Source organism: Oncorhynchus nerka, linkage group LG8, assembly GCF_034236695.1.
Source record: "Oncorhynchus nerka isolate Pitt River linkage group LG8, Oner_Uvic_2.0, whole genome shotgun sequence".
Taxonomy (NCBI): Eukaryota; Metazoa; Chordata; class Actinopteri; order Salmoniformes; family Salmonidae; genus Oncorhynchus; species Oncorhynchus nerka.
The window spans coordinates 23,740,353-23,812,441 of NC_088403.1; the positions used below are offsets into that span (position 1 = coordinate 23,740,353).

At 45.1% G+C, this 72,089-nt stretch overlaps 1 protein-coding gene across 2 annotated transcripts; it reads left to right on the top strand.

The window, feature by feature from the left end:
• The first annotated feature begins 44,517 nt into the window (after positions 1-44,517).
• LOC115132985 (protein FAM180A-like) lies at positions 44,518-60,359 on the top strand. 2 transcript variants are annotated; one of them, XM_029665763.2, is made up of 3 exons: positions 44,518-44,876; positions 54,134-54,231; positions 58,831-60,359. In XM_029665763.2, exons 1-3 carry the CDS (start codon positions 44,756-44,758, stop codon positions 59,176-59,178), a joined length of 567 nt encoding a protein of 188 aa, XP_029521623.1. In that variant the 5' UTR covers positions 44,518-44,755; the 3' UTR covers positions 59,179-60,359. The 2 variants fall into 2 exon arrangements, with proteins under 2 accessions (XP_029521623.1, XP_029521624.1); XM_029665764.2 differs by having other exon boundaries at positions 44,524-44,834.
• Positions 60,360-72,089: the final 11,730 nt, after the last annotated feature.

The window sequence follows — 72,089 nt, forward strand, 5'->3', positions numbered from 1 at the left end:
CAGTGTGTGCTTGTGTGTGGAACAGTACTTGCTCTGTCAGTGTGTGCTTGTGTGTAGAACAGCCCTTGCTCTGACAGTGTGTGCTTGTGTGTGGAACAGTACTTGCTCTGTCAGTGTGTGCTTGTGTGTGGAACAGTACTTGCTCTGTCAGTGTGTGCTTGTGTGTAGAACAGCCCTTGCTCTGTCAGTGTGTGCTTGTGTGTAGAACAGCCCTTGCTCTGACAGTGTGTGCTTGTGTGTAGAACAGCCCTTGCTCTGACAGTGTGTGCTTGTGTGTAGAACAGCCCTTGCTCTGTCAGTGTGTGCTTGTGTGTAGAACAGCCCTTGCTCTGTCAGTGTGTGCTTGTGTGTAGAACAGCCCTTGCTCTGACAGTGTGTGCTTGTGTGTAGAACAGCCCTTGTTCTGTCAGTGTGTGCTTGTGTGTAAAACAGTACTTGCTCTGTCAGTGTGTGCTTGTGTGTAGAACAGTACTTGCTCTGTCAGTGTGTGCTTGTGTGTAGAACAGCCCTTGCTCTGACAGTGTGTGCTTGTGTGTGGAACAGTACTTGCTCTGTCAGTGTGTGCTTGTGTGTGGAACAGTACTTGCTCTGTCAGTGTGTGCTTGTGTGTGGAACAGTACTTGCTCTGTCAGTGTGTGCTTGTGTGTAAAACAGTACTTGCTCTGTCAGTGTGTGCTTGTGTGTGGAACAGTACTTGCTCTGTCAGTGTGTGCTTGTGTGTGGAACAGTACTTGCTCTGTCAGTGTGTGCTTGTGTGTGGAACAGTACTTGCTCTGTCAGTGTGTGCTTGTGTGTGGAACAGTACTTGCTCTGTCAGTGTGTGCTTGTGTGTGGAACAGTACTTGCTCTGTCAGTGTGTGCTTGTGTGTGGAACAGCCCTTGCTCTGTCAGTGTGTGCTTGTGTGTAGAACAGCCCTTGCTCTGACAGTGTGTGCTTGTGTGTAGAACAGCCCTTGCTCTGACAGTGTGTGCTTGTGTGTAGAACAGCCCTTGCTCTGACAGTGTGTGCTTGTGTGTAGAACAGCCCTTGCTCTGACAGTGTGTGCTTGTGTGTGGAACAGTACTTGCTCTGTCAGTGTGTGCTTGTGTGTAGAACAGCCCTTGCTCTGACAGTGTGTGCTTGTGTGTGGAACAGTACTTGCTCTGTCAGTGTGTGCTTGTGTGTAGAACAGCCCTTGCTCTGTCAGTGTGTGCTTGTGTGTAGAACAGCCCTTGTTCAGTCTTGCTCTGTCAGTGTGTGCAGTGTGTGTGTGTAGAACAGCCCTTGCTCTGACAGTGTGTGCTTGTGTGTAGAACAGCCCTTGCTCTGTCAGTGTGTTCTTGTGTGTAGAACAGCCCTTGCTCTGTCAGTGTGTGCTTGTGTGTGGAACAGTACTTGCTCTGACAGTGTGTGCTTGTGTGGAACAGTACTTGCTCTGTCAGTGTGTGCTTGTGTGTAAAACAGTACTTGCTCTGTCAGTGTGTGCTTGTGTGTAGAACAGTACTTGCTCTGACAGTGTGTGCTTGTGTGTAGAACAGCCCTTGCTCTGACAGTGTGTGCTTGTGTGTAAAACAGTACTTGCTCTGTCAGTGTGTGCTTGTGTGTGGAACAGTACTTGCTCTGTCAGTGTGTGCTTGTGTGTGGAACAGTACTTGCTCTGTCAGTGTGTGCTTGTGTGTGGAACAGTACTTGCTCTGTCAGTGTGTGCTTGTGTGTGGAACAGTACTTGCTCTGTCAGTGTGTGCTTGTGTGTGGAACAGTACTTGCTCTGACAGTGTGTGCTTGTGTGTGGAACAGTACTTGCTCTGTCAGTGTGTGCTTGTGTGTGGAACAGCCCTTGCTCTGTCAGTGTGTGCTTGTGTGTAGAACAGCCCTTGCTCTGTCAGTGTGTGCTTGTGTGTGGAACAGTACTTGCTCTGACAGTGTGTGCTTGTGTGTGGAACAGTACTTGCTCTGACAGTGTGTGCTTGTGTGTGGAACAGCCCTTGCTCTGTCAGTGTGTGCTTGTGTGTAGAACAGCCCTTGCTCTGACAGTGTGTGCTTGTGTGTGGAACAGCCCTTGCTCTGTCAGTGTGTGCTTGTGTGTAGAACAGCCCTTGCTCTGACAGTGTGCTTGTGTAGAACAGCCCTTGCTCTGTCAGTGTGTTGTGTGTGGAACAGCCCTTGCTCTGACAGTGTGTGCTTGTGTGTAGAACAGCCCTTGCTCTGTCAGTGTGTGCTTGTGTGTGGAACAGTACTTGCTCTGTCAGTGTGTGCTTGTGTGTAGAACAGCCCTTGCTCTGTCAGTGTGTGCTTGTGTGTAAACAGTACTTGCTCTGTCAGTGTGTGCTTGTGTGTGTGCTTGTGTGTAGAACAGCCCTTGCTCTGACAGTGTGTGCTTGTGTGTAGAACAGCCCTTGCTCTGTCAGTGTGTGCTGTGTGTGAACAGCCCTTGCTCTGACAGTGTGTGCTTGTGTGTGGAACATTACTTGCTCTGTCAGTGTGTGCTTGTGTGTGGAACAGTACTTGCTCTGTCAGTGTGTGCTTGTGTGTGGAACAGTACTTGCTCTGTCAGTGTGTGCTTGTGTGTGGAACAGTACTTGCTCTGTCAGTGTGTGCTTGTGTGTGGAACAGTACTTGCTCTGACAGTGTGTGCTTGTGTGTGGAACAGTACTTGCTCTGACAGTGTGTGCTTGTGTGTGGAACAGCCCTTGCTCTGACAGTGTGTGCTTGTGTGTGGAACAGTACTTGCTCTGACAGTGTGTGCTTGTGTGTGGAACAGCCCTTGCTCTGTCAGTGTGTGCTTGTGTGTGGAACAGCCCTTGCTCTGTCAGTGTGTGCTTGTGTGTGGAACAGCCCTTGCTCTGACAGTGTGTGCTTGTGTGTGGAACAGTACTTGCTCTGTCAGTGTGTGCTTGTGTGTGGAACAGTACTTGCTCTGTCAGTGTGTGCTTGTGTGTGGAACAGTACTTGCTCTGTCAGTGTGTGCTTGTGTGTAGAACAGCCCTTGCTCTGTCAGTGTGTGCTTGTGTGTAGAACAGCCCTTGCTCTGACAGTGTGTGCTTGTGTGTAGAACAGCCCTTGCTCTGACAGTGTGTGCTTGTGTGTAGAACAGCCCTTGCTCTGACAGTGTGTGCTTGTGTGTAGAACAGCCCTTGCTCTGACAGTGTGTGCTTGTGTGTAGAACAGCCCTTGCTCTGACAGTGTGTGCTTGTGTGTGGAACAGTACTTGCTCTGTCAGTGTGTGCTTGTGTGTGGAACAGTACTTGCTCTGTCAGTGTGTGCTTGTGTGTGGAACAGTACTTGCTCTGTCAGTGTGTGCTTGTGTGTGGAACAGTACTTGCTCTGACAGTGTGTGCTTGTGTGTGGAACAGTACTTGCTCTGACAGTGTGTGCTTGTGTGTGGAACAGTACTTGCTCTGTCAGTGTGTGTGCTTGTGTGTGCCCTTGTGCAGTGTGTGCTTGTGTGTGGAACAGTACTTGCTCTGTCAGTGTGTGCTTGTGTGTAGAACAGCCCTTGCTCTGACAGTGTGTGCTTGTGTGTGGAACAGTACTTGCTCTGTCAGTGTGTGCTTGTGTGTAGAACAGTACTTGCTCTGTCAGTGTGTGCTTGTGTGTAGAACAGCCCTTGCTCTGTCAGTGTGTGCTTGTGTGTGGAACAGTACTTGCTCTGTCAGTGTGTGCTTGTGTGTAGAACAGCCCTTGCTCTGTCAGTGTGTGCTTGTGTGTGGAACAGTACTTGCTCTGTCAGTGTGTGCTTGTGTGTGGAACAGTACTTGCTCTGTCAGTGTGTGCTTGTGTGTGGAACAGTACTTGCTCTGTCAGTGTGTGCTTGTGTGTGGAACAGTACTTGCTCTGTCAGTGTGTGCTTGTGTGTGGAACAGTACTTGCTCTGTCAGTGTGTGCTTGTGTGTGGAACAGTACTTGCTCTGACAGTGTGTGCTTGTGTGTGGAACAGTACTTGCTCTGACAGTGTGTGCTTGTGTGTGGAACAGTACTTGCTCTGTCAGTGTGTGCTTGTGTGTAGAACAGCCCTTGCTCTGACAGTGTGTGCTTGTGTGTGGAACAGTACTTGCTCTGTCAGTGTGTGCTTGTGTGTAGAACAGCCCTTGCTCTGACAGTGTGTGCTTGTGTGTGGAACAGTACTTGCTCTGTCAGTGTGTGCTTGTGTGTAGAACAGCCCTTGCTCTGACAGTGTGTGCTTGTGTGTAGAACAGCCCTTGCTCTGACAGTGTGTGCTTGTGTGTGGAACAGCCCTTGCTCTGACAGTGTGTGCTTGTGTGTAGAACAGCCCTTGCTCTGTCAGTGTGTGCTTGTGTGTGGAACAGTACTTGCTCTGTCAGTGTGTGCTTGTGTGTAGAACAGCCCTTGTTCTGTCAGTGTGTGCTTGTGTGTAAAACAGTACTTGCTCTGTCAGTGTGTGCTTGTGTGTAGAACAGCCCTTGCTCTGACAGTGTGTGCTTGTGTGTAAAACAGCCCTTGCTCTGTCAGTGTGTGCTTGTGTGTAGAACAGCCCTTGCTCTGACAGTGTGTGCTTGTGTGTGGAACAGCCCTTGCTCTGACAGTGTGTGCTTGTGTGTGGAACAGCCCTTGCTCTGTCAGTGTGTGCTTGTGTGTGGAACAGCCCTTGCTCTGTCAGTGTGTGCTTGTGTGTGGAACAGCCCTTGCTCTGTCAGTGTGTGCTTGTGTGTGGAACAGTACTTGCTCTGTCAGTGTGTGCTTGTGTAGAACAGCCCTTGCTCTGACAGTGTGTGCTTGTGTGTAGAACAGCCCTTGCTCTGACAGTGTGTGCTTGTGTGTAGAACAGCCCTTGCTCTGTCAGTGTGTGCTTGTGTGTAGAACAGCCCTCTGCTCTGACTTGCTCTGTCAGTGTGTGCTTGTGTGTAGAACAGCCCTTGCTCTGACAGTGTGTGCTTGTGTGTGGAACATTACTTGCTCTGTCAGTGTGTGCTTGTGTGTAGAACAGCCCTTGCTCTGACAGTGTGTGCTTGTGTGTGGAACATTACTTGCTCTGTCAGTGTGTGCTTGTGTGTAGAACAGCCCTTGCTCTGACAGTGTGTGCTTGTGTGTGGAACAGTACTTGCTCTGTCAGTGTGTGCTTGTGTGTAGAACAGCCCTTGTTCTGTCAGTGTGTGCTTGTGTGTAGAACAGCCCTTGCTCTGACAGTGTGTGCTTGTGTGTAGAACAGCCCTTGCTCTGACAGTGTGTGCTTGTGTGTAGAACAGCCCTTGCTCTGACAGTGTGTGCTTGTGTGTAGAACAGCCCTTGCTCTGACAGTGTGTGCTTGTGTGTAGAACAGCCCTTGCTCTGACAGTGTGTGCTTGTGTGTGGAACAGTACTTGCTCTGTCAGTGTGTGCTTGTGTGTGGAACAGTACTTGCTCTGTCAGTGTGTGCTTGTGTGTGGAACAGTACTTGCTCTGTCAGTGTGTGCTTGTGTGTGGAACAGTACTTGCTCTGTCAGTGTGTGCTTGTGTGTGGAACAGTACTTGCTCTGACAGTGTGTGCTTGTGTGTGGAACAGTACTTGCTCTGTCAGTGTGTGCTTGTGTGTAGAACAGCCCTTGCTCTGACAGTGTGTGCTTGTGTGTGGAACAGTACTTGCTCTGTCAGTGTGTGCTTGTGTGTAGAACAGCCCTTGCTCTGACAGTGTGTGCTTGTGTGTGGAACAGCCCTTGCTCTGTCAGTGTGTGCTTGTGTGTAGAACAGCCCTTGCTCTGACAGTGTGTGCTTGTGTGTAGAACAGCCCTTGCTCTGACAGTGTGTGCTTGTGTGTAGAACAGCCCTTGCTCTGACAGTGTGTGCTTGTGTGTAGAACAGCCCTTGCTCTGTCAGTGTGTGCTTGTGTGTGGAACAGTACTTGCTCTGTCAGTGTGTGCTTGTGTGTAGAACAGCCCTTGCTCTGACAGTGTGTGCTTGTGTGTAAAACAGTACTTGCTCTGTCAGTGTGTGCTTGTGTGTGGAACAGTACTTGCTCTGACCCTTGTGTGTGGAACAGTACTTGCTCTGACAGTGTGTGCTTGTGTGTGGAACAGTACTTGCTCTGTCAGTGTGTGCTTGTGTGTGGAACAGTACTTGCTCTGTCAGTGTGTGCTTGTGTGTGGAACAGTACTTGCTCTGTCAGTGTGTGCTTGTGTGTGGAACAGTACTTGCTCTGACAGTGTGTGCTTGTGTGTGGAACAGTACTTGCTCTGTCAGTGTGTGCTTGTGTGTAGAACAGCCCTTGCTCTGACAGTGTGTGCTTGTGTGTGGAACAGTACTTGCTCTGTCAGTGTGTGCTTGTGTGTAGAACAGCCCTTGCTCTGACAGTGTGTGCTTGTGTGTGGAACAGTACTTGCTCTGTCAGTGTGTGCTTGTGTGTAGAACAGCCCTTGCTCTGACAGTGTGTGCTTGTGTGTAGAACAGCCCTTGCTCTGACAGTGTGTGCTTGTGTGTAGAACAGCCCTTGCTCTGACAGTGTGTGCTTGTGTGTAGAACAGCCCTTGCTCTGTCAGTGTGTGCTTGTGTGTAGAACAGCCCTTGCTCTGACAGTGTGTGCTTGTGTGTAGAACAGCCCTTGCTCTGTCAGTGTGTGCTTGTGTGTAGAACAGCCCTTGCTCTGTCAGTGTGTGCTTGTGTGTAGAACAGCCCTTGCTCTGACAGTGTGTGCTTGTGTGTAGAACAGCCCTTGCTCTGACAGTGTGTGCTTGTGTGTAGAACAGCCCTTGCTCTGTCAGTGTGTGCTTGTGTGTGGAACAGTACTTGCTCTGTCAGTGTGTGCTTGTGTGTAGAACAGCCCTTGTTCTGTCAGTGTGTGCTTGTGTGTAAAACAGTACTTGCTCTGTCAGTGTGTGCTTGTGTGTGGAACAGTACTTGCTCTGTCAGTGTGTGCTTGTGTGTAGAACAGCCCTTGCTCTGACAGTGTGTGCTTGTGTGTGGAACAGTACTTGCTCTGTCAGTGTGTGCTTGTGTGTAGAACAGCCCTTGCTCTGACAGTGTGTGCTTGTGTGTGGAACAGTACTTGCTCTGTCAGTGTGTGCTTGTGTGTAGAACAGCCCTTGCTCTGACAGTGTGTGCTTGTGTGTAAAACAGTACTTGCTCTGTCAGTGTGTGCTTGTGTGTAGAACAGCCCTTGCTCTGACAGTGTGTGCTTGTGTGTGGAACAGTACTTGCTCTGTCAGTGTGTGCTTGTGTGTGGAACAGTACTTGCTCTGTCAGTGTGTGCTTGTGTGTGGAACAGTCAGTGTGTGCTTTGTGTAAAACTCTTGCTCTGTCAGTGTGTGCTTGTGTGTAGAACAGCCCTTGCTCTGACAGTGTGTGCTTGTGTGTAGAACAGCCCTTGCTCTGACAGTGTGTGCTTGTGTGTAGAACAGCCCTTGCTCTGACAGTGTGTGCTTGTGTGTAGAACAGCCCTTGCTCTGACAGTGTGTGCTTGTGTGTAGAACAGCCCTTGCTCTGACAGTGTGTGCTTGTGTGTGGAACAGCCCTTGCTCTGACAGTGTGTGCTTGTGTGTGGAACAGCCCTTGCTCTGACAGTGTGTGCTTGTGTGTGGAACAGTACTTGCTCTGTCAGTGTGTGCTTGTGTGTAGAACAGCCCTTGCTCTGACAGTGTGTGCTTGTGTGTGGAACAGCCCTTGCTTGCTCTGTCAGTGTGTGACAGTGTGTGTGTAGAACAGCCCTTGCTCTGTCAGTGTGTGCTTGTGTGTAGAACAGCCCTTGCTCTGTCAGTGTGTGCTTGTGTGTAAAACAGCCCTTGCTCTGTCAGTGTGTGCTTGTGTGTGGAACAGTACTTGCTCTGTCAGTGTGTGCTTGTGTGTGGAACAGTACTTGTTCTGTCAGTGTGTGCTTGTGTATGGAACAGTACTTGCTCTGTCAGTGTGTGCTTGTGTGTAAAACAGTACTTGCTCTGTCAGTGTGTGCTTGTGTGTGGAACAGTACTTGCTCTGTCAGTGTGTGCTTGTGTGTGGAACAGTACTTGTTCTGTCAGTGTGTGCTTGTGTGTGGAACAGTACTTGCTCTGTCAGTGTGTGCTTGTGTGTGGAACAGTACTTGTTCTGTCAGTGTGTGCTTGTGTGTAAAACAGTACTTGCTCTGTCAGTGTGTGCTTGTGTGTGGAACAGTACTTGCTCTGTCAGTGTGTGCTTGTGTGTAGAACAGCCCTTGTTCTGACAGTGTGTGCTTGTGTGTAAAACAGTACTTGCTCTGTCAGTGTGTGCTTGTGTGTAAAACAGTACTTGCTCTGTCAGTGTGTGCTTGTACGCATGTGGATTTGAAATATTGGACAGCATCTTGTAAGTTTGATCCATGAAGAAGTCTTTAGGAGAATGAAATAAATAAAGTACTGGTGGGTGACTGCCTGACTTGCCTCCATATCAAGGCTAGTCACATAAGCGTTTAAGGAATTTTCAATGCAAGACTTTAATGAAGATTCAGTCCAGTTGTCACAAAGCCACCGTCTCCATGGGCTGGAGTTAAAAGCTGTCAGGGAGGCACAGGGGTTGGCCTGGGCCCCAGCCTACGTCTCCTCTCTTTCTGCCCCTTCATCCTGCTCTCTGTCTCTCCATCTGGCCCAGGGGAGCAGGAGGGAGATGTTTGAGCAGGGAGGTAGGGAGGTGGGGGATAGAGGGGACTGGACTGGAGAGTTGTCTACACGTAAAGGCAGGTCAGCTCAGGTATGGAATTTTTATCGTGGAGGGAAGTAGTGGTAGTTGCTTCCTATAAATCTCTTATGGGCTATTTACTTATCAATACCGCTTTATTTGTACTCGCAGCTAATGCGCACAGAGCCCCAGCTTCAGTCCCAAACCGACCAGGGTCCAGACTCCAAGCTTTCTCAGCTGGATAATCATTTGTAGAGAAATCAATGGCGGCTGGAACGCTATTAGGAACATTTTAACTTGGAATAAAAGGAGATTTATGATCGCTGTTATGACGGAGCACCCCAGGTGCAGCATGGTTGCCGGCTATGGAGGCGTGGGCTGCTGAACAACATCGGGGCAGGCTGGGTAATATGTTGGAGGGACCACAGGCTGTCTGAGTGACGTTGGTGAACCACTCTCTCGCCAAACTTTCCTCCTGCGCAGCTAGAGTTAAAAAGGGATTTACAGAACACTGGCAGCTTCTTCTGTCTATTTCAGTCTAATTCAAGTAGACTATTTAAAAGTGGGTGTGTACTGTAAGTGCACTTAGCTGATAACAACTACTGACAGTGCAACAGCTGGTGGCATTTAAACAATAGATAGGCCTGGAGGGAGAATCATGAGACAGAATGTTCCAGGCCAGAATGTTCCAGGCCAAATCAAATCAAATTGTTATTGTCACATGCTTCGTAAACAACAGGTAGCAAAGCTACCAGTGAAATGCTTACTTTAAAGGGGCTTCCCAACAATCTTTTTGCAAAAAATAACAAAACACCACTGAAATATTACATTTACATAAGTATTCAGACCCTTTACTCAGTACTTTGTTGAAGCACCATTGGCAGTGATTATAGCCTCGAGTCTTCTTGGGTATGAAGCTTGGCACACCTGTATTTGGGGGGGGGGGGTTCTCCCATTCTTCTCTGCAGATCCTCTCAAGCTCTGTCAGGTTGGATGGGGAGTGTCGCTGCACAGGTATTTTCAGGTCTCTCCAGAGATGTTGGATCGGGTTCAAGTCCGGGCTCTGGCAGGGTCCTGATGACAATCCTGAGTTGTCCTGGCTGTATGCTTATTTGTTGGAAGGTGAACCTTTGCCCCAGTCTGAGGTCTTGAGCACTCTGGAGCAGGTTTTCATCAAGGATCTCTCTGTACTTTGCTCCGTTCATCTTCACCCACCATGCTTCACCGTAGGGATGGTGCCAGGTTTCCTCCAGACGTGGCGCTTGGCATTCAGGCCAAAGAGTTCAACATTGGTTTCATCAAACCAGAGAATCTTGTTTCTCATGGTCTGAGAGTCCTTTAGGTGCCTTTTGGCAAACTCCAAGTGGGCTGTCATGTGCCTTTTACTGAGCAGTGGCTTCCATCTGGCCACTTTACCATAAAGGCCTGATTATTTGAGATGGTTGTTCTTCTGGAAGGTTATCCCATCTCCACAGAGGAACTCTGGAGCTCTGTCAGAGTGACCATCGGGTTCTTGGTCACCTCCCTGATCAAGGCCCTTCTCCCCCGATTGTTCAGTTTGGCTGGGCAGCCAGCTCTAGGAAGAGTCTTGGTAGTTCCAAACTTCTTCCATTTAAGAATGATGGAGGCCACTGTGTTCTTGGGACCTTCAATGCTGCAGAACGTTTTTGGTACCCTTCACCATATCTGTGCCTCGACACAATCCTGTCTAGGAGCTCTGTGGACAATTCCTTCAACCTCATGGCCTGGTTTTTATATAGACAGGTGTGTGCCTTTCCAAATCATGTCCAATCAATTGAATTTACCACAAGGGACTCCAATCAAGTTGTAGAAATATCTCAAGGATGATAAATGGAAACAGGATGCACCTGAGCTCAGTTTCGAGTCTCATAGCAAAGGGTCTGAATACTTTATATACAGTGCCTTGCGAAAGTTTCCGGCCCCCTTGAACTTTGCGACCTTTTGCCACATTTCAGGCTTCAAACATAAAGATATAAAATTGTATTTTTGTGAAGAATCAACAAGTGGGACACAATCAGGAAGTGGAACGACATTTATTGGATATTTCAAACTTCTTTAATAAATCAAAAACTGAAGAATTGGGCGTGCAAAATTATTCAGCCCCTTTACTTTCAGTGCAGCAAACTCTCTCCAGAAGTTCAGTGAGGATCTCTGAATGATCCAATGTTGACCTAAATGACTAATGATGATAAATACAATCCACCTGTGTGTAATCAAGTCTCCGTATAAATGCACCTGCACTGTGATAGTCTCAGAGGTCCGTTAAAAGCGCAGAGAGCATCATGAAGAACAAGGAACACACCAGGCAGGTCCGAGATACTGTTGTGAAGAAGTTTAAAGCCGGATTTGGATACAAAAAGATTTCCCAAGCTTTAAACATCCCAAGGAGCACTGTGCATGCGATAATATTGAAATGGAAGGAGTATCAGACCACTGCAAATCTACCGAGACCTGGCCGTCCCTCTAAACTTTCAGCTCATACAAGGAGAAGACTGATCAGAGATGCAGCCAAGAGGCCCATGATCACTCTGGATGAACTGCAGAGATCTACAGCTGAGGTGGGACACTCTGTCCATAGGACAACAATCAGTCATATATTGCACAAATCTGGCCTTTATGGAAGAGTGGCAAGAAGAAAGCCATTTCTTAAAGATATCCATAAAAAGTGTCGTTTAAAGTTTGCCACAAGCCACCTGGTAGACACACCAAACATGTGGAAGAAGGTGCTCTGGTCAGATGAAACCAAAATTGAACTTTTTGGCAACAATGCAAAACGTTATGTTTGGCGTAAAAGCAACACAGCTCATCACCCTGAACATACCATCCCCACTGTCAAACATGGTGGTGGCAGCATCATGGTTTGGGCCTGCTTGTCTTCAGCAGGGACAGGGAAGATGGTTAAAATTGATGGGAAGATGGATGGAGCCAAATACAGGACCATTCTGGAAGAAAACCTGATGGAGTCTGCAAAATACCTGAGACTGGGATGGAGATTTGTCTTCCAACAAGAAAATGATCCAAAACATAATGCAAAATCTACAATGGAATGGTTCAAAAATAAACATATCCAGGTGTTAGAATGGCCAAGTCAAAGTCTAGACCTGAATCCAATTGAGAATCTGTGGAAAGAACTGAAAACTGCTGTTCACAAATGCTCTCCATCCAACCTCACTGAGCTCGAGCTGTTTTGCAAGGAGGAATGGGAAAACATTTCAGTCTCTCGGTGTGCAAAACTGATCGAGACATACCCCAAGCGACTTACAGCTGTAATCGCAGCAAAAGGTGGTGCTACAAAGTATTAACTTAAGGGGGCTGAATAATTTTGCACGCCCAATTTTTCCGTTTTTGATTTGTTAAAAAAGTTTGAAATATCCAATAAATGTCGTTCCACTTCATGATTGTGTCCCACTTGTTGTTGATTCTTCACAAAAAAATACAGTTTTATATCTTTGTTTGAAGCCTGAAATGTGGCAAAAGGTCGCAAAGTTCAAGGGGGCCGAATACTTTCGCAAGGCACTGTATATATATATGTGTATAAATTCAAAACTTTTCTAAAAACCTGTTTTTGCTTTGTCATTATGGGGTATTGTGTGTAGATTGATGAGGGAAAACAATTATTTAATACATTTTAGAATAACGTGTAACATAACAAAATGTGGAAAAAGTCAAAGGGACTGAATTCTTTCCCGAATGCACTCTATGTGTGAGTGTGTGGGTAGAGTCCAGTGTATATGCATAGGGTCAGAAAGGGTTAGTGCAAAAAGGGTCAACGCAGATAGTTTGGGTAGCTATTTAGCATTCTTATGGCTTTGGGTGTAGAAGCTGTTCACGGTCTTGTTGGTTCCAGACTTGGTGCACCAGTACCGCTTGCCGTGCTGTAGCAGAGAGAGCAGTCTATGATTTGGGTGGCTGAAGTCTTTGACAATTTTTAGGACTTTCCTCTGACACCTCCTGGTATAGCGATGTGAACACCGAGTAACTTGAAGCTCTCAAACCGCAGCCCCGTCGATGTGAATGGGGGCATTTGGCTCTCCATTTCCTGTAGTCCATGATAAGCTCCTTTGTCTTGCCCACATTGAGGGAGATGTTGTTGTCCTGGCACCACACTGCCAGGTGTTTGACCTTCTCCTATAGGCTGCCAGGTATTAGTAGTGGGAAGTGTTTGTTCACCTTCGGCCTCACTACCTTTGTTGTTAAACCTGACATCTACCCCTTACCGCAATATTCCCTCCCACTGCCTTGGCTTTGTGACCCCTATTAGTCAGACTTGGTCAGCGAGATGCTCTTTGTGTCTGTGTTACATCTCTTTGTTTCTGTGTTACATCTCCCACCACAGAGCACATGCACGAGCCCTCCTGTTGCTGTGCAGGGCAGCTTGTGTTCCCATCCAGCCTTTGTGTTCACCTGAGTTGAATCCACAATTAGCTGTCTCCTATTCAACATATACCCCCCTAACGCTCTCTTAGCATGACCTATCTACAGGTAAACGCCAAACCAATGGACCCCTGGACCCTTGCTGAACTACCCCTGTTGCCTGGTTACCCATCTACATCTCTGCGGCAAACTGACGTTTCTTCTCCAGGATGACAGCGATCAATAGAGCAGCAAGTTGTCAGGCAGCTGCCCCTCCTCCCTGGTCTATGGTATTGATTCATCATGTTCTTCAGCAGATTCCATTCCACTAGTGGTTTGATGATGTACAAACTGTGCCCATGTGAAAATCTCTGGTTCCCTCTGTTTTTATTACATAGAAGGAATTCTAAGTTTGGTTTTAGATGGGAGTTCGAACTTTTAGCCCTGATCAAATAGAGGGTTTGACTCGAGAACTGTTTCATTATTGTAGGGTTAACGACCCCTAAGTGTAGATTTAACTTTTGGGGGTGGACATATTTCTTCACAAGGGGGAGTGCTTTAAAGTGTGGTGGTCTTGATTTTGAAATAGGGTTTATTCACTAGGAATTCAATGGAAGCAAACTGAAAGATACAGGAAGGGACCTACTGTACCTGACTGACTTTGTCAAATAGAAACTATTGTTTTTGTTGTAAAATCTTTTTCCGTTTGTAATCGGTTTCTTGTGCAAAACAGGGGGTGTATTCATAACGAAAACTGTTTAAGTTTTAAGAACCAAACAGAAGCAAAAGAAGAGTTTCTATTGGAAAAATTCAGGTAGGTCCCCCCGTTTTGTTCCGTCTGCTTCCTTTTACAAAGAAACGTTTTGCAACCAAGTCTGCGTAATGAATACATCAAGATCAAGAATATGGAGAGTAAGCACTGAACCCCTTTTGCAAATGCTTTTACCTGTGTACTCAAATGAGTCATATTTCAATTTCTGAGTACTTTCAGTGCAGATAGATTAGAGCAAATCCTTTTGAGAAGTGTTAATTCCATTAAGATCAAGCTATCTCTTCTCCGTCTATCAAATGCATGAGGAGGACCTTTGCCGTCAAAACCCATTCACACCATGACAGTGTGTATGCCTATGGTGCTGTGAAATCTTGAAACATCTTCTATTGTCTCGTCTATTGATTTATTTACGTTCTTTCGGCAGTTTGTGTTCCTTCCTGCCAGAGCGATAGATATATAGGACTGAGTAATAGAATCACTGGCACTCGGGGCTGACAGAGTCCATTATGACAGCAATGATGTGTTCACTCCTGCTGTCACCCTTTGACGAATGGCATCTCCTGTAGAACGCATCAAAACTCTGTCTGCCATTCAACTCAGTATCGAGGTCTTCCATACTTTCAGAGTCAGGAATCTGAGTACAAGTACAATGTCTTCGTTGCGCCAGTCACTGCTTGTTATTATTCACAAACTCCTTCAGAAGCTGACTTTAATCAATAGATACAAACACAGCTCTTTATTTTTTTTATGTCTTTGCTCTGCACATTTTAAATGATAAGGACTATAATAGCACAGAGCAGACATTGTGGAGGGAGAGCACTTTGGGAATGTGCTGCCTCAGTCATCGCTCTGTGAAGTTGTGGTCCTTTGGCAAGGTGCATAGTGTGTGCAGGGCTGGTAAGAAGTGGCCTATTAAAAGCCTGTAAAGTAAGCACATTTGATGTCCTTGAGACGTCTACTTCACTCACGCCCACATAACAGGGTCAATACAAGCCCTGACAACGGTGGTTCATTGAAAAACATAGAAACAGAGACCCATGGATATTGTGATGAATCACTCAAGATGCCAATATAATAATAGAGTTAGCCAATTGGCCCTCTCTCCTGTCTCCCCCCCCCAAGGTTCTTGCCTATGCTACTCCTCATGGGGGACACTTGATGTGTGCTCATTGATTATGTGGTTTTTAATGCACATTATGCAGAGCAGGCGATGCACAGTAGTAGTGCTGAGAGGGCCTGCATGTCAGTGCATCGATCTCTCCATTACCCGGTCAGTGTTGGACAGCGCGGCCATGTATCCTGTTAAGAAAGTGTCTACGGTACCACACTGTACCGGGTAAAAAACACATAACTTCCTATTAGATTGGCCAGCAACAAGGAGAGCAAATACTTTGTCAACTGTTTAGTGTTTCCCCATGGACTTTACTCTAATGGAGAGTGTGATATGAGATATAATTTCCCTGGTTTATATTTGCGACTTGTTGTTGTGTTTCTGCAAAGGCAATATATCAAGCTCTTTAGCGACTGTCTCCAGATCAGCGCTTGCTGCTACTGCATCAGCATCTAAAGAGCAGACGACATCCATCAGATACTCTGGGGGACATGTCAATAGTGTGAAGTGGCTTGTCTCCTCCCTTTCATCTGCACTGATATTAAAGAGGCTAAAGCCAATTCACCATAGGTATCTTTTCCATATTGTTTCCTCCATATCCTGTTTGTCTCAGACACAATTCCGATGCTCCTTAGTTGAGATTCTGTGAATTGGAGACTGGGGCGCTGTGTGATTCCCTGCTCAGTTGTAAAGATTCATAGATATCTTTAGACTCGGAGGACGTTAGCTTAGGGTCGCAGGCTCAATTATGAAACCGGCCCAAATTGTGTCTCAGTCTTCTTGGGCCTCTTCCTGGGCGTCCCTCCCCTGCGCTAGCTGGTGGCTAATGGCTCTGACCGCCATAGAGCTGCTTGTTCAAAACCATCAGCAGGAGCTTTACTGGGCGAATGGTTAAGCTTATTTGCATGTCTTAGTTTTCAGTTGCATTGAGATGGAATTAGTTGGAATCACATTGTGGATGTATCTGAGGTCAGGGTGTGCCGTAGACTAGCAACAGGTCAAAAATGTACTGTGTCGTCCAACTGAGTGTTGGAATAGGGAGATGATACTGTGGGGTTCCTATTCGCTCCACTGGTCTTTATGAAGTAGTAACAGAATAGCAAATACCTGTTCCCATTCAATCTGTTAATTTGCCTATTAACTTGAATTGTTTATCAGAGCATCAGGGGTAATTTACCTGTAATCTTTGAAGAGAATAGATTATGTGCACTCTATTAACCTTTTCACTGCTTCCCAGCTAGGCTGTGTGTGAATATCAATAGTGTTTTAGTGTCCTCTCCCTTCTGCCTCAGCCCTTTTCTCCATGAGGAGAATTTGAGTCAACCTGGACTCAGTGATAGACAATTAGTATGATATGTTACGTTTTGTATTACTTTGTGGATGTTCATAATCCATTTCATATGATATGTTACGAATTACAATTCGTATTTGTTACAATCTGCCATTTGTACAATATGTTACTAATTTGCAAAACGTATGATATATTACGAATTCCAATTTGTTGTGGCTAACATAAGCTAGTTGGCTAGGTGACAAATGCTAATGTTAGCTAGGTACCTAATGATAGCTAGGCTAGAGGTTAGGATTAAGGTTACAGTTAAGGTTAGGTCAGTGTTAGGTCAGGGTTAGGGGAAAGGTTAACTAACATGCTAAGTAGTTGCAAAGTTGCTAATTAGCTAAAATGATAAAGTTGTCCGTGATGAGAATCAAACAGACAACCTTTGGGTTGCTAGAGGTTCACGTTATACGTAAACATTCCATCCCAACCAACCACCCTACTTTAGTTTTTGCCTTAAGTAATACTCTGTTTTATGTATCCATACCAAACGTAACATTTCATACTAAATTGAGTGTCTAGGATTTACATTTACTACTAGTGTATGAGACCAGGCTGGCAGAGCAGGATTGTCTAACGTGTATCACTGAGTGCACAATTTTTTTTTTTTCAACTTTATTTAACCAGGTAAGCTAGTTGAGAACAAGTTCTCATTTACAACTGCAACCTGGCCAAGATAAAGCAAAGCAGTGCGACAGAAACAACAACACAGAGTTACATATGGAATAAACAAGAGGACAGTCAATAACACAATAGAAAAAAATAAAGTCTATATACAGTGTGTGCAAATGGTGTGAGGAGATAAGGCAATAAATAGGCCATAGTAGCAAAGTAATTACAATTTAGCAGATTGACACTGGAGTGATAGATGAGCAGATGATGATGATCAGTAGTGATACTGATGTGCAAAAGAGCAGCAAAGTAAATAAAAGCAATATGGGGATGAGGTAGGTAGATTAGGTGGGCTATTTACAGATGGACTATGTACAGCTGCAGCGATCGGTTAGCTGCTCAGATATCTGATGTTTAAAGTTAGTGAGGTAAATGTAAGTCTCCAGCTTCAGCTATTTTTGCAATTCGTTCCAGTCGCTGGCAGCAGAAAACTGGAAGGAAAGGCAGCCAAAGGAGGTGTTGGCTTTGGGGATGACCAGTGAGATATACCTGCTGGAGCACATGCTACGGTCGGGTGTTTTATCGTGACCAGTGAGCTGAGATAAGGCAGAGCTTTACCTATCATAGACTTATAGATGACCTGGAGCCAGTGGGTCTGGCGACGAATATGTAGCGAGGGCCAGCCGACTAGAGCATACAGGTCGCAGTGGTGGGTGGTATAAGGCGCTTTGGTAACAAAACGGATGGCACTGTGATAGACTACATCCAATTTGCTGAGTAGAGTATTGGAAGCTATTTTGTAAATGACATCGCCAAAGTCGAGGATAGGTAGGATAGTCCGTTTTACTAGGCTTTGTTGCGAAATAGAAAGCCAATTCTAGATTTGATTTTGGATTGGAGATTTGATATGAGTCTGGAACGAGAGTTTAAAGTATAGCCAGACACCAAGGTATTTGTAGTTGTCTGCGTATTCTAGGTCAGAACCGTCTAGAGTAGTGATGCTTGTCAGGTGGGCCTGTGCGGGCAGTGAATGGTTGAAAAGGATGCATTTGGTTTTGCTAGCGTTTAAGAGCAGTTGGAGGCCACAGAAGGAGTGTTGTATGGCATTGAAGCTCTTTTGGAGGTTAGTTAACACAGTGTCCAAAGAAGGGACATATGTATACAGAATGCTGTCATCTGCATAGAGGTGGATCAGGGAATCACCCGCAGCAAGAGGGACATAGTTGATGTATACAGAGAAGAGAGTCGGCCCAAGAATTGAACCCTGTGGTACCCCCATAGAGACTGCCAGAGGTCTGGACAACAGGCCCTCCGATTTGACACAGTGAATTCTGTCTGCGAAGTAGTTGGTGAACCAGGCGAGGCATGGCGGCAGATCATTTTAGAAAGAGAGGGTCCAGACTGTCTAGCCCAGCTGATTTGTACAGGTCCAGGTTTTGCAGCTCTTTCAGAACATCTGCGATCTGGATTTGGGTGAAGGAGAAGCTGGGGAGGCTCGGGCAAGTAGCTGCGAGGGGTGTGGAGCTGTTGGCCAGGGTTGGGGTAGCCAGGAGGAAAGCATGGCCAGCCGTAGAGAGATGCTTATTGAAATTTTCATGAATTTTCATGGATTATCATGGAGTTATCGTTGGTGACCGTGTCGCCTTGCCTCTGTGCAGTGGGCAGCTGGGAGGAGGTGCTCTTGTTCTCCATGGACTTTACAGTGTCCCAAAACACTGTAAGTTAGGATGCAAATTTCTGTTTGAAAAAGCTAGCCTTTGCTTTCCTGACTGACTGTGTGTATTGGTTCCTGACTTCCCTGAACAGTTGCATATCACGGGGGACTATTCGATGCAATAGTAGTGAACCAAGGGCTATATCTGTTCTTAGTTCTACATTTTTTGAAAGGGGCATGCTTATTTAAGATCGTGAGGAAATTACTTTTAAAGAACGACTAGACATCCTCAACTGACGGGATGAGGTCAATATCCTTCCAGGATACACGGGCCAGGTCGATTAGAAAGGCCTGCTCACAGAAGTGTTTTAGGGAGAGTTTGACAGTGATGAGGGGTGGTCATTTGACTGCGGACCCATAGCGGATGCAGGCAATGAGGCAGTGATCGCTGAGATCCTAATTGAAAACAGCAGAGGTGTATTTGGAGGGCAAGTTGATCAGGATAATATATATGAGGGTGCCCATGTTTACGGATTTAGGGTTGTACCTGGTGGTTTCCTTGATAATTTGTGTGAGATTGAGCTTAGATTGTAGGACTGCTGGGGTGTTAAGAATATCCCAGTTTAGGTCACCTAACAGAACGAACTCTGAAGATAGATGGGGGGCAATCAATTCACATATGGTGTCCAGGGCACAGCTGGGAGCTGAAAATGTTATAGTTGGGTATGAAAATCTCAGAATTTTTGGGACTTCAGGGTTGGCGGAGTGTGCTAGAGCAGTGAGTAAAACAAACTCAGGGAGGAGGCTTCTGATGTTAACATGCATGAAACCAAGGATTTTTACAAAAGTCAACAAATGAGCCTGGGTTAGCCTCCACATCACCTGAGGAACAGAGGAGGAGTAGGATGAGGGTACGGCTAGCAACTGGTCGTCTAGTGCGTTGGGGACAGAGAATAAAAGGAGCAGATTTCTGGGCGTGGTAGAATAGATTCAGGGCATAATGTGCAGACAGGGGTATGGTGGGGTGTGGGTACAGTGAAGGTAAGCCCAGGCATTGAGTGATGATAAGAGAGGTTGCATCTCTGGACATGCTGGTTATACTGGGTGAGGTCACCGCATGTGTGGGAGGTGGGACAAAGGAGGTATCTAAGGCATATACAGTAGGACAAGGGGCTCCGCAGTAAACTAAAACAATGATAATTATCCTAAACAACAGTATACAAGGCATATTGACATTTGAGAGAGACATAAAGCGAGGCATAAAGCAATCATAGGTGTTAATTGGGAGAGCTAGCTAAGTCAACAACGGGTAAGACAACAACAGCTAATCAGCTAAGACAACAACAACAGGTAAAATGGGGATGAATGGGCAGAGAGGGTCGGTCAACTACACACAGGGCCTGAGTTCGGGGATAGGGACGACAGATAAACAAAGTTAAACAAAGTGGAGTATTGTGATAAATGAACAGTCCAGCAGGCATCAGCTATGTAGCCAAGTGATCATAGGGTCCAGTGTACAGCAATAGATGAAACAGGGAAACCGCTAAGTAGTCATTAGTACGCTAGCACGCGGGAGACACAGCGTTTAAAGTTAGCAGTCCGGGGTAAGTAGAAGCATCTGCTCCGTCGTCCGGCAAAGGCCGGTTGAAGGCACAGCTGATGGAATTACGTCTGCGGACCAGTCGTGGTGGTATGGCGGGGCGCCGTGTTGACGAAGGGACCGGGCCTGATGGCGAAAGAGGTATTGTAGTTGTGGTAATTTCGTTTGCTAGCCGGGAGATGTGCCTGGCTCAGGGCTAGCTTCGGGGCTGGGTCACTCAGTGGCATCTAGCTAGCTGTGATGATCAATGGTCCAGGGTTTACGGCAGGAGTCTGGCGTTGTAGTGGAGAAAACAGTCCGAGGCTGGCAGGTATTATCCAGGCTAAAAAAACGGCTGGTGCCTGAGCAGAGGGTAAAGTCCGCTAGCAGTGTAAAGTCCGCCTCTGGCTCCTCAGTCCAGAGGCGCCAGCGCTCCTCAGTCCAGAGGCACCAGAGCCCCTCATTCCAGAGGCGCCAGAGCCCCTCATTCCAGAGGCGCCAGAGCTCCTCAGTCCAGCGCTGCCAGAGCCTTCCTCTCCAGCGCTGCCGGAGCTTCCAGTCTGCCCAGCGCCATCAGAGTCGCCAGTCTGCCCAGCGCCATCTGAGCTACCCGTCTGCCCAGCACCGCCTGAGCTACCCGTCTGCCCAGCGCCATCAGAGTCGCCAGTCTGCCCAGCGCCGCCAGTGCTACCCGTCTGCCCAGCGCCATCAGAGTCGCCAGTCTGCCCAGCGCCACCTGAGCCACCCGTCTGCCCAGCGCCGCCAGTGCCGCCAGTCTGCCCAGTGCCGCCAGTGCCGCCAGTCTGCAAGGAGCCGCCAGTGCCACCAGTCAGCCAGGAGCCGCCAGTCAGCCAGGAGCCGCTAGTGCCGCCAGTCAGCCAGGAGCCGCCAGTGCCGCCAGTCAGCCAGGATCCTCCAGAGCCGCCAGTCTGCCAGGATCAGTTAGATCCGCCAGTCAGCCAGGATCCGCCAGTCAGCCAGGATCTGCCAGAACTGCCAGTCAGCCAGGATCTGCCAGAACTGCCAGGATCTGCCAGAACTGCCAGTCAGCCAGGATCTGCCAGAGCCGTCAGTCAGCCAGGATCCGCCAGTCTGCCAGGATCCGCCATTCAGCCAGGATCCGCCAGTCAGCCAGGATCTGCCAGAACTGCCAGTCAGCCAGGATCTGCCAGAACTGCCAGTCAGCCAGGATCCGCCAGTCAGCCAGGATCCGCCAGGATCTTCCAGATCCGCCATTCAGCCAGGATCCGCCATTCAGCCAGGATCCGCCATTCAGCCAGGATCCGCCAGTCAGCCAGGATCTGCCAGTCAGCCAGGATCTGCCTGCCGGAACCACCAGTCAGCCAGGATCTGCCAGAACTGCCAGTCAGCCAGGATCTGCCAGAACTGCCAGTCAGCCAGGATCTGCCGGAACCACCAGTCAGCCAGGATCTGCCAGAACCACCAGCCAGCCAGGATCTGCTAGATCCATCAACCTGCCTGAGCTTCCTCTCAGTCCCGAGCTTCCCCTCAGTCCCGAGCTACCCCTCAGTCCCGAGCTGACCCTCAGTCCGGAGCTGCCCCTCAGTCCAGTGGGGCCCGTTGTTAGGGTTCCTAGGTCAAGGTTAGCGGCGAGGGTCGCCACTCAAGGGACACTAAGGAGGAGGACTAAGACAATTATGGAGTGGGGTCCACGTCCAGCGCCGCCACCGCGGACAGATGCCCACCCAGACCCTCCCCTATAGGTTTAGGTTGTGCGTTCGGAGTCCGCACCTTGGGGACTGTCACGTTCTGACCATCGTTCGTGTGTGTTTTCCTTGTTTTAGTGTTGGTCAGGACGTGAGCTGGGTGGGCATTCTATGTTGTGTGTCTGGTTTGTCTATTTCTATGTTTGGCCTGATATGGTTCTCAATCAGAGGCAGGTGTTAGTCATTGTCTCTGATTGGGAACCATATTTAGGTAGCCTGTTTTGTGTTGGGTTTTGTGGGTGATTGTTCCTGTCTTTGTGTTTGTGGTTACCGGAAGGTATATTTAATTTAAAAATGGAAAAAGAGATTGAAAAATAAATTGGAATATATACAAAAAGACGAAAAATACAAAAAGATAACGAGAGGACAACAAACCAATACATTAGGAACACCTGCTTTTCCCATTACATAGACTGACCAAGTGAATCCAGATACAGCTAGAAATATCAAGAAAATAGAATATTTTATATTTTGCCAAAGAGCTGAAGTCAAAACAACAGTTTTTTTCCGTTCACATCTGCGAGATATTGCGGCCTGGATCAGAGGAGAGGGAAGCTGATGGTGGATATGTGATTTTTGGCCTTTCAAAGGGAAATAGTGAAACTAAATTGACTGTTTCAGTGCATTGCTGGCTGTTTTGGTAAACTGGTCATATCACTTCTTGGTTAATGTTTCTTTCATTGTCCAATTTCCGTTCCATTGCGGGCAGATTGTTTCACCATGCATAATGCCAATAACGTAAGAGTGTTGCTAATGAATGCGTATGTTTTATAAAAAGATGAGATACGTTCTATGGGGAATAAGAACAACTGATAGTGAATCATCTAGAATAGAAGATGAGTGAATTGTAGTCATTTGGACACTTTATACATTTTTCTTATGATTTCCTTTGAAACGTTCAGCACCAATTAAATGCACTGCGCAAGCAGCAACCAGCCCTATAAGTCATGTATGTGTGTGCGCACATTTGCGTGAGCGTGCATGCAAGCAAGCATGATCGTGCGCAATGACTGTGTGTCTTCTCCCAAAAAAAAAGCCAATTAATTCCATCTCCCGCTGTAGATAGAGCCTTGTCAGCCAGGGCCATTAGCCAGAGACGGACAGGACGAGGCGCTGAGACTTCTTAACACCTACGTAACATCTCTGTTGATGAAAGTCCTCTGAGATCTTTGATTGGACGGTTGGTGTGGGGTGACGGGAGATTCCAGACTTAAAAAGACACCTAAAAGACATGTCGTTCTCGAGCTCGTTTGAACAAGTTGGGTGATTGGCAGGAAGTTGTTTTTGTGCTTGGCTCTTTAGGATCGGATGTTTTAGTGGATTATTTTTAAGTCATTTTCCTGACCTGCGAGTCGGGCAGTACAGTAGCTGATTATCTCCATTCATTTAAAGGAGTCTTGAGTCTTTTCTGTCCCCACTTGTCTCCATATTGTTAATGAATTGTGCTGTATATTCTGGTTAAACACTGGATTGAGGCTTCAATCTCTTGCCTAAGTGTTGGTTCTAATTCTCCACTGAAACCCTCTTCAATAGAAGGTCTGAGGCGATATTTCCCTCTCTATACTCACTGCCACGTACTCTTTCAGTTTGTTGTCTTTCAAGCTCAACTTCACAGGGATTTCTAATAGTCCTCAGCCATCTGTCTATTACAGTACCTCAGTAAAGACAGAATGGACAGCAGACAAGTTCAGCTTATTTACTAATCTTCTATGGTAAATCCATGTGTCCCGCACCAACCCACAGTCTGAAGAATCATATACTGTACTCTGTGTATTGAGGAAAACTTTAGTGATGAACAAGAACTGTAAATACATCAAGTAGCTAGTTTTAAAATGATGGTGTTGTGATTATCCAGGTTTCTCCTAGTGACTCAATTTCCTGAACAAATATGAGGTACTGTATATGATTCAATTGGGGTAGCAGCGCAGACCAAAGCTTAGTCAGCCTTCTTACCCTGAAGACTGATATTGGGGTTACGAGGTCTTTAAATGACATTGTATTATAGAAAATAGAGTAGCTGGTGGGAGGAGCTATAGAAGGATGGGTTCATTGTAATGGCTTCATTGAACGATATTAAACACATCAAACATATGGTAACCACATTTGACTCTGTTCCATTTATTCCATTCCAGCTATCACAATGAGCCCGTCCTCCTAAAGCTCCTCCCACCAGCCTCCTCTGATAGAGCTAGAGGCCTATGTTTCCTCTTCAGCCATCAACAGAATGGGGATATTTAGTTTCCTTATCTCTCCTCTAATGGGAACACAAACAAACTGAATTGACTTTTCCGCATGGCTTCAGACGGATGGGATAGTGGGATGTCCGTTGGGAGGTAGATGGTTGCAATGTTTAACTTTTAATTTCAAGGAGTGGGAGGGAGAGAGAAATTCCTCCTTCTGGTTTCATTGGCCAAATAATCCTTCATTGGAGGTTGATCACCTCTCTATCACTGCTCAATCTGTTAGATAAAGACGGCATGGCATCAAAAATAGGGAGGAGGGAGGATGGACAGAAATAGAATGACAATTAGATGGAGATTTGGAGATTGTGCATCCGAAGAGTCCCTCAAAGCAGGGTGGGCGATGCTCACAGGTTTGGAAATTATTTGTTTGGAGAATCGCCTCGATTAGTTGTTTTTTCTCCCTGCCCCCTCTATCCGTGTCTCTTTCTTGGGGCGAGAGGAAAGGTATTCATTGTCATTTCTCAATAAGTCATTATTTGGGCTCCTCTTTGGCCATTTGTCTTTATATTTATTATACTTGTGTGTTTTTTGGGGGGAGGGCAGATCATCCTGCTTTCAATTTAAGAAAGGAAATATCTCATTGAGCTCTCAAGCTCATAAGATGTGTCGTATAAAAAAATCAAGGTTCGGTCCATAAAAGATTTACGGTCAGGTAGGAGTGTTGGCGGTCTAGTTGACATCTCATACAGGTCTTCCAGGTTTTGGTCTACAAATGTGTGATGTTGGTTTTGGAGTGTTATTCATTTCCCTCAGTTTACACACCTGTTGTCACGACTTTCGCCGAAGTCTGTTCCTCTCCTTGTTCGGGCGGCGCTCGGCGTCGGTCTTGTAGCCATCATCGATCCACTTTTCATTTTCCTTTTGTTTTGTCTTGTCTTCCAACACACCTGGTCTCAATTCCCTCAGTACATGTTGAGTATTTAACCCTCTGTTCCCCCCATGTCTTTGTGCGGAATTGTTTATTGGAAGTGCAGGTGCACGTTTTCTCTGGTGTGCGACGGGTTTAATACCCATTTGTTTGTTGTTCTGGTTTCCGGTGGTTTTATGAATAAAACTGCTCCGTTGATTACCCAGTTTTGCTCTCCTGCGCCTGACTTCCCTGCCACTAGTTATGCACTCCCTTACACCTGCGTGGTTTTCCATCTTGGGGCTATCCTTTACCTAAAAAATTTAAACATGAAAATGTGATGAAATGACTGCAAAGTACAGTAGAAAATCTAAATGTTACGATGAAACCAATGCTTTTACCTCTGCACTAGGTGCAGTGTTGTGTTCAGGGATGTAGTAGTAGAAAGAGTCAACTCTCAACGCCTGTCGAGATGACGGTTGGAGACTAGCGTTTACCCTCAACTGCATCCCTGGTGTTATTTTTACTGTATAGTTTCTGTAACAGTTTTGCTACCCTTTAGTTTCTCCCAACATACCATATCATCATATTAAAGGTAGCCATACTGACTGAGGAGGAGGCAGGATGCATAGGTTGTTGCCCCAGCCGATATCATCTTTAATGGCTTTGGGCCCAGAGGACAAAGGTGGGGACAGAGACAGAGGGAGAAGTAGAGACAGAGGGGAGAGACAGAGGAGGGAGGCAGTATTAGCCCTGGTGCTAGAGGAGCTGGCCTAAGAGGGAGATTATAAAGTCATTGGAAAGCTGATCATCAGTTATTAAGGGCCAGTGCATTAATGTGTCCTGAGACCTGAGCCACACAGGGAATGTCTAGCAGGCAGTGTGGAGAGGGAAGGCCACATTGGTGGTGTATGGAGAGAGGAGGAAAATCAACGTTTATTGGTCGCATACACAGATTTGCAGGTGCAGCAAAATGATTGTGTTTCTAGCTAGTGCAGTAATAATACCTACCAATACAAAACAATACGCACATTATCCAGAAAGTAAAGCGATAGAAATGAAGAAATACCAGAACAAGCAATGTCTGAGTCTGGGATATAAATGGTACATCTGTAGAAGTTCATGAGGGTCTTGGGGACCAAGCCAAATTTCTTCAGCTCCCTTTTCACCACTCCGCCAGGGCTCACACCTCCTCCCTGTAGGCTGTATCGTCATTGTTGGCAATCAGGCCTACCACTGCTGTGTCGTCAGCAAACTTGATGACTGACTTGGAGATGACATGGGTGAACAGGGATTATACAGGAGGGGGCTGAGGAGGAGTCAGGGAAAGAGGGGAGGTGGTGGAGGAGGGGGCAGGCCACTGGAGGAGGTAGAGGAGAAAGGGCAGTGTATGGGGAAGAGGACGATGGGAAGGAGTAGGTGTTGAAGGAGGATGATGTGGAGAAGGAGGGAGAAAGAGAACAGTGAGAGGGCAGGATATGAAAGCCCTTTAGATGGGGAGAACAGGAGAGGGCATCCGGAGACTAGATGAACTGCTGTGAATTGAGATGAACTGGACAGCGAGATAGAAGTTCTGTCTGTTAAACGTTGATGTGTCTCTTTTGCTATTGATCAGAATAATTACCCTGCACCTCTTAATAGTTCCAATTTACCAGAACATTTCTTTGTTTTACTGTGCAGAGAAATTGTGTTAGCAACTTGTTTTGTTTCACTCATTGTTGCCTCAGGAGCCCTTTCTGACAACTTTTTGATTTGGATTCAGCAGCAGGCTTTACTCAGGACCAGGTCTGATTGTTCAACTTGACTTCAATGTTCCTTAATGGTGTATTGTGGTTAATGCTGTTATGGAGAGCTCTCAGCTGATTGACTATTGAGTCACATAGTCCCCGAGTGGTTTCTAAACAGGGACCCTTCAGATGTTAGTATTCTGGGATATCTTTCCTCGTTGAAGAGGAAAGCAATCAGTGGTATTGATTTAGGGAGCTCAATTTCTTAAATAGTTGATATGAACATTGGAGTGTCATGATCATGACTTTTCACAATCTCTTACTTACCAATCACTTACTGCACTGTACTTTCTAGTTCTGTGAACTCTTCCTCCTTGGTCACAATAGGTTGAATACGAATTTGAGACACGCACAAGGTACTCAAACTGTGTAAATGCCATTTTGATGTAAATGCATGACTTGTGCAGAAGTTAGTTACTGTAGTTGTTAACATCCTAAATTAATCTAGGACTCTGCATCATAAACTATTGCCAAAATCAAGTTAACACTTCCACAAAGGCATGTTACATTTTCAAAGGCTGATTTAGTGGCTCAGTATAATCGTTATGCAGACAATTGTATCTTTCAACGCCCCAATGCCTTGTTATTTATGTTTTTACAACTCAACTCCCATTACATTTCCGCATATTCATAAATAAATTAACTCTGTACCTATCCAAAACCTGCCAATAAACAAATGAACAGACTAATCAAAAAGTGTGCACTCTGAGATGTTTTTGCTAACAGTCACAGACTGAGAATTGACATTAATACTGTTTCAGAGCTGATGATTTGGTCTGTTGCGTTCAGAGTGCTTAGAGGGTTGGTATGGTATTGCAGGGAGTTCAATATTCTTCTCACTGAGTAAGGCTGCTGGAGTTACCAGACTAAAGATAACAAAACAGTTTGGATTCAGTTCTGTCCCTCTTGCTTGTTTGTTTATCACACGCCCAAAGACAGTCTAGACAGCAGGGGATTTGAGTGGGTGTTTCTTGGTGGGTGAGGTTAGGAGAGTTTAAGTGCGCTCTCACTTGGGTGCTTGTGCATTCTGTCAAAACGGCTTCAACTTTTCCACTTCTCGCCAACTATTGAAACAAACCAGACTTCACCTGGAGAAGGGTGCTTTTGTGTTACCTTGGGGACGTGGATCTGTGGGACGCTCTTTGTCATTATGATGACATCCGGTTATGTCTGAGTCTCTCTGTCTTGGAGAGGGGTTAGGAGAGCTCTCTGCTGGCCAGAGGGGTGAAGGCTTGACATAGAGGTACGAACGATTAGCCAGGAGTAATTAGAGCTTCCTCTCCTGTCGGAACGATGTGTCTGATTAATCTGTAGCCGTGGGGAGTCTTGGCTCAACACAGGACAGTGTATCATAGTGTAGGCTAACTGTGTCCTTAATTAAAACAGCATTAAGAGTGACAGTGAATGATGATGCTTAATGGAGAGGACATTTGTATAGGTGGGAACTACGTCTTGGGACAGTAACTGTCTAAGATCACTTTGCTTGTCTAACTAACCGGTCTGCAGAGATTCTGTAATCTTGTTTCTAAATGTAAATCTACTTTAGATTTTTGTTAAATGGACCGTATGGAGCCACAGCTAATCATGAAATGAATGATTTGTGAGGTAGTTACAATGAGCTAATGTAATGTATATTTTTCAAACTCGTAGCCACAGCATTCTATTGAGGTACATTGTTAGCTGACCTGTGTGTGTGTGCGCGTGCGTGCGTGCGTATCTGTACATGCTAATGTGAGAGTAAAAGCATGGACTATTTCCATCTGTCTGTGTGACCTCTACTCCCACCCCCTAACTGGCTGAGTGGTCTGGGCCATGGCTGACCTTGGAGGTGAGTCCACTGACCTGGATGTCTGAACAGCTCATTATCCAGCCCAGCCCAGGGGACCAAGCCTGAGCCAGACTGCTCCCTGGGTAACAACCAGGGAAAACACCCCGATCCAGCCCTCATCTCGACCCTGCACAACAAAGTTCAACCCAGCTCTCAGCATGGCCAACAAAAGGAGATTCATTTTAAGGGGCAGGAAATGTCACACAGCTTAAGCCCCTGTGATTTGTTAATCGTCTGAGGTCCCCAGATCCTGCTGAAAATGCAACATTTAGCGGGAGGTTTTATATCCAGTATTTTTTTATCCATGTCTCTTACCCTCTTCGTTATCTTTTCAGTACTCTGTTTTTTATTTTCTTGTCAGCATTGTTGTGCGCTCTAAGAGAATCCCTCTTAGAACAGCGTCTGTCTGTCGCTAAGACTCTCCATCTCGTCCCCTGTCTAGTCCCTCTTTCCTCTCCAGGCCCTTTCTGTCAACAGTGGCGTTCTTTACTTGCTCAGGATCTCTGCATTAGCAATTCAGTTGTCAAACAGAGGGAGAAGAGCGCAAAAAGGCAGAGCTCACAGGGGCCCATCCCATTTCTCTCTGTGGCTAATTTGTCTTGATTAGGGCCAGACATCTTTTGCACAAGTGAAGGCAACGCCACATGGGAGGCACTTGAGTGTGCAAAGACATAATTACCTTACTGTGTTGGAAGGAAAATGGAAGTAAACACAAAGAAACACAAGTCCCATACCTTACTCCAGGACCATAAATGGCATACATGGCATCTTTAACCTTTATTTAACAAATTCTTATTTACAATGACGGCCTACCCCGGCCAAACCCGGACAGCGCTGGGCCAATTGTGTGCCACCCTATGGGACTCCCAATCACGGCCGGATGTGATGCAGCCTGGATACAAACCAGGGACTTACACTGAGATGCAGTGCCATAGACTGCTGCACCAGCTTGGGAGCCCCCCCAGGATGATCAAATCGTTATCACTCATAGATGAAGAGAGATGCCCAACTTCCCCTGTGGTTCCATGGAAAAATAGATTATGAAGCACAAGTTGCCTCTAGTTCAGGTTTACACAGGTTTAGTTCAGATTCCAGGAGTGGAAGGAAGATCAGGATAAAAAAAAGCTTTGGGTAATCAATTCTCCCCTGGATCACATATGTCCCCTGGACATATCTCCCCTGGATCACATATGTCCCCTGGACATATCTCCCCTGGATCTCATATGGCTGGTCACTGAGCACTGGCCAATAACAGGAAAAATCTATTAGCCCCACCAGTGGCCAGATTCCATCTGTTAGCATGCTACGGGGTGTGTGTGTGCGTGTGCACAGTTAGGCCTGGGAGGGGCTTGTGTAACCTCTCTCTCAGAACAGCCCTACTGGGCGCGAGACAGAATACACGAAAACGTATTCTTCAGGACACACATTATCCAGTCATACCTCTCCAATGAAAAGGATGAAAGCCAAACACACTGTCTGACACAGAGAAAGACAGAGAGAGGAGGGGGGATAAAGAGTTATTGTCGGGGAATGTGGACAAAGCAGGAACACTGCAAGTACAAGGGTTCTGAAAGGGTTCTTCAGCTGTCTCCATAGGATAACCCTTTTTGGTTCAAGAAGAACCTTTTTGGTTTCCACGTAGAACCCTTTCCACAGAGGATTCTACATGGAACTCAAAACGGTTCTATTTGGAACCAAAAGGGTTCTACATGGAACCAACAAGGGTTCTTCAAAGGGTTCTCCTATGGGGACAGCTGAAGAATCCGTTTAGGTTCCAGACAGCACCTTTTTTCTAAGAGTGTACTACATCGCTGTGTTCAAAGCCAGACCTTTCAGACAGTCAGTCAGCCATAACAGTTTTTGCCAGGCATTGTCTACCTATGATTACCTATGATTATAAAACTGACCTTGATGTTGAGGAGTGAAACTCACACACGCTCACAACAGGAAACTCAGAGAGAGGCAGAGACAAAATCAGTGAGAAACAGAGAGGAAAACTGAGGGGTAGAGAGAGAGGAGGAGGGAGAGATGGAGAGAGGGAAACTGGGGAGGAGAGAGAGAGGAGGAGGAAGAGATGGAGAAAGGGAACTGAGAGGGAGAGATGGAGAAAGTGAAACTGAGGGGGAGAGAGAGAAAGGAGGAGGCAAAGCTGGAGAGAGGGAAACTGAGGGGGAGAGGGAGAGAGGAGGGAGAGAGGGAAACTGAGGGGGAGAAAGAGAGGAGGCAGGAGATGTGGAGATAGTGAACCTGGGGAGGAGAGAGAGAGGAGGAGGGAGAGATGGAGAGAGAAACTGAGGGGGAAAGAGAGAGGAGGAGGGAAACTGAGGGGGAGAGAGAGAGAGGAGGAGGGAGAGATGGAGAGAGAAACTGAGGGGGGTAGAGGTGGAGAGAGGAGGGACAGAGCTCAATCCAGAGGCTCAGACAGGAGATTGTACCTTTGATCAGCCTTGTTGTTAAACATTCTGACCTCTGCAGAGAGGCAACCACCAGTAGAGAGAACACCGTAGAGAGGGCACACACTTTTCTCTGTCCCTCCCTCCTTATTGCATTTTCACTCTGCAGAAGAGCCCAGCAGGCAAAGCGGTGCTTGATATGGCATTTTTAGATAGATATTTATGTTGTTTAAAAAATAAATAATGTTTGCGTTATTTTACCAGGTAAATTGACTGAGAACACATTCTCATTTACAGCAACGACCTGGGGAATAGTTACAGGGGAGGGGAATGGAAGAGCCAATTGTAAACTGGGGATTATTAGGTGATCATGATGGTTTGAGGGCCAGATTGGGAATTTAGCCAGGACATGCCTACTCTTACAATAAGTGCCATGGGATCTTTAATGACCTCAGAGAGTCAGGACACCCATTTAACATCCCATCTGAAAGACAGCACCCTACACAGGGCAGTGTCCTGCAATCACTGCCCTGGGGAATTGGGATAATTTTTTAGACCAGAGGAAAGAGTGCCTCCTACTGGCCCTCCAACACCACTTCCAGCAGCATCTGGTCTCCCATCCAGGGACTGACCAGGACCAACCCTGCTTAGCTTCAGAAGCAAGCCAGCAGTGGTACGCAGGGTGGTATGTACATGATAGTGATGACAAAGAAGTTCTCCATGGTGGGTACAGCATTTAGGAATTCATACAATGGCTCTGTCTCTAACAAGGCTCAAGGAAAACTTATAGTTGGGTTAAGAAGTTTAGCAGGGATTTATAGTATCTGTGAGGCAAACGCACATTGTTAGCTGTTTGTCCCCTTTGTCCTGAAAGCGGTGTTAGAGAAGAGAGTCACCAGAGTGGGACTGCTGCTGCAGAGGAAAGAGTGTAATGAGAGAGGCTTTTAGAGGGGGTATATAATGAGATATCTAATGAGGGGAATGAATGAGACACAGCAGGGGGACCGGAGGAGGGGGGGATCACGTCCACTCACAGTAAACAACACAGAGGGAGGGAGGGCCTGTGGATACATACACATCAACTGTCTGCCACCTCACTAATGTGTTTCTGTCCTCATCAGTGTGTGCGTGTGCATGAATGAGTTCATATGAGTGAGTGTGTACAGACTACAGGCTATATGATTCTTGTTGCATGTCTATATGTGTGCAGGGGAATGTGCAGGTGTATTGTTGTATGTCTATATGTGTGCAGGGGAATGTGCAGGTGTATTGTTTTATGTCGATATGTGTGCAGGGGAATGTGCACGTGTATGTCTATATGTGTGTAGGAGAATGTGCAGGTGTATTGCTGTATGCCGATATGTTTGCAGGGGAATGTGCAGGTGTATGTCTATATGTGTGTCGGGGAATGTGCAGGTGTATGTCTATATGTGTGTCGGGGAATGTGCAGGTGTATTGCTGTATGTCGATATGTTTGCAGGGGAATGTGCAGGTGTATGTCTATATGTGTGTCGGGGAATGTGCAGGTGTATTGTTGTATGTCGATATGTGTGCAGGGAAATGTGCACGTGTATGTCTATATGTGTGTAGGGGAATGTGCAGGTGTATTGTTGTATGTCGATATGTGTGCAGGGGAATGTGCAGGTGTATTGTTGTATGTATATATGTGTGTAGGGGAATGTGCAGGTGTATTGTTGTATGTCTATATGTGTGTAGGAGAATGTGCAGGTGTATTGTTGTATGTCGATATGTGTGTAGGGGAATGTGCAGGTGTATTGTTGTATGTCTATATGTGTGCAGGGGAATGTGCAGGTGTATTGTTGTATGTCTATATGTGTGCAGGGGAATGTGCAGGTGTATGTCTATATGTGTGTAGGGGAATGTGCAGGTGTATTGTTGTATGTCTATATGTGTGTAGGAGAATGTGCAGGTGTATTGTTGTATGTCTATATGTGTGTAGGGGAATGTGCAGGTGTATTGTTGTATGTCTATATGTGTGCAGGGGAATGTGCAGGTGTATGTCTATATGTGTGTAGGGGAATGTGCAGGTGTATTGTTGTATGTCTATATGTGTACAAGGGAATGTGCAGGTGTATTGTTGTATGTCTATATGTGTGCAGGGGAATGTGCAGGTGTATGTCTATATGTGTGTAGGGGAATGTGCAGGTGTATTGTTGCATGTCTATATGTGTACAGGGGAATGTGCAGGTGTATTGTTGTATGTCTATATGTGTGTAGGAGAATGTGCAGGTGTATTGTTGTATGTCTATATGTGTGTAGGGGAATGTGCAGGTGTATTGTTGTATGTCTATATGTGTGCAGGGGAATGTGCAGGTGTATGTCTATATGTGTGTAGGGGAATGTGCAGGTGTATTGTTGTATGTCTATATGTGTACAAGGGAATGTGCAGGTGTATTGTTGTATGTCTATATGTGTGCAGGGGAATGTGCAGGTGTATGTCTATATGTGTGTAGGGGAATGTGCAGGTGTATTGTTGCATGTCTATATGTGTACAGGGGAATGTGCAGGTGTATTGTTGTATGTCTATATGTGTGTAGGGGAATGTGTAGGTGTATTGTTGTATGTCTATATGTGTGTAGGAGAATGTGCAGGTATATTGTTGTATGTCTATATGTGTGCAGGGGAATGTGCAGGTGTATGTCTATATGTGTGTAGGGGAATGTGCAGGTGTATTGTTGTATGTCTATATGTGTGTAGGGGAATGTGCAGGTGTATTGTTGTATGTCTATATGTGTGTAGGAGAATGTGCAGGTGTATTGTTGTATGTCTATATGTGTGCAGGGGAATGTGCAGGTGTATGTCTATATGTGTGTAGGAGAATGTGCAGGTGTATTGTTGTATGTCTATATGTGTGCAGGGGAATGTGCAGGTGTATGTCTATATGTGTGTAGGAGAATGTGCAGGTGTATTGTTGTATGTCTATATGTGTGCAGGGGAATGTGCAGGTGTATGTCTATATGTGTGTAGGAGAATGTGCAGGTGTATTGTTGTATGTCTATATGTGTGTAGGAGAATGTGCAGGTGTATTGTTGTATGTCTATATGTGTGTAGGGGAATGTGCAGGTGTATTGTTGCATGTCTATATGTGTGTAGGGGAATGTGCAGGTGTATTGTTGTATGTCTATATGTGTGCAGGGGAATGTGCAGGTGTATGTCTATATGTGTGTAGGGGAATGTGCAGGTGTATGTCTATATGTGTGCAGGGGAATGTGCAGGTGTATGTCTATATGTGTGTAGGGGAATGTGCAGGTGTATGTCTATATGTGTGCAGGGGAATGTGCAGGTGTATGTCTATATGTGTGTAGGAGAATGTGCAGGTGTATTGTTGTATGTCTATATGTGTGCAGGGGAAAGTGCAGGTGTATATCTATATGTGTGTAGGGGAATGTGCAGGTGTATTGTTGTATGTCTATATGTGTACAGGGGAATGTGCAGGTGTATGTATACATGTGTGTAGGGGAATGTGCAGGTGTATTGTTGTATGTCTATATGTGTACAGGGGAATGTGCAGGTGTATTGTTGTATGTCTATATGTGTGCAGGGGAATGTGCAGGTGTCTTTTTGTGAGGGGCTTTGTAGTGTAACAATATATTTCTGTATGGGCTGATTGTTACACGTAAGAGCCGTTGTTGCATTTGGAAATGTCTCGGTCTGGAATATAGACAGCAGCTCTGCCTCTGATCTAACGAGGCATTATGCTCTGCGGTAGACAGCTTTGAGGGGATTTCAGAAGAGGAAGTGTGAGATTTTAACAAGGAGAAGATTTGATTTGGCAAACATTGAGCGGAGAAAAGGTTGCTAAGGAGTGAAAAAAAAGACGTTCTTCAAGCTGAGTCCCACCCACTCAAATGCTGTGCGTCTATTTAGAATTGGATATAGGAAACCAAAGCCCTGAACTGCCATAAAAAATGCCTCAAATTTAGCTAAAGCTGTGGAATTAGCTTTTCATACAAAGATGCTTCTTTTTCTGCTAAAGATGGAAAGAAATGTGCCTTGGGTTATCTAATGACTTTGTTTTTGTTTATTCTGTCATACTGTATGTCCGTTACACTAACCTTCCAGGACATCCAGCCAATCATTTTCTTTTCATCACTTTCATTGACAAGATTGACATGGTCATTGAATATGAATGTTAGTTCTTTGCATCAGCTTGTTTTCACAGTCTCATATGCATGCTGTACAGGTACCCACTGGGCACAAACGCCAGATCAACGTCTAGTTTTGATTTGAATTTGGTTGAGTTGTTGACTAACGTGAAGTCCTCGTGAAATCAACAGCAAAAAGAATTGCACTGTCATTGGATTAGGTTGATACAGTGGGGCAAAAAAAGTATTTAGTCAGCCATTAATTGTGCAAGTTCTCCCACTTAAAAAAGATGAGAGAGGCCTGTAATTGTCATCATAGGTACACTTCAACTATGACAGACAAAATGAGAAGAAAAATGCAGAAAATCACATTGTAGGATTTTTTATGAATTTATTTGCAAATTATGGTGGAAAATAAGTATTTGGTCACCTACAAACAAGCAAGATTTCTGGCTCTCACAGACCTATAACTTATTTTTTAAGAGGCTCCTCTGTCCTCCACTCATTACCTGTATTAATGGCACCTGTTTGAACTTGTTATCAGTATAAAAGACACCTGTCCACAACCTCAAACAGTCACACACCAAACTCCACTATGGCCAAGACCAAAGAGCTGTCAAAGGACACCAGAAACAAAATTGTAGACCTGCACCAGGCTGGGAAGACTGAATCTGCAATAGGTAAGCAGCTTGGTTTGAAGAAATCAACTGTGGGAACAATTATTAGGAAATGGAAGACATACAAGACCACTGATAATCTCCCTCGATCTGGGGCTCCATGCAAGATCTCACCCCGTGGGGTCAAAATGATCACAAGAACGGTGAGCAAAAATCCCAGAACCACACGGGGGGACCTAGTGAATGACCTGCAGAGAGCTGGGACCAAAGTAACAAAGCCTACCATCAGTCTCCAGATCTCAAACCCATAGAAAATCTTTGGAGGGAGTTGAAAGTCCGTGTTGCCCAGCAACAGCCCCAAAACATCACTGCTCTAGAGGAGATCTGCATGAGGAATGGGCCAAAATACCAGCAACAGTGTGTGAAAACCTTGTGCAGACTTATAGTAAACGTTTGACCTCTGTCATTGCCAACAAAGGGTATATAACAAAGTATTGAGATAAACTTTTGTTATTGACCAAATACTTATTTTCCACCATAATTAGCAAATAAATTCATTAAAAATCCTACAATGTGATTTTCTGAAATTTGTTTTGATGAAAATTACAGGCCTCTCTTATCTTTTTAAGTGGGAGAACTTGCACAATTGGTCGCTGACTAAATACTTTTTTGCCCCACTGTGTGTGGGTGAAAAAAGACAAAATGCCTTTATGTTGATGACTTTTTGCAAATCCAATCAGTTTTCCACGTTGATTCAAAGTGATCACATTGATTTTTGGGGGGTTGAAATGACTTGGAAGCAACGTTGATTCAACCAGTTCTTGCCCAGAGGGTAAGGTTATGAATGTAGCTAAGATCACCCTTTGTTTTTCTTTCATAATTTTTATTTCACATAGAAATCTGTGGTTAGGGAAATGAGCACACTGCATAGCAACAAGGCAATCACTGAGAGTAGAGAATGGGAGATTTAAATTCTCTGTGCCAAACATAACATTTTATATTATCAGCTGCATCACTGTCTCAAGGGAGGTTAGTGGAATTATCACATAATGGTTCTGCTTTGTGGGAGCTTATTACCCTAACGCCCTTATTAGAGAGTACCAGAGGTGAGTGACATAATAACCACATTCATCATATACCTGTAATACACTGAGCAAAAATATAAACGCAACATGTGAAGTGCTGGTCCCATATTTCGTGAGGTAAAGTCAAATATCCCTGAAATGTTCAATACGCACAAAAAGCTTATTGCTCTCAAATGTTGTACACACATTTGTTTACATCCCTGTTAGTGAGCATTGCTCCTTTGCCAAGATAATCCATCCACCTGACAGGTGTGGCATATAAAGAAGCTGATTAAACAGCAGGATCATTATTACACAGGTGCACCTTTTGCTGGGGACATTAAAAGGCCACTCTAAAATGTGCAATTTTGTCACACAACACAATGCCACAGATTGAGGGAGCATACAATTGGAATGCTGACTGCAGACATATCTACCAGAGCTGTTGTCAGAGAATTTAATGTTAATTTCTCTACCTTAAGCCGCCTCCAACGTCCAACTAACCTTACAACCGCAGACCATGTGTATGGCGTTGTGTGGGCGAGCGGTTTGCTGATGTCAACGTTGTGAACAGAGTGCCCCATGGTGACGGTGGGGTTATGGTATGGGCAGGCATAAGTTATGGACAACGAATACAACTGCATTTTATCAATGGCAATTTGAATGCACAAAAATACATTGATGGGATCCTGAGGCCCATTTTTTAAGGTATCTGTGACCAAAAGATCTGTAGTCATGTGAAATCCATAGATTACGACCTAATTAATGTATTTAAATTGACTGATTTCCTTACATGAAACTCAGTAAAATCTTTGAAATTGTTGCATGTTGCGTTTCTAGTACGTTTACAGTATATATGGTATAATGCATTAGGGGTGAACACAACATACTGTATATACTGCAGCCAACAGTTACAATATCCTCTTCTCCTGTGAGTTTATGGACCTCTGTAAACCAACATAAGCATGCTGGCTACTCTGATACAACACCTACAGTCCATTAGGAAAGTACTCAGACTCCTAGACTTTTCCCACATTTTGTTAATTTACAGCCTAATTTTATAGTTTTTTTCCCTCATCAATCTACACACAATACCCCATAATGACATAGCAAAAATAGGTTTTAAACAGAAATATCACATTTACAGAAGTATTTAGACCCTTTACTTTGTTGATGCACCTTTGACAGCGATTACAGCCTCAGTGTCCTCTTGGGTATGATGCTACAAGGTTGGCACACATGTATTTGGGGAGATTCTTTCATTCTTCTCTGCAGATCTTCTCAAACTCTGTCAGGTTGGATGGGCAGCGTCACTGCGCAGCTATTTTCAGGTCTCTCCAGTCCGGGCTCTGGCTGGGCAACTCAAGGACATTGAGAGACTTGTCCCGAACCACTCCTGCATTGTCCTGGCTGTGTGCTTAGGTTTGTTGTTCTGTTGGAAGGTGAACCTTCGCTCCAGTCTGAAGTCCTGAGCGCTCTGGAGCAGGTTTTCATCAAGGATCTTTCTGTACTTTGCTCCGATCATCTTTCCCTCGATCCTGACTAGTCTCCCAGTCCCTGCCGCTGAAAAACATCCCCACAGCATGATGCTGCTACCACCATGCTTCACCGTAGGGATGGTGCCATGTTTCCTCCAGACGAGATGCTTGGCATTCAGGCCAAAGAGTTCAATCTTTGTTTCAGACCAGCGAATCTTGTTTCTCATGGTCTGAGAGTCCTTTAGGTGCCTTTTGGCAAACTCCAAGTGGGCTGTCATTTGCCTTTTACTGAGGAGTGACTTCCGTCTGGTCACACTACCATAAAGGCCTGATTAGTAGAGTGCAGCAGAGATGGTTGTTCTTCTGGAAGGTTCTCCCATCTCCACAAAGGAACTCTGGAGCTCTGTCAGAGTGACCCTCGGGTTCTTGGTCACCTCCCTCACCAAGGCCCTTCTCCCCCGATTACTCAGTTTGGCTGGGAGGCCAGCTCTAGGAAGAGTCTTGGTGGTTCCAAACTTCTTCCATTTATGAATGATGGAGGCCCCTGTGTTCTTGGGGACCTTCAATGCTGCAGAATGTTTTTGGTACCCTTCACCATATATGTGTCTCAACACAATCCTGTCTAGGAGCTCTGTGGGCAATTCCTTCAACCTCATGGCTTGGTTTTTGCTCTGACATATACTGTCAACTGTGGGACCTTATATAGACAGGTAGGTATCTTTCCAAATCATGTCCAATCAATTGAATTTACCAGAGGTGGACTCCAATCAAGTTGTAGAAACATCTCAAGATTGATCAATTAAAACAGGATGCACCTGAGCTCAATTTCGAGTCTCATAGCAAAGGCTCTGAATACTAATGTAAATCAGGTATTTTATTTGTAATACATTTGAAAACAATTCTAAATACCTGTTTTTGCTTTGTCATTATGGGGTATTGTGTGTAGATTGATGAGGGGGAAAATGATTTAATCCATTTTATAATAAGGCTGTAATGTATCAAAATGTGGAAAAGGGGAAGGGGACTGAATACTTTCTCAATGCTTGGATGCATTTTGACATATTCCCTCTTGGTCGATCCTAACCCCACTTTGTTCAGACTTCCCATCCTTTCCCCTTCTTTATGCAGTTACGTTTCCTCTCTCTCTGTTCTCTCTCTCTTCTCTCCCTGTTCTCTGTTTCTGCTGGCAGTGCATGTTTCCTGTGTTGTGTATTCAGCAGGTGGTCTGGACTCATCCTACCATTAGCTTTGATGTGTTTGGTGTCTACTTCTGGAAAACAACACGTACACTACACTGAGGTCCTTCCGTTTTTGCCTCACCCTGACTATTGGACCTCATTGAACATGCCCCCTCCAGCTGTCCTAGAATGCCCCCCAAGAGAGCCTGTCATGTCCCAACTCACCTTTTCGGGTGGGTTCCCTTCAGACCTCTCTCACTGTCTCTCTCTCTATCTTTTGTTATTTCTTTCTTTCTCTCTCTCTCCCCTGCTTTCATCCTGCCATCCACTCCTAAGCTCAAGGCAGACTCTTCTGTGGAGGACAAACAGCATACAAAGTTGGGATGTTTTTGTTGCCATGGCACCAGGAGGAAGCCTAGGCAGAGAGCTCTCTCAATAATGTATATATATTTGTATTATTAAGTGTTTTTTGTTGCATTTCGAAACAATTTTTTGTTAACCTGTTCAGAAAAAAATATCTGGTGGTGGCCGATGGAGTTGCAGGACTGACAATGGCACGTCTGTTTACTTTGCTTGGCTAGCATTAGCTAGCTAGCTGGGAAGTCTGTTTACTTGGCTTTGCTAGCATTAACTAGCTAGTTGGGAAGTCTGATACTTGGCTTGGCTAGCATTAGCTCGCTAGCTGGGAAGTCTACTTACTTGGCTTGGCTAGGATTAGCTCGCTAGCTGGGAAGTCTACTTACTTGGCTTGGCTAGGATTAGCTAGCTAGCTTGGAAGTCTGTTTACTTTGCTTGGCTAGCATTAGCGAATCTAATTTGAATGATGCATCAACACCTGATCAACACAGAACCATATTTTTATTCCACCTACCTCAGTTTCTGGAAGGATGTGGACTGTGGTGTGAGGGGATTGCAGAGGCTCACCTCGTAGGAGACACTTGGTGATTATAGCCGAGGTGTGGTGGTCTCCCGGGCACTTTTGCTGCCGAAGCATCGCCCAGGTCGGTGCTACACATTCGGTGGTGGATGTTCCAGCGCACCTACAGAGGAGGAGTAGCTGTGAGCTTCAGATACATAGAGCTCCCGACTGTTTCTCCCTCCCTGGCTGTACCATCAACGCCACCTCTACTCAAGCTACTCCTTTACTGAACTGCATCATGATCTAGCTGTGGAAGACCATCTCCCATCAACTGCCAGCTCCCTGAATTTGTTTGAGATTCTGTATGAAAAGCTTTATATTAAATACACAGGAGGTTGGTGGCTCCTTAATTGGGGAGGACGGGCTTGTGGTAATGGCTGGAGCAGAATCAGTGGAGTGGTATCAAATACCATTCCGTTTGCGTCGTTCCAGCCATTATTATGAGCCGTCCTCCCCTCAGCAACCTCTACTGATAAAATACATCTATTATTATTATTATTATTAGAGGGGTTGGAGAGACTGACATAGATCAGGTGGAAGTGGTTGGTAGTTTTGGCTTGATGGGTTGTGGCATGGACTGGACAATAGGACCTCAATTATGTATGTTATCTCGTCTTTACCATCAAGAAACAACAGGTTGTGTAGATAAATATAATGTTTTGTCCTTTCAAGTTGGTACAATTTCTACCAGCTATTGTCCGCATGTTGAGTCATCCCCAACTATTTCAACAGCAGATACATTTCTCTCAACATTAGCCTGCCTGTGTGTGCAGCCCGTGGGCGTAGCGACCAGAATTCCCCTTCCCAATCCTTCCGTCAATCAGAGTCGCATCACCAGGCAATGTCGCCATCACCATGCACCCGTCACTCACAGACTGGTCCGGTGACACTCCCCTCTACCATTCTGCAGGTGACAGCGTTGTCCCTGGAGACGGTGATGAGGGCAGGAGATAGCGGTGGTGATGGCTCTCTAGTCAGCAAACATGCCTTCATTGTATTAATTACTAATACTGTGCTATAATTGGTAATTGCTACAGCATGACCTGAGACGCCTGTGTACCTCCCTAATCATTGTGTCAGAAATAATCCCTCTGCCCACATGTAACAAGGCAGGAATGTCTCAGCGTGTCACCATCATCAACACCTCTCACTTTCCACAGGAAAGTCACAGGAAAAGCTGTTGTCCAGGGCGAATGTGTCACTGCCCACGACACACCAACAACAACCTGCAGCACTGAGGAATTCAGCCAAGACATGCAATAATGCCTCAGCACAGAGACACTGACATCAATACAGAGACAAGCTTCAGTATACCTGCAACGGGAACTGCAATGACTAACACTAATGACTGAAACAATGCTGTCGCAAAGTGAAGGAGCAAATACTGCCTTCTGGTGAAGTTTCAGACACCAAGTAAGTGTTTCCTTCTCGTTATTGAAATGCTGGACTGGTCAAAAAGTGGTGGTGCAACAGAAAAACCCAAAGAGCGTTTCAGGGAATTTCGTCACCGGTGGTCATTAATTGCAGAGCAATTACGAAGCATGATGTCCATAATGAGTCATTATTGCATTGTAATTGTCTCTATGTCTGAGTAATGAGGCTGGTGTTGGGTGTTGTGATTCGGCTGGTTAGTTCTGCAGGCTCCGCTGGTCTTGGGGAGAGGCATAATCAACAGCAGCAGCAGTGGAATGTCTCTAAGAGAGCCTGGATGGTGTGTGTGCCCTCTGGCCAACCATAATAAGAGGAGCTGTCATGGGAGAGGGCCAGGAGACATCAGCTCCATTTGCAGTTAAGACACAGTGGAATCTCTCTAAGAGAGCCTGGATGGTGTGTGTGCCCTCTGGCCAACCATAATAAGAGGAGCTGTCATGGGAGAGGGCCAGGAGACATCAGCTCCATTTGCAGTTAAGACACAGTGGAATCTCTCTAAGAGAGCCTGGATGGTGTGCCCTCTGGCCAACCATAATAAGAGGAGCTGTCATGGGAGAGGGCCAGGAGACATCAGCTCCATTTGCAGTTAAGACACAGTGGAGATGGATCACGCAGCTGAGCCGCTGTCTGTGTCCAGACAATTTAGCTCTGAACTAATATCCTCCTGACAGGGTTTAGGATATGTTTCTACAGTAATGTTTTGTCTATTCATAATGGGTCTCTTATGTTGGATGTTTTTAGGGAAATTCAATTCATTCTTGATGTCGGATGACTCGGAATTGTGTGGTGGAAGACATATCAGATAGGCACTTGTGCTGACCCTGCAAAGAATTTATATTTTCCATTAAACCTTTTGCTACAGCTCAAATAACGATTCTGTATATTCTGCCCCATCCTGATTGCTGGTAATTACAGTCATGTGACATTTCGAGTCTGAAGTGTATAAATTAAAATGCTTTTCTTTTGTAGTTCTCCTATAGGGATTGCAGCTGCGCTTCTCTTGTCTAAAGGTAATTTGACTATTGAGGCTTTTACAGACTTCTAATGGCCTCCTATTCATGTGCATATTTTATGTATTACCAAGCTTTACAGCACGACTTGGGCAATTAAGCACTTGAGCGATTTCTCAAGGGTCCCCACCTGGACCTGAACCCAAACAACCCTTACATCTCTCTCAAGTGCATTCATATCGTGAGCATTTATCTTAATAGAATTCATTCTCAAATTCTCGCAGCATCACCAAAATAGTTTGAAAACGGCATCAGTCTGATGGGGTGCTGGAGTGATGGAAGAAGAATGTGTGTTCTTAGCCTGCCCCCTGCTGGTAAATGGAGAACTACATGTCAGTAGAAATTATTAGGGCTGGGACTTTTTCCTGCTCAGGTATGCAGGAGCTCCTGTGGACCTCGTTTATTTTTTTCAACAAAAAGACTGGAGTTCCTCTACCGTGACCCTTCCAGTAAGGAGACGAGAGACAGGCTCTGGTGAAGTTTTCTTTACCTGCTGGACATTGTTTTCTCAGACTCAGAATATCATCTGTTATTACCTTCTGAGTTGATTGCGTAATGTACTGAGAGACAGACAGGTGTTAACTTGTTCACTGGGAATATCATCACCTTCTTATCATCCTTTATTTGAACATACTGTTCCTTCAGTGAGACACGGAAGGGTAGAATACCTCAGGTGCCCATCTGGTTTTAGAGGAGAACGTTTCAATTCAACATATTGTGTTCGTAAAGCAAATAACTTGAAAGTCAGAGGGCGCTCAATTAATCATGCCCTCCAGCATTGCCTGATATATCAGTGAAATGTTTGAAGTTACCTAATCAAGGTGGTGGTAATAGTGATGTGAAGTGGGTAATTAAAACTGCTGGCCATTTTAGATTTTCATTTAGATTTCATATCAGTCATCAGTCATATTTTTTATGATCATGAGCTGATAATATAGAAGCAGTAATTGTAAAACGAAACATTTAACCCAAACGATCATTTATGAATACACCATTAGTTCTCAGCAGTAGAGTACTGATATAGCAGATATTGGTTGAGCTCTGAAATACATACTGCAAAAACAGTTGTCATCCACAGGTAGAATGGTAGAATGGTGTAATTCTATTTAATAATAGCAGACTCGTTTCTGAAATCGCTTGTTTTTTCCAGTTATTTTCCTTTATTCCCTGCCTTCATCTCAGAGGACAGGCCAACCAAAGCAAAGCCCCTGGATTCCTGAGCAAACCACTATGCTCCTTGGCCCTGGTAGCGAGAGTTTTGAATGTTGTTGTAACTGACATCATGTGACTGACTACACAGAGAACAGAAACTGTTCACTGAGGACAATGGAGAGACGAAGAGAACCCTGAAATGCTATACTGCACTGTAGTCTATTGTATGTGGAGTGGATGTATTTGAAGTGGGCAGATATTGGTGTTTTAGTCTTGTCTGTGATGAAGCTGTCAGACACTTACTGTGTATACAATATGTGGAATGCAGGTGGATTCTAAGACCGAGCATGATGATGATGGAGACGTGGTATTCCTCACAGTAGTGATTGTCTCAGCCACCATCTTTGTCTCTGTGTGAGGTAGCAATAAGCCTGGGGATGAGGTTACGATATGACTATGATGACCATTATGCTAATACTGATGGAGACCATATTGGAAACGACGGTGACTACAACAATGATGATGATGATGATGATGATGATACTGGACAGGTTTTACAGGTTGTAGACCAGCTGCAGCCAGTCTGGTGTCAGCTCTGCCTCAGCCAGTAGCACGGTGAGCGGCAGGCCAGCCACTAACAGAGCAGCCATTCCCTGGGTCTTGATGACTTCCAGATGACAGCCCAGACAGCCTGGCCAGAGGGAACTCAGCACTCAGTCACAGACAGAGAGAGAGGGGGGAGGGCAGAGATAGGGAAGGGGAGGAGAGAGAGAAACAGACAGACAAAGGAAAGGATGAAGCAGTTGAATGTGAAGTGGTTTAGCAGTGCTCCAGTCAGCATTCTTACCTCATTCTCCTGATGGTTGTTGGTACACAACTCTCTCCAGCTGGGGCCTAGCTGGCTGCTGTGATTAGCTGGTGACTGATCCACATTCAGATCCCATTGAGACAGACAGACGACAGTGCAGTGTCAGTGTGTGTGCACTGGGCCGAGAGTCAGCATGATGCATCGGTGGGGTCTACTCATCACTGTGTTCTACTGCCAGCTGTTCCTGGCTGCTGCTCAACACTGGAGGAAAGGTAGGACACCTGAGCACCTCACAGAGCTTCGACTGACTTCAGGTCAGTTTGAGGGGTCTACATAGACACGTTCATAGAAAGTTAATGGTTGTTGTGTAGACGTACTCAGAGCTAGTCGCAATAAGAAGTAATGAACTGCATTTAGGAATCAAAAGAAAAAATAAACTATGGTTATGTATTAAGTATCGTTGTGCGTTATCATAACTGAACGTTTTGCTGCCAAATAGATTATTTAGGTGGAGTTAAGTAGGCTACATTTTTTTATGTAGACTATTTTCTGATGTGTTTGCAGACATTTATGAGATTTTATGTTTTTTTTAAGAAAATACAAATGTTTTGTTTGCTTTGGCAGGGCTGTGGGTGTTAGACTCCTGTATGTATGTGATTGTGTTGATGAGAAGGAGAGAAATGCTATTTTCTGAATATCTTTCGACAGGGAAAAACAACTTCAAGTGCCTCTTTGTAGTTGGGTCCAAACATTTGGATACACATTCATACATTTTCCCTCCCACACACGTCAATGTTTGGTTCCTTGGAAATGTTGACTGCCGAAAATAGGTCCCTCCGAATTAAGGAATGTAGGAGGGTGGATTTACATGTAAATCACTGAATCAGTCACATGATGTTGAACTTGCTTCAGGAAACGCAACTTAGCTCAGGTCTTTGCAGGCAGATGAGATCCAGTCATATACAGTCTTGGCCAAAAGTTTTGAGAATGACACGAATATATGTTTTCACAAAGTTTGCTGCTTCAGTGTCTTGAGATATTTTTGCCATATGATACTATGGAATACTGAAGTATAATTACAAGCATTTTATAAGTGTAAAGTCTTTTATTGACAATAACATGAAGTTGATGCAAGAGTCAATATTTGCAGTGTTGACCCTTATTTTTCAAGACCTCTGCGATCTGACCCTGGCATGCTGTCAATTAACTTCTGGGCCACATCCTGACTGATGGCAGCCCATTCTTGCATAGTCAATGCTTGGAGTTTGTCAGAATTTGTGGGTTTTTGTTTGTCCACCCGCCTCTTGAGGATTGACCACAAGTTCTCAATGGGATTAAGGTCTGGGGAATTTCCTGGCCATGGACCCAAAATATTGATGTTTTGTTCCCCGAGCCACTTACTTATCACTTTTGCCTTATGGCAAGGTGCTCCATCATGCTGGAAAAGGCATTGTTCATCATCAAACTGTTCCTGGATGGTTGGGAGAAGTTCCTATTGGAGGATGTGTTGGTACTATTCTTTATTCATGGCAAAATTGTGAGTGAGCCCACTCCCTTGGCTGAGAAGCAACCCCACACATGAATGGTCTCAGGATGCTTTACTGTTGGCATGACACAGGACTGATGGTAGCGCTCACCTTGTCTTCTCCGGACAAGCTTTTTTCTGGATGTCCCAAACAATCGGAAAGGGGATTCATCAGAGAAAATGACTTTACCCCAGTCCTCAGCAGTCCAATCCCTGTACCTTTTGCAGAATATCAGTCTGTCTCTGAACTTTTTCCTGGAGAAGTGGCTTCTTTGCTGCCCTTCTTGACATCAGGCCATCCTCCAAAAGTCTTCGCCTCACTGTGCATGCAGACGCACTCACACCTGCCTGCTGCCATTCCTGAGCAAACTCTGTACTGGTGGTGCCCCGATCCCACAGCTGAATCAACTTTAGGAGATGGTCCTGGCGCTTGCTGGACTTTCTTGGGCGCCCTGAAGTCTTCGTCACAACAATTGAACCACTTTCCTTGAAGTTCTTGATGATCCGATAAATGGTTGATTTAGGTGCAATCTTACTGGCAGCAATATCCTTGCCTGTGAAGCCCTTTTTGTGCAAAGCAATGATGATGGCATGTGTTTCCTTGCAGGCAACCATGGCTGACAGAGGAAGAACAATGATTCCAAGCACCACCCTCCTTTTGAAGCTTCTGTTATTCAAACTCAATCAGCATGACAGAGTGATCTCCAGCCTTGTCCTCGTCAACACTCACACCTGTGTTAATGAGAGAATCACTGACATGACGTCAGCTGGTCCTTTTGTGGCAGGGCTGAAATGCAGTGGAAATGTTTTTGGGGGGATTCAGTTCATTTGCATGGCAAAGAGGGACTTTGCAATTAATTGCAATTCATCTGATCACTCTTCATAACATTTTGGAGCATATGCATATTGTCATCATACAAACTGAGGCAGCAGACAAAGGAATATCTGTGTCATTCTCAAAACATTTGGCCACGACTGTACATGATGTGACTGTGTGGATACGAGTCTGACATGATCAGATAAAATAACACAAACTTTATTAATCCCAGAGGGGAAACTGGTCTGTCAATCAGTCATGTGTCTCAGTATTCTTTAGGAAAGTATTATTACATCCATGTCATACTAGTACTAAGCTTATCTACTGTATGGCTATTGAACATCAGGTCACTTCTAAAGATCACGTCTGAATATTTAGGATTTGATAGAGGGGACCGACAGTGATTTAGAATTGGGGACAAACTGTAAGTGTAGCCCATGTGACTGTCTCTGGCCCACTGTGTCCCACTGACTGCTGCCACATTCTTCCCCAGCTGTTTTGACTGCAGCAGCTTGGAAGAACATCTGCATGTCTAACTTGATGTATTGTTATCCCTTCAACATTGAGACATATCTTGTCCCATATTTGGAGCTCTCGGGTCTTCGGCCCACTGGGAATGTTCTAATTAGGACATATACTTGCTCCAGAGTGTGTGCATTCTGTGGAAAATATCAGTTTAGACATCACAATGCAAATATGTAAACTGGTTAAGCAAACATCATTCATCAGTTGTAGTATGGCAAATGTTCCTGACGTTGGTTTTGGCTCTGACTTTAATCCAAATAACCATTACTGTAAACCTGGAGGACAGTGACCTCTGGTTTGCCTGCTTTTCTCTAGTCACGACACAATTCCAGCCAAGACCATTTAGCACTGCTTGTAATGAATGGCTTTGTGTTTTCCCCTGGCTCATTGCATGTGCTTAGAGGGAGATTACAAGTTCCCTGCTTGTTTGTGAGGACACAGGGGACAGTGTCCTAGCAAACACTGATTATTTAGTCTAGTGCTACAGTGGGCCGAGAAGCACGAGCGATGATTGGTTTCTTCTAGCTCAGAGCTTTGAAAACGGAGATCTGCTTTCAGAGGTGGGATCATCTACTTTAAACCAGCAACCACTTATTCCATATGTGAGCGGCTAGATTTGGAAACCGAGGCTACTGTGTATCAGACGACTGTGTTGGCCCGCTGAGCTAAAGCCTAGGCATTACACAAGTCTTCAGGTCTCAGGCAAGGTTACACATCACATGGGCAAATCAAATCAAATCCAATTTTATTTGTCACATACACATGGTTAGCAGATGTTAATGCGAGTGTAGCGAAATGCTTGTGCTTCTAGTTCCGACAATGCAGTAATAACCAACAAGTAATCTAGCTAACAATTCCAAAACTACTACCTTATACACACAAGTGTAAGGGGATTAGAATATGTACATAAAGATATATGAGTGAGTGATGGTACAGAGCGGCATAGGCAAGATACAGTAGATGGTATTGAGTGCAGTATATACATATGAGATGAGTATGTAAACAAAGTGGCATAGTTAAAGTGGCTAGTGATACATGTATTACATAAAGATGCAGTAGATGATATAGAGTACAGTATATACATATACATATGAGATGAATAATGTATGGTATGTAAACATTATATTAGGTAGCATTGTTTAAAGTGGCTAGTGATATATTTTACATAATTTCCCATCAATTCCCATTATTAAAGTGGCTGGAGTTGAGTCAGTGTCAATGTCAGTGTGTTGGCAGCAGCCACTCAATGTTAGTGGTGGCTGTTTAACAGTCTGATGGCCTTGAGATAGAAGCTGTTTTTCAGTTTCTCGGTCCCAGCTTTGATGCGCCTTCTGGATGATAGCGGGGTGAACAGGCAGTGGCTCGGGTGGTTGTTGTCCTTGATGATCTTTATGGCCTTCCTGTGACATCGGGTGGTGTAGGTGTCCTGGAGGGCAGGTAGTTTGCCCTCACTACCCTCTGGAGAGCCTTACGGTTGTGGGCGGAGCAGTTGCCTTACCAGGCGGTGATACAGCCCGACAGGATGCTCTCGATTGTGCATCTGTAGAAGTTTGTGAGTGCTTTTGGTGACAAGCCGAATTTCTTCAGCCTCCTGAGGTTGAAGAGGCGCTGCTGCGCCTTCTTCACGATGCTGTCTGTGTGGGTGGACCAATTCAGTTTGTCTGTGATGTGTACGCCGAGGAACTTAAAACTTACTACCCTCTCCACTACTGTCCCATCAATGTGGATAGGGGGGTGTTCCCTCTGCTGTTTCCTGAAGTCCACAATCATCTCCTTAGTTTTGTTGACGTTGAGTGTGAGGTTATTTTCCTGACACCACACTCCGAGGGCCCTCACCTCCTCCCTGTAGGCCGTCTCGTCGTTGTTGGTAATCAAGCCTACCACTGTTGTGTCGTCCGCAAACTTGATGATTGAGTTGGAGGCGTGCGTGGCCACGCAGTCGTGGGTGAACAGGGAGTACAAGAGAGGGCTGAGAATGCACCCTTGTGGGGCTCCAGTGTTGAGGATCAGCGAGGTGGAGATGTTGTTTCCTACCCTCACCACCTGGAGGCGTCCCGTCAGTAAGTCCGGGACCCAGTTGCACAGGGCGGGGGTCTCGAGCTTAATGACGGGTTTGGAGGGCACTATGGTGTTAAATGCCGAGCTGTAGTCGATGAACAGCATTCTCACATAGGCATTCCTCTTGTCCAGATGGGTTAGGGCAGTGTGCAGTGTGGTTGAGATTGCATCGTCTGTGGACCTATTTGGGCGGTAAGCAAATTGGAGTGGGTCTAGGGTGTCAGGTAGGGTGGAGGTGATATGGTCCTTGACGAGTCTCTCAAAGCACTTCATGATGACGGAAGTGAGTGCTACAGGGCGATAGTCGTTTAGCTCAGTTACCTTAGCTTTCTTGGGAACAGGAACAATGGTGGCCCTTTTGAAGCAACAGACTGGGATAGGGATTGATTGAATATGTCCGTAAACACACCAGCCAGCTGGTCTGCACATGCTCTGAGGGCGCGGCTGGGGATGCCGTCTGGGCCTGCAGCCTTGTGAGGGTTGACACGTTTAAATGTTTTCCTCACGTCGGCTGCAGTGAAGGAGAGTCCGCATGTTTTAGTTGCGTCGGCTGCAGTGAAGGAGAGTCCGCATGTTTTAGTTGCAGGCCGTGTCAGTGGCACTGTATTGTCCTCAAAGCGGGCAAAAAAGTTATTTAGTCTGCCTGGGAGCAAGACATCCTGGTCCGTGACTGGGCTGGTTTTCTTTTTGTAATCCGTGATTGACTGTAGACCCTGCCACATACCTCTTGTGTCTGAGCCGTTGAATTGAGATTCTACTTTGTCTCTATACTGATGCTTAGCTTGTTTGATTGCCTTGCGGAGGGAATAGTTACACTGTTTGTATTCGGTCATGTTTCCGGTCACCTTGCCCTGATTAAAAGCAGTGGTTCGGGCTTTCAGTTTCACACGAATGCTGCCATCAATCCACGGTTTCTGGTTTGGGAATGTTTTAATCGTTGCTATGGGAACGACATCTTCAACGCACGTTCTAATGAACTGGCTCACCGAATCAGCGTATTCGTCAATGTTGTTGTCTGACGCAATACGAAACATATCCCAGTCCACGTGATGGAAGCAGTCTTGGAGTGTGGAATCAGATTGGTCGGACCAGCGTTGAACAGACCTCAGCGCGGGAGCTTCTTGTTTTAGTTTCTGTCTGTAGGCAGGGATCAACAAAATGGAGTCGTGGTCAGCTTTTCCGAAAGGAGGGCGGGGCAGGGCCTTATATGAGTCGCAGAAGTTAGAATAGCAGTGATCCAAGGTTTTTCCAGCCCTGGTTGCGCAATCGATATGCTGATAAAATTTAGGGAGTCTTGTTTTCAGATTAGCCTTGTTAAAATCCCCAGCTACAATGAATGCAGCCTCCGGATAAATGGATTCCAGTTTGCAAAGAGTCAAATAAAGTTTTTTCAGAGCCATCGATGTGTCTGCTTGGGGGGGAATATATACGGCTGTGATTATAATCGAAGAGAATTCCCTTGGAAGATAATGCGGTCGACATTTGATTGTGAGGAATTCTAAATCAGGTGAACAGAAGGACTTGAGTACCTGTATGTTGTTATGATCACACCACGTCACGTCAACCATGAAGCATACGCCCCCGCCCCTCTTCTTACCAGAAAGATGTTTGTTTCTGTCGGCGCGATGCGTGGAGAAACCCGCTGGCTGCACCGATTCCGATAGCGTCTCTCCAGTGAGCCATGTTTCCGTGAAGCAAAGAACGTTACAGTCTCTGATGTCCCTCTGGAATGCTACCCTTGCTCGGATTTCATCAACCTTGTTGTCAATAGACTGGACATTGGCGAGAAGAATGCTAGGGAGTGGTGCACGATGTGCCCGTCTCCGGAGTCTGACCAGATGACCGCTCCGTTTCCCCCTTTTACGAAGTCGTTTTTTTGGGTCGCCGGCTGGGATCCATTCCGTTGTCCTGGGTGAAAGGCAGTACACAGGATCCGCTTCGCGAAAGTCATATTCTTGGTCGTACTGATGGTGAGTTGACGCTGCTCTTATGTTCAGTAGTTCTTCTCGACTGTATGTAATGAAACCTAAGATGACCTGGGGTAGTAATGTAAGAAATAACACGTAAAAAAACAAAAAACTGCATAGTTTCCTAGGAACGCGAAGCGAGGCGGCCATCTCTGTCGGCGCCGGAAACATAGATGTTTCTTTGTGTTGCTGTTGTTCTGCTGAGGTGAAAAGAAGGTTCCCTCCTGTTCTTCACTTCTGACTCGAGCTTAACACAGTGGACTCAACTCATCATCTGTGTGTGTGGAATTCCAGCTCCACCTACCTCCATTTATAGATACACACTGGAAGGATTCAGGAAAGGATGTGCTCCTGGATGAAAGTCAACATTGGGGCTTAGGCTTTCCAGTACATACTGGATGAGTATCTCACTTGGATGCACAGTAGCACATATCAGCCCAAATCTGGGTGAAAATGATGACGGCGGTGTCTGGCATTCCTCACAGCTGCTGTATGTATGGCACCTGTGCAACTAGTGGTGGAAGCCATAAAAATGGCTGGCTGGTTGGAGCAGCCATTTTGGAGCTAATATCTCCACAGGGGTACAGCATCAACATTAACATCAAACGATTCATGGGAAATGAAGCATGGAAATGAACCTCATAGACCTCATAACCTCACTGTTCACACCGGCTCTGTGCCAATAAAAGTTGTTGTCCCTATGGGTGTGTTCTGTATGCTTATACATTCCAACGCTGCTTCTTTAACCCTGTTTCTGAATGGGGAGAATAGGGCAAGTGTTGTCCCATCGAGAGTGTGAGGCGTACAGTGGAGGGGGGCTGGGAATAGCAAGACCTGATCTTGGATCAGAATCCAAATGGAGTACAGTCGGAGAACAGTGGAATTGTGCTGGGTGTCAGTTGACCAGGAGCTGATTCCTGATCGGTTTCCATAAAGAGGGCCAATGTTTAAACTATGATCCTCATTAAACTCAGTGAGCCTATATTTCTCTTGGCTCAAACAGCAGATTACTGTACAGTGATTGGATATCTGGCTTAGTAACAAGAGCACATTCTACAGTAGTAGAGAACTGAGCAAGCTCAGAAAGAATGTCACTCTCCGACAGGTGTTGTATCTATGAGATAATGAGTAAGCTATGGTGTGAGGTATGGATAAACAGTAGCCCCCCGTGTGCTGTGTTTCATAAAGCTAAGTTACAACCGCATTTAACTCTGAACTGTTGAGAGGACAACTTATTTTACCCATAGCCACGCTGCGTTCCTACCATGACCTTTCTGTTCTGTCCAGGGCCCAGGCATTCCTCAGACAGACTGAAGCACTGCATGATCGATGGTCTGTTTGTGTCCATTTCATACATGCTCCGACTTCCAATCAAGCTTCTTATTTGGACCTTGTCTGTCTGTACCTGACCCTTCAACCCAAAAGCACATGGCCCTGTACTTTCAACACACAGTCGGAGTTCCTGCCAGGTATTCAGGGATGTAATGGAAAAGAAAGCAAATAAGGTATTGAGGGAGAGATGCTGTTGCACCAGACTTTCTTTGGGTTGGGCTGGGTCATCTCTAGGTCATGTTAACAACATTTCTCAACGTGTCATATTTTTCTGTTGCGGTCAAATACTTGACCACAAGAATGTCTCTATGTACTGCAGCTGCCTCTCAAACTGGTGAAGGGTATTATCATGTCACTACTGTGACTCCTGCCTCAAATCATCCCCTCACTGTTCAGAAGCCACTCAGAGTAATGCAGAGGGAACCCTGTTAAAAGAAGCCCATTAGTCCCATTATCTCACTTAATGTTAATGTTAATTTTGAGAGATTAGACGAGTCCTTTGTAGATATAATAACGACCACATCTCCCTTACAGGTCAAAGAATAGGTGTGAAGGAGGTGGTTCAGCGAATGATCTCATCTGAGATCAGAATACCTGCCTTAGCTGCATTTAGCTCAGGAGCTGCCTTTAGCTCAGCAGTCTTGTGGTATGCAAGGGACCATGGTTGGAACCCAGTTGGTAAGCTTGTGTCCAGGTGTTTCTCTGCTTCTGCTCCTGGTTAGCTCCCATTATAAATGACAGAGCTGCCTTAGTCTGCAGTTCTGAAGGCTGAGAGAGGGTTTTTATAAGGAGCAGACCACAGCTCCTGAACTCTCAGGCCTGCTGCGGCACATATGCCCTGACACTTTGAAATCTGACCGCCCTACCCTATAGCCTATGCCCTATAGACACACCTGGCTCTTTGAAAAGAGGGGGCATCTATAAAGTGGGACATACCAGCGATTACCGGTGTCAGAGGTTAAAAGGTTTTCACCCGGTTTCACATAGGGACATCTGCTGCAGTTTACACCCTAGTTGTCTCCCACAAACCTGGGACTCGATAGTTTAACCTACGTAGACATGTTTACAGTATGTAGTAAGTGTAGGATTTTACATGACCAAGAGCCACTGTGTCAATGTATTTGACTATATTGTATACTGTATGCCACTGCGTAAATACTGCAACATGTGTTGTGTTTGACTGACCTCCTGGTCACAACAACAGCAACCATATTCATTTGCTCAACGGGAAATTCTGGATCTATTGTATTTCAGGACTTCTTTTGGTTTGCTTTTGGTTTACTGAGTCATTCAACTACTCAAAATGCTATCTCTCCTCTTCTCACTTTCTCTCCCCTTTCTATTTAGCCCTTTACCCATCAGCCTTTAGAGTGAAGCGTGGCACACACTCACTGGTCAACCCCACCTTCCAGAACTCTGTGGAAGATGTTAACCTGCTGTTTGAGGTGAGTCGACAATAGCCATCTCTGCTTAAATTACATTAATGAGCATAAAGGGGATTTAATTCATTGTGAATTTTACATGGAAACAAGAAGATTGTTGTCAGGTCAAGTTAAATCTTCCACAAATGTAAAGTTTTATTACAGGCTCTCAGTCTGTAACAGTCTGGCTCTTCTCTCCGACCCACAATGGATCATCCAGAGACCCTCCTCTCAGATCATTTCGTCTTTAATACTTAATATTGTTCTGACATTGAATTCCATATCCCAGAGGCCCCTGCTTCTTCTCGTTGTTGAGCCAGACCATATCCACTGTGGGCACAACCCAGATTCATTCACACATACTACAGTTGGTATGTTGGAGCCCAAGAAGCAAACATTATGTCTGGACATATACTGCTCAACCATCCACCGCTCTGATGTTTGAGTGGAAAACATGGACACAGAGGTCATAGGTTATTGAATCTTTGTGAATCTTGTGGGGTAGCGGCAAAACATGTTGCATCAGAATCAATACTACTCAAGCTTTTATATTCACCATTGCTTCTAAATAAAATATCTTAGGCATAACAAGTCAAAAATAGCTGAAAGCTCATCTCTTCTGCTTTTGGGAAGAATTCTTAACTTTCAGAAACTCTGTTAGTTACTTAAGTGAGTTGTAGGTCGCATAGGGGCCCCTTTCTCCATACTGTAGCAAACTCTTATATCAGTCCTTGTCGGTGTCAAATCTCAAATCTTAAATCGACCCCTAGACCCTGCACTTATGGAGATCTGAGAGTGTATAGGGTCTAAGGGTTGATTTGGAATTGGGCATTACAGTATGGGAAGAGGCTACATTTCTACTGTTTGTTATGACAGAACTCAGAACATCGCTGAGCAAACAACAGAAACCAAGAAGTGCGTGTGGAGTAAGCAAAGTTGGAGAGCTCTTGTCTTCAGCAGTGGGCCTATGTGTGTAGGTGTGTGTATCTCCTCAGAGTTCCATTCAGAGAGAGAGAAGTGAAAGTTAGATGTATTGAATGTTTGACTCCTCTTCTCCTACAAATTGAAGAGCTGAAACATTTCCTGTTTGATGTGAATCTTGTGGGTACCACCGCTCGTTGTGCCGCAGGGAAATGGAGGTCGGAGGTGGGAAGGGCCGAGGCAGAGAAGCTGTAGGCAAAGTGAACCGTCCTCATGGCTTCAAACTTTCTGAATTTCATACAGTTGAACTTGGGCAACGAGAGTCATGGTTGGAGCAGGAACGTAGTTTTGACCTGCTGGGAAAGGGAAACTGAAGCCTCAGTCAGCAGTCATCATCAGTAGCAGTGTGTGGGTCAAATCACTGGGGAAATCAAGCCAGGAAAAAGCCATATTACAAACTGTGTTGTGAGAATTTATTTGTCTGCTCTATGACCTGTTAGTTCATATGCCTTGCCACCGTGATATAGTGATATATAAGCCTGAGGCCGAGTCGATAAGAAGACACAGTGGCAGAATAAATTCAAACACACATTTGTTTCATCACAAAACCGGAGAGCATCATCTGTCAGGTGAAGTCCAGAAAACATATTGAATGTAACCAACAGTTACATGAACTACAGCATCGTCAAGCAAAATAATGTTTCTGGAGTTTTCAGACTACTTAACAACTATTGATTTAGAACCGCGGAGAGTTACTGCAAGCCACAAAGAAAACAGGAGCTGCCTCCACTATTCCAGCACCATTTCAACTTCAACATTTCAACATTATCAAACCACCTACTGTATGCTTAGTCTAATACAGTGACAACTCAAATACACCAAAAACAATCTAGTCCAATCAACGTAATGTGGAGTACAGCAAGTCAGCCACCAGGGGGAGACTCGTCAAGGCCTGGTGACAGACGGTGTATACATCACGAGGCGATGGCTCCATCTGCTGGACGTGTCAGGTCTCGACAGGTTCTCCGGACAGGATTAATTGGGGCTGATTGGGAGTTGGTGAGTAATCAAGGGCTGATTGCTCACCAGCTGTGCAAGGTCCATATAGCTACCAGAAGGGCAGCACACAGGGAGAGTGGGGGAAGAAAGGACTCCTGTATAGGTGGGGATGGGGGGGAAGAAAGGACTCCTGTATAGGTGGGGATGGGGGAAGAAAGGACTCCTGTATATGTGGGGGTGGGGGAAGAAAGGACTAATGTATAGGTGGGGATGGGGGAAGAAAGGACTCCTGTATAGTTGGGTATGGGGGAAGAAAGGACTTCTGTATAGGTGGGGATGGGGGAAGAAAGGACTCCTGTATAGGTGGGGATGGGGGAAGAAAGGACTCCTGTATAGGTGGGGATGGGGGAAGAAAGGACTCCTGTATAGGTGGGGATGGGGGAAGAAAGGACTCCTGTATAGGTGGGGATGGGGGAAGAAAGGACTCCTGTATAGGTGGGGATGGGGGAAGAAAGGACTCCTGTATAGGTGGGGATGGGGGGAAGAAAGGACTCCTGTATAGTTGGGGATGGGGGAAGAAAGGACTCCTGTATAGGTGGGGATGGGGGAAGAAAGGACTCCTGTATAGGTGGGGATGGGGGAAGAAAGGACTCCTGTATAGTTGGGGATGGGGGAAGAAAGGACTCCTGTATAGGTGGGGATGGGGAGAAGAAAGGACTTCTGTATAGGTGGGGATGGGGGAAGAAAGGACTCCTGTATAGGTGGGGATGGGGGAAGAAAGGACTCCTGTATATGTGGGGGTGGGGGGAAGAAAGGACTAATGTATAGGTGGGGATGGGGGGAAGAAAGGACTCCTGTATAGTTGGGTATGGGGGAAGAAAGGACTTCTGTATAGGTGGGGATGGGGGAAGAAAGGACTTCTGTATAGTTGGGGATGGGGGAAGAAAGGACTCCTGTATAGGTGGGGATGGGGGAAGAAAGGACTCCTGTATAGGTGGGGATGGGGGAAGAAAGGACTCCTGTAAAGGTGGGGATGGGGGAAGAAAGGACTCCTGTATAGGTGGGGATGGGGGAAGAAAGGACTCCTGTATAGTTGAGGATGGGGGGAAGAAAGGACTCCTGTATAGGTGGGGAGGGGGGGAAGAAAGGACTCCTGTATAGGTGGGGAGGGGGGGAGAAAGGACTCCTGTATAGGTGGGGATGGTTACAGAGGTAACAGGAGTGAGTGCAGTTGTGATCCCGACAGGATACAGCAAGACCTGGAGCCCAGAAGACGGTATCCCGGAGAGGGTCTCATAGGGGAGACCTTTTCTTTTTGATGTATTATTTAAATAAACACCCTTGAAACCGAGTTTATCCTACCCTGTCCGTGTCTAATCTGTGTAAATGTCTTGACCAAACCCCCTGGTCTTCCATAAGTAAGCTAAATATGATGTGGCTTCCCATGGTTCTGATTTCTGTGTGAGTGTGTGTGTGTGTGTGTGTGTGTGTGTGTGTGTGTGTGTGTGTGTGTGTGTGTGTGTGCGTGTGCGTGTGCGTGTGCGTGTGCGCGTGCGTGCGTGCGTGCGTGCAAGTAGAAAAACACATGGACTCACCCTACTTGTAGAGAAATGCCAATGCCATCCTCCTCTCTTTCATGTTGACGAAATGGTCTATACAGTACATGCTTTTATTTTTTTGTTGTCCCAGGCTACCTAGCTAAAATGCTTACTCGCTCGCCTAACTTCATCCTCTCAGGTCAAGGGCACAATGTATGAATTTATCATTGGATCAGAATCGCAGTTATAATAATTTGACAGTATGATGAATTAAGTAAAACAAGTCCAAATCCCTTTCTCCATCGATTGCTAATTTAGGAAAGGGCCAATTTTAGCTAGCTAGCAAGCCACCGGAGGACAACAACACAATGAAATGTGACAATTGAAGTTGTTTTTTGTCAATGATGTTTGGGTCTCAATGTGATAGGAGTGAAGCCAAATCCAAACTGGCTTCCCCTGAGACTTTCTTTTGGTGCGCCAAGACCATTAACAGTTTAGCTCAACACTGATTGGCTAATATTTTATCATTTTTATCAAGGGAGGCCAAATGCCAAACAGCTTTTGACCAGACATCATCAGATAGATGGCCTACACATACAGAGAGAAAGGGGCACAGTTTCACTCGCTCTAATGCTTTCTCCCCCGGTGAGATACATTCCGCCTCTTGCGAACTGAAGTAAAATTCTCAAAGACCGAGATGAAAGAGTTTTTTAAATTACACTTTTTTCTTTGACAATTTTTTGGGGGGAAGCCTGGCTTCCATTGGCATCCATGAATACATGCCAACGGGAGTCAGGTTACTCAAGGAAAACTGTCCCTCTATCCATGGAAGGAACAGAAACTTCTTTTTAAGGTCTTAATTATTGAGTGTTTAGTCTGATTCAACAGAGGAATAAGGCAGCAAACATATTTTGTAATGTATTGTAGGACCCCTACTGGTAAGAGCTTGACTTGTATTCCAGTTATACCATTGGTTTTTATGAGGTGAGTTTCACCATGACTCTGTTGGGAAATCGCTCTGTTGATCGAATCATTCAATCAGTCAATTGATTAAATCAATCAAACAATCTCAGAACATGAAGGTATTGAGATGACAGATGGACATATGAAAAGTGGATCTGACAGAACATGTAAAGAATCTGATACAACTGTGTCTGTCTTCTAGATCCTGCTGGCAGGCCTGCAGATCGAGGGTGAGGACAAGCCCTTCGTAATCCCAGACAAGGAGTTGGCGTCTCTGAGGAGGGTCCAAAAGCTGGAGGTTATCTGTGAGGACGTCCTGCCCAAGAGACTATCCGAGATCAGACGTCTGACCTCCCACCTGTCCCAGCGCAGAGGTGCCCTGAGCAGGGAGGACTTTGAGCGCACAGTGCTCACTATGGTGTACACTGCCCAGACTCTGGCTCATACCACCTCCCAACACCAGAAGGCGCTGTGGGGAGACGCCCTGCTGCAGCTGTTCAGGGCCATACAAGAAGATCTGACGCCCCCACCCAGGACACCTCAGCACTAGTGTTATGGACATGTGGACACATTATTTTAGATAATATAATATACTGATTATTTTATACTGTAACACAAGAGAATTTGAAGGATGTTTTCTATTGTATTCTGTTGTATTGTATTATCAAAATGACTGTTCTGATAATGTAATATGTTTGGTTATGATCAAATGTTATGATCTAATCAATTTGCAAGGAGGATGTGGGAAAAGGAGGGATGTGAACTATATCTTGTTCATGTTCTATCTATTGGATTCCGCCTTGTTCCAGGACTTCAGATGTAATCAAACATTTTAAATATTTTATCAGTCACTCTGTCATCATGATTCATAACAGGTCTTTATCAAATCTTCTGTCATAATCTTCTCAGCTGTTTATCACAATCACATAATCTTTCCCAGCTCAGTCCTATGGCGAAAAGGAGCTTCGGATGAAGACAGGGGTATCAATTTGCTCAGCTTATTTCTCTGTAATTGATCTTATAATAAAATAATGATCAATATTTTTAAACTGTACCATAGTTATGGCCATGTTATGATCCAACCTATCCTGATGCAGTAAAAACATATATTTATGCAAAACCTTTTTGACTGCAGACCCATTATATATTTTTTGATTATCTGGATTCACAGGTTTTACGCACCAACAAGACTTTTTGGAGAGCACTATGGTCCTCTTTTGATATGGCCTTGTTATGAATATGTACAAATGAGGGATATGGCTATAGAATGTTCACTCACATTTGCAAAAAACGTGGGGAGGGATTTGCCTCAGTCCCAACCTGTTTTTATTTTGGAAGTAGAGGATGTTAGCTGCTCTAGCCTGCAGGGAGGATGTTAAGCTCTCCTGGTGGTCACACATAATGGCAGGGGTGAGTCCAAGCCCCATGCTCCGAGTAGAGCCCACTAGAGCCCTCATTGATGAGCAACTACAGATTGTGGTGAAGAATGTTTTTCCCACCGCTCTGAGGGTGGGAGGCGTTCTGCCATTATGCCAGTGATGAAACGGGGACGGACAAAGGCAAGAACAACTATGTTTTTGGGCTTGTGTTCCTACTTGTTGTTTTGCCAGATGTTACTATTTATGTTTGTCATACTTCATGCAAAGATATATTTTTTTAAAGTACAGTATTTTGACTTGTTAATCAACTTTACAAATTGCTATAGTAAAGCAACTGAGTTGTGTTATTGTACTGTATCGTGTGTGAAGTTGCTGAGGACATCCGTTTCTGCGGTTCTTATGTGGGCTTAGAATCCATGGGCTTACTGTGGATCATGAGGCCAGTGTCTGGCAGTGAAACAGGACTCACACACACACACACACACACACACACACACACACACACCAAATTACATAAGATATGCCTCTGCTCCAGCATGAATTCTGAATTATTTTCAGTTAGCTCTCCCTACATAGTTGATTGTTTCTTTTCTCTCTGTAATACTGTAAACAATTATTTTACAGATGCTCTGTAGACACAACCCTATTTTCCAACATATGTTTTGATAATTCAGCCCAGATGTATGGAGTGTATAAGTGCCAGTCATGTTTTCTCTTTGAGATTGTCCCTTGTGTTTTAACCTATTCTAAAGCAAGGTATCTTTCAGACTGCATTGTATGCACACTATACTGTATGTATTTGTACAGTAAGGAACTGACATGTGTGTGGACCTCTTTTTTGACCCCATAGGTCAGGAGGTTAAAGTGTTCGTTACTGATGGTCATTGGAGAAGCTGACCAGAACTGTGCCACTACAGAATCTGTCCAGGATGTAAGTACTGTACATTTTAGTTATTTAGTAGACACTCTTGTCCAGAGCAACATACAGGAGCAATTAGTGTTAAGCGCCTTGTTCAAGATATATTTTTCACCTAGTCACCTCAGGGATTCAAACCAGCAACCTTTCAGTTAATCGCCCAACACTCTTAACCACTAGGCTACCTGCCACTACCTGATAATGCATACATAGACCTACATTGATTACAGTATAAGTTGGCACGCTAAAAGGCCTATCCCAGATATCACCGGACCTCTGACCTCTATGCACAGATGCACAGTACAGTATGTTGGAGAGGGCAGGGAACGGTCACCTGCTGACAACTGTGTCCTACCCTGGGGCTGGTCACCTGATCAAACCTTTCCACTCTCCTCACTTCCGCTCTAGCACCTTCCTTCGGCTTTACACCAAGAACAGGGTAAAAAGTGAGGGATTTTACAGAGCATCTCTCATCTGCTCTTACTTACTGTAAGGCTAGATCAAGGACCCAGTCGATAGTATCACTAGACGTTACACATGACATTATAAGTCTTTGAAAGGGATAGTTTTTCATGAGTATTTTTACCCTACTGTAAAACTGTGATGTGTTGTTGTGGGGAGGGGAGTCCAAATGGAGGAGGATCCTGGAGTTCCTTCAGAAGAACCTGTACCAAAGACAGGACCCCTCTGTCCCCTCAGAGCTGTGAGATCCTCCTGGACTATCTCCATTATAGTCGTCGCTTCTCCAGCTTCATTATCTGTCAGGGCCCTATTCTTGAAATTAAAGAGAGAAGATATTGGTTGGATTTGTTTTTACTCACCAGGTGGCAGCATTGTACAGTCTCTTAAATGACTGGTCTGCTGCTCGTAGGTGTCATAGTAGTCAATGTCCTGACAATTACAAGGAGGAAGAAGAGGAGATGGTCGACATCCGCCTTTTATCAATGTCCTTATGGGGATGGTTTGGATTCCAAACTCCTGTGAGGTGATATGAAGTGTTATTGATCTCAGCGGAATTGGAGAGAATGAACACCGCTGCCTTTAACTCTCATCAACTGCATAACTTTTTGTTGTTGTTGTTGAGATGTCACCCATATTCTCACTTCAGATTCCATTCTGGCAAAGTGGACCGATGGCGTAAACATCTCCATGTGTTGCTCATATATTAAACCAATAGCCTGGTCCCAGATCTGTTTGCGCTGTGTTGCTCCTATGGTCATTGTCATCCCAAACATCGTCATGCACAAACAGATCTGGGACTAGGTAGGCTACTAAACCAATGCCTTCTCTAGTGATGAAGGATAAAATACCCAATTTGGCAACCTGTCGTGCTATTAAACCAATGCCTTCTCTAGTGATGAGGGGTAAATTCCCAATCTGGCATCCCGCAGTGCCATTAAACCAATGCCTTGTGTCTTTGTTTAAAATAAACTCCCAATCTGGCATCCCGCCGTGCCATTAAACCAATGCCTTGTCTAGTGATGAAGGATAAATTCACAATCTGGCAACCCGCCGTGCCGTTAAAACCTTTACAGACTCAGTGGAGTATATCCTCAACCTTCATTCCTCCAGCAGCCTTGTGGTGTGACTTGCCCCCCTATTATTATGAGGAGGAAGTAATCCAGCGCCTGTATCCCATGCATCAGACCCACGCTCCGGCCCCACTATGGAAAACATTCCACTGGCAGCCCCTCAGCACGGCCCATATGGACCAAATTCCTCCTTTTGAAACTCCATTGAAAGAATATGTTCCTGTTGTGAGCCCGAAAAAAAAAGGGGAGTAATAGATAAAAGCGATTTTAAAATAAAACATTTGTATTACTCATTGTCACACATGGCGGCGGTAGAGAAGAGGATGGGGGGGGGATTTAGAGACGCAGTCAGAGACTCCAGATGTTAGGTTCAGATGTTCTGATTTATGAGCTATAGAGCCATGCACAGTGTGAGGCTATTACCCAGATAATGATGCCACCTAGTGACCATGGCAATGTACAACTCCTGTAACTCTGGTTAGGGTCCATGCCATGTTAAGTGGGCAGCCCACAGAACACTAGATCTAGAATCCCTACTCCCCAGGGGCTGATAGTGAGGTAGGATTTTAGAAATGTGGCCCACCCCGTTTTAGTAGGGAGGTGGAAGGGAGGGTTGACATATTTCCCTGTCCATCCATAGAGTTTTGACAGACTGATTATAGCATGTATAATGGCTAGGGAGCCTGGCTTTGACAGTGAGAAGGGAGAGGGGTGATGATGCCAACATTGTGTGTGTGTTAGTTTCCTATGTGTTAGTCATGGAATGGGATACCTCAGTGTATCCAACAGCCAATTACACAGTATGAAGAGGGTAGTGCCTAACCCATAACAAACAATACTTTAACAGCCTGCATGAACTCATGAGATCAGCCTGAAATTAAATTAACACACTACCACTACTTGGGATCATGTCAACAAGAGTAGATAAAACTCACAGCAGACTGTCAATCTACTTCTTGCCAAGCACTTGCCCTCTTTGATGTGGTTCTTGGTGACGGTTTCTCCTCCAAAAACCCCATAATACTCAGTAACCGAAGTGGCCACATTTATCACAGCTCTTGGAATTCTGGCATTCTGCTCCATGTTCCTACAAAATAGATTTGTTGTGCATAGTGCCCCTGACACAGTTGATAAGCGATGGGGGATCATTGTCAGGGAGGAAGTGATGAGGCTTAGGCATGAAGTGGTTCTCTCTTACTCCCCTCTACAGCTCTTATCTAGTATTGTTATGTAGAGGTGCTTAGTTCTCATGAGAGTTCTGGTAGTGTTATGTAGAGTTGCTAGGTTCTCATGGGAGTTCTGATAAGCCCTGTTTCAACACAACCCATTGCAAGGGTCTTTAACTCAATTTGGCCTGGTGTAATCCTACCACAGGTGCTGGCTTCCCAAGGGGAAATGCCCATCCAGTGTGTGTGTGTGTGTGTGTGTGTGTGTGTGTGTGTGTGTGTATGTGTGCCGGTGTGTGTGTGTGTGTGTGTGTGTGTGTGTGTGTGTGTGTGTGTGTGTGTTTGTGTGTGGGTGTGTGTGTGTGTGTGATTTAATAATATTTCTTCCCCATTTACACTACCATTCAAAAGTTTGGGGTCACTTAGAAATGTCCTTGTTTATGAAAGAAAATCTATTTTTTTGTCCATTAAAGTAACATCAAATTGATCAGAAATACAGTGTAGACATTGTTAATGTTGTAAATTACTATTTATGGCTGATTTTGAATGGAATATCTACATAGGCGTACAGAGGCCCATTATCAGCAACCATCACCCCTGTGTTCCAATGGCACGTTGTGTTAGCTAAGCTAAGTTTATCATTTTAAAAGTCTAATTGATCATAAGAAAAACCCTTTTGCAATTATGTTAGCACAGCTGATTTAAAGAAGCAATAAAACTGGCCTTCTTTAGACTAGTTGGGTATGTGGAGCATCAGCATTTGTGGGTTCGATTACAGGCTCAAAATGGCCAGAAACAAAGCACTTTCTTCTGAAACTCGTCATCTTGTTCTGAGAAATGAAGGCTATTCCATGCGAGAAATTGCCATGAAACTGAAGATCTCGTACAACGCTGTGTACTACTCCCTTCACAGAACAGTGCAAACTGGCTCTAACCAGAATAGAAAGAGGAGTGGGAGGCCCCGGTGCACAACTGAGCAAGAGGAGAAGTACATTAGAGTGTCTAGTTTGAGAAACAGACACCTTAAAGGTCCTCAACTGGCCTCATCATTAAATAGTACCCGCAAAACACCCGTCTTAATGTCAACAGTGAAGAGGCGACTCAGGGATGCTGGCCTTCTAGACAAGTTTGGCAGATTACCTCCAACGTTTCTCTCTACACCAACATTTTTTATCTACACCAACATTTTTTATCTCTACTGAACACACCCAACAGTTAATGCCCAAGGAGCAACAGCCTTATCACGCGCCCACACTGCCCCTTACTGTCCAGTCCCCACAATAGACTCAGTGCATTAGCTATGTGGTTACAGTGTAACGGATGTGAAACGGCTAGCTTAGTTAGCGGTGCGCGCTAAATAGCGTTTCAATCGGTGACGTCACTTTCTCTGAGACCTTGAAGTAGTAGTTCCCCTTGCTCTGCAAGGACCGCGGCTTTTGTGGAGCGATGGGTAACGATGCTTCGAGGGTGACTGTTGTTGATGTGTGCAGAGGGTCCCTGGTTCGCGCCCGGGTATGGGCGAGGGGACGGTCTAAAGTTATACTGTTACATTACATACAGCAATCTGTTTTTAATAGACTCTCTCACTTTGGACATTGTGAAAATGTATCTGCCATTCAGCCAGTTCATCACAGGCTAGGGTTTCTCTCCCCTTGTGGCTTGGCATCTTTATAGAGGCGCTTATCACACAACTGATTTTTCTATTGGTTGTCGTCCAAGGAGAAGCTCTTGTGTGATTTTCTTGGAAAACGTAAGGAGATAACTGTGAGTAATGAGTAAACAACTGGCTCCATGAGGTGTGCTGACTGGTGGAAAGCACCTTGAGAATAAACACTGCGCTGTTTCGGTCCTTGGCAGATTTCCATCCTTTTCTCTGTTTATTTAAGAATTAATCATTAAAAGGGTAATCTGCAGTTGAAACAATAACAAAGCATAATCCCCGCCCCTGTTTCAGTAATACATTTAGCTGTGGGATTGGGCTGGAGAAATGTAACCACTCTCAAATTCATAGACAGAGCTATGGATGCAAAGACTGACCATCCATGATATCAAAATTACAGTTTTAACTTTGTTTTGAGGCTATATAGTGTTTGTTTACATTACTTTGTTTACGAACATTGAGGTAATCAATACATTAATAAATAATTATTGTATAAGTCCAAAAATGGATGTAGCAACTGCAGATTGCCCCTTTAAGTGACTATAGTATCTGTGGTCAGCAGGCTCTGTTTTCTCTGTAGCCATCTTCGTATGGTTTTAATGTGCATCGTGCTGTTGTGTCAACACATACAGGGAACCCAGTGTTAGGCCTCGACATACGGGGAATTCAAGCGTTTATTTCTCACAGAGTAAACCGTGAAATTAGGTGCATGTGCATCAGTGTGCACATACAGTACCTGTGTGCTTGCTTGCGTGCATTCGCGCATTCGTCTGTGCGTGTGTTCCCCTCAGACGTGCTCCAACCCACCCCTGAGCTGCCAGTCACCAGAGGCAGCAGGGCCATTATTTGTGTGTGTGTGTGAGTGTGTTCAGTGTGAAACTAGCTGTGAAGACGCGTGTGGCCCTCGGAGAGCCAACCTGACCCTGTGAGCCGTTTAGTCAAACTGCTTATCCTTCCATTTCAACACGCCATCTGATTTGTATTTCAGGGGAATGTCCACCTAGAGTATGATGGACCTTAGTGGTATGACACTCTCCACTTGATGACCTCATCAGTGAGAGACACATGTAACATAGCCTCCCTAGATCATCCCTTAGTCGTCACCGCTGGGTGGTGGTGCCTAATGGGAGTGGTGCCTTATGGGAGTGTTAAGTGTTATCCATCTGACAAACATTGTTTGACCTAACACACCCCAGGCTTTATTCCACAATGGGGAAAGTATGTTTACTTGGATCACATAGTAGAAAGTAAAAAGCTTTTGGCTTGGTGAATCCCCCTTTCCCCTCCTTTCTTCTTAATGGTGTTTTTCAGGGGAACAGATGTGTTGACTGAGTCACATAAGGACTCTGCAGATGCTCTGGGTTGAGGAGTTGAAGCATTCGTGTCCTAGAGAATACATCACACACAGTAGGAGGGATATGATGTGGTGATCAATGTGTCCACATGAGGATTCATGTAGAGAGAGAGAGAAGATACAGGTAGAGAGACAGGGAGATACCTAGTTTGCTGTACAACTGAATGCCTTCAACTGAAATGTGTTTTCTGCACTCAACCCAACCCCTCTGAATCAGAAAGAGAGCGATAGACAGATACAGTGACTTAGGAAAGTATTCAGACCCCTTGACTTTTTTCCAAATGTTGTTATGTTACAGCCTTATTCTAAAATGGATTAAATAAATACAAATCTTCATCATTCTACACAGAACACCCCCATAATAAAAAACAGAAATACCTTACTTACACAAGTATTCAGACCCGTTGCTATGAGACTCGAAATTAAGCTCAGGTGCGTACTGCCTCCATTGATCATTCTTGAGATGTTTCTACAACTTGATTGGAGTCCACCTGGGGTAAATTCAATTGATTGGACATGATTTGGAAAGGCACACAACTGTCAATAAAAGGTCCCACAGTTGACAGTGCATGTCACAGCAAAAATCAAGCCATGAGATTGAAGGAATTGTCGCTAGAGCTCCGAGACAGGATTGTGTTGAGGCACAGATTTCCGTAGCATTGAAGGCCATCAAGAACACAGTGCCCTCTATCAATCTTAAATTAAAGTAGTTTTGAACCACCAAGACTCTTCCTAGAACTGGCCACCTGGCCAAACTGAGCAATCGGGGGAGAAGGGCCTTGGTCAGGGAGGTGACCAAGAACCTGATGGTCACTCTGGCAGAGCTGCAGAGTTACACTGTGGAGATGGGAGAAACTTCCAGAAGGACAACCATCTCTGCAGCACTCCACCAATTAGGCCTTTATGATAGAGTGGCCAGACGGAAGCCACTCTTCAGTAAAACGCTCATGACAGCCCGCTTGGAGTTTGCCAAAAGTCACCTAAAGGACTCTCAGACCATGAGAAACAAGATTGTCTGGTCTGATGAAACTAATATTGAACTCTTTGGCCTGAATGCCAAGTGTCACATCTGGAAGAAACCTGGCACCATCCCTACGGTGAAACATGGTGATGTCAGCATCATGCTGTGGGGATGTTTTTCAGCGGCAGGGACTGGGAGTCTAGTCAGGATCGAAGAAAGATGAACGGAGCAAAGTACAGCGAGATCCTTGATGAAAGCCTGTTCCAGAGCGCTCCGGTTCACCTTCCAACAGAACAACGACCCTAAGCACACAGCCAAGACAACACAGGAGTGGCTTCAGGACAAGGCTCTGAATGTCCTTGAGTGGCCCAGCCAGAGCCCAGACTTTGAACCCGATCCAACATTTTTTATTTATTTTGTATTATTCTTTATTATAACCTCACAAAATGTTCTAAAAACCTGTTTTTGCTTTGTCATTATGGGGTGTTGTGTGTAGATTGATTTGAACAAAAACACAATTGAATCATTTTTAGAATAAGGCTGTAAATTAACAAAATGTGGAAAAAGTCAAGGGGTCTGAGTACTTTCCGAAGGTGCTGTATATCTTGGCATCACTGACAGACTTTACAGTTATGATCATGTTTTCTTCTATCTGTTAAATAGGCCTATGATTGATGCGTAATCAACTAAGGTATGCATATAGCGCTAGGCCTTTGCTTTTACTGTTCCTGATCCCACTGATATATATGTGGGAGACATAGTGTATGTCCATATTCACAAAGCTCAACTTCAGCCCGGCCTTTGTGATTCCCTCCCAATACAGCCGACTTGTAGTTTACCCAGGAAATCCTTGTCTGGTTAGGGTGCCAAGATTGCCCAGAGAGAGGTTATCTAGCAAACATCTGCTCTTTGTCCTGAACATTGGCTTTGGTTCTCCTGCAGTGTGTTCAGTCTCATAGTCCAGACATGGAGTTCAGACATGGAATCAGCATGGAACCCTAAACACACATTAGATAAGAGGCTTTCTCTTTATCACGTTCAAGTCATTACTTTACAGCTTTGCGGTGACTCTCAAGGACACTTCCGTATGCTGATTATACAGAACAGTAAATGTGTTCATTAATCCGGACCAGTATATGGCTTGAAGCGTGGAGTCCTGACCCAGTGACGGCTCCATAAATAAGTCCATGAGTCATTAACGCTGTCGATACTGCCTGATATGGAGCCATTCATCTAGAAATACGGAGAATCAAATCCCACTGTTACTCCTTACTAAACGCTGACTCACAGTAATAACAGGTTCTAGTGTTCATGACTCAACACTGTTCTAGTGTCCATGACTCAACACACACCATGCAGGGAACCTCTCATACATTTGCAGATGCAGCAATGGAAGAAGTGACCTCTGGCGCAGCGCCGGACACATGGCGGATGAACCTTGGTCCTCTCTGGGGCTGTAATGAGGAAGAGGGCCCATAGCGTGCTGGAAGAATATGAACCACAGGTTAATGTTGACAGAATCAATCAGAGCCTAAGTAGAGTTACCTAAGCCTGTCCCGCCCGGGTCCCCAGGTCATCCATTCACGTAATTAGCAAAGTACTATTCATCTACAGAGGGAGAGGGGCTTGGATACAGCTCCCTCAGCGCTCTGAGGCTGGGCCAATTAAATAGCTGTTATTAATACACACACACACACACACGCATACAACCACACACACACACCTCTGGGATTCGAGCACAGGGGTGGGCATCCCATCGTACATCCCCTGTGGATTGGGCCATATTGATCTGGCCTGAAGTCATCCCATTTAAAACATGAGGGACTCAATAGGTCGGTCACACTGTTAGAGTAATATAACCGATTGGTACTGTTAGGTCAGAGACCTGGGTGCAATTCAATTGTTGGACGTGGTATTAAGAAAAGGAGCAGCTTCAAGCAGCATACTCAAAATATGCCTCTTCAATTGAGTGAAAGTGAATGGGAAGACTAGGGGGAAAGGATGGCTTGATTCAAAGCAAAAAAAAGCTCCCAGCACACTGCGCTTTCATAGTGTCACTTGTTTATTTTGTGCCAACGTTTCGACCTCACACCCGTAGCTTGTGGTGGGAGAACAGTCTGTGAGTGTGAGGGTGTTCTTGTTTGTTTTCTATTTACCCAATATGTATGTCTTATCATCAGCTTGCTCCCAGCCTTGCCTCATGTTGTCCACATGTGTTTGTAATCCAGCCTGGTGACTGCATGATGATGAGCATGTTTCTTACGATGCAGAGCTGGCCTTAACACTTCAGCAACCCTCCCTCAGAGAATGAGCTCATATCTGAACTTCCAACATAAAGAACCAAACAAGCAACCTGTAAGTGATTCCAGGATATGGTCAGGAAGATATTGCAATCAGCGGGCTATGCGGAAAGTCTAAGATCGTCAAGATGTACTGGTAAAAATTGTGAAAAGTTGCAAGTTGTCTAGCGATTTACAGTATATCCACATACTGTATCATTAAATTAATGTGTATTTGATTGACAGCATTTTCTTATTTAACACCAGAGATTGTAGGACATTGTTATATGCAGTAAATAGCTATGTACTCCTACTACTTGTTATTGTCATACTTTACGGATGACATTTCAAAAAGCCTGGAATGAAAGGAATGGGTCGGTTAAATTGGTCACTTATCTCTTAATTTAGCTGTATCTGCTTGTTCAGCGGCTTTCAGTGGAGGGTTTCTGGTTACTAAGCTATTTTTAAAATGCCCAGAATAAAATAGCTATAGGGCCGTTTTTCTTTCACTTATCCGAAATATGAGAGGAGGCAAAGGCAATGCCTTTCTAATTCAAAAAGTTAAGACTGGAATATGTTAAACCTAATCTGAAAAGAATAAACAATGGATAGGCAAGATAACTCACTTCCTGTTCAAAATGCAGACACCAATCAGAAGTAGTACTTCTGCAGAGAAACCTATCCACCCACCAATAATGCAGATATTGATTAACATGTCTGAGGCTCTCTTTGCTGCTGATTGGTCTGGTCTGAGGGGACCTCCTGATTGAATTGTGGACCCAACATAAATAATGGTCTGCTGGCATAGACCAAAAGAGCTTCTGGAATGCAACTGGTAAGCGGAAATCAAGTGTCACTTTTCTCCTCTTTCCATTAATGCACTCGCTGCAGTTCCTTTTGACACGAGGAGGCGTGCAATCCTAGCATAGCCTTCGCCTGTTAAAAAAAACATTCATCAACAAAAGTAACAATGAGGCTGATAGCAGGCCTTTAAAATGAATTAAACCTAATTGAATTCCACTGTGTTGATGACAGAATGTATTCAGTTCCTGATTTAGGGCTGTGATTGGTCATGCACGCCTGTTGACCCCTGACCCCAGGAAGCATATAAAACAGCAGGATGTTTGCACAAGGCCAATTCATAAGTGCTGCGAGACACAGTGGCCAATATCCCCTCCCCTCCCTGCTTTGTACTAGCCTGCCAGTCCACTCTAATCAGACAAATTTGTCTTTGTTTCTACCTAATTTATACAGCATGTGGAGGGAGGGCCCACAATACACAGGGCCCCCTGCCTGCAGTTACTCATGGAGAATGAAGTCACCAGGTAAAATGAAAATGTATAGCTTCATTGATCATGTGATTTCTAGATAAAACACTCTGTCTTTGGTGAAGGGAAAGCATGGTTACAATGCAATTGAATTTGTTTTGATTAGGGAGTGGGTTACATTTTGTCATGTTTGGCTAGATGTTAGAGGTTAAAATCATTATTCCTGGTGACTGGCTTCTGTGCATCCATAGCAGTCTGATGGTTGGAAATGGATGGCAGTTGGAGTTGTAAGCTCTGGGATAGCCTGACCCTTGTTGATTTATGTTGCCTATCCTAAGAGGTTTACCTTATCTAATGCAGCGGTTTTTCTTCAACTTTGAACTTTCTATGAAACTCAAACAGCTTTGGTTGAGTTGAAAGTCAGGTTAAACTCAACATGTATTTATATATTTTGATTCATTTGCTATCTAGATAGACATTTCAAACAACGTTGAGGTTGTTCATCTGTGGGCCATTCAGGTCTCCATCCGTGTTGAAAGCTATTGTTTTTGGGGAATATGAGGCGTTTACATGTTCCAAGATGGATGGCACTTACTTTCCCTTGCTCTGAGACTTTGTGTACATTATACCTTATTGTTACCATTGACGTAGCGAGAGGCTTGGACTTCTACATACACAAACTGGGCTTAGACTTTGGGCTGCCAGACAGACCACTGACAGCTATTCTGTGTTGAATGAGTAGAGATGAACAGTGGAAGCAGATGTAGAGATGCAGATGCCTGATTCACTATTTCCTCAGTGGTCAAAAAAGGTAATTCCTCTGATTGACACTTGGATTGTGACGGAGAGCATGACCATTCCCAGTTGACATGATCTGCTCAGGGAAGAATGGCCCTAGATTACTGCTTGGCATCCGCTGCTTTGAGCAGAACGACTACTGACCGAT

Bases quoted from the DNA above. Each gene is read 5' to 3' on its own strand.
- LOC115132985 (XM_029665763.2), top strand. From the start codon at position 44,756: ATGATGCATCGGTGGGGTCTACTCATCACTGTGTTCTACTGCCAGCTG. The intron at 44,877-54,133 runs GTCAGTTTGAGG...CTTTCTATTTAG, and splicing joins AGAGCTTCGACTGACTTCAG to CCCTTTACCCATCAGCCTTT. The intron at 54,232-58,830 runs GTGAGTCGACAA...TCTGTCTTCTAG, and splicing joins ATGTTAACCTGCTGTTTGAG to ATCCTGCTGGCAGGCCTGCA.